Below are 61,780 nucleotides of genomic sequence, written 5' to 3'. Positions count from 1 at the left end.
AAATTCGTATATAATAACACATTATATACTTCAATCATTCACAAATAAACATCTAATTTCAACCATATGAACTTACCCGCTAATTTGTAGAAGATATTGAAATTTTGGGACTATTCCGCAACTTTTTCTTTTCCTCGTTCTTCTTTGGATTCTTGATCTATAATATAAAATATTTCTACTCATTAGCATTTATTTGATTTCTATTTCACTTCACAATTTATGCTGTTCAAATTTCGAAATTGCACTTTTACCCCAAAATTTACAGTTTTCACAATTTAGTCCCTACTCAATTCACCCATCAATTGAACTAATTTTTCTCAATTAACACTTTATTTTATCATTATAAACTATTTCAAAACCTTTTATATTCTGAATTTCAACAGCAACCTTCAATTCACAACTTTTTCACAATTAGGTCCTAAATATCATTTCCTATCAAAATCACTTAATAAAACCACCTTAATATGAAATTAGAACTTAAATTTCATAATAATTCATCATAAAATTCCTTATCCATCCAGGGTAACTTCCAATTTCACCCATAAAATCAAAAACTAATGAATTCTACAAGTGGACCTAATTGTAAAAGTCATAAAAACATAAAAATTATCAAGAAAAAGCAAGAATTAGACTCACATGATGTAAAAATATGAAAACCAGCTTTCTCCAGACCTTCTATGGCGTTTTGGCTGAGAAATTATGAAGAAAATGTCTAGATTTTTCAATTACATCATTATTTAACTATTAACTTTTATCTATTTCCAATTTTGCCCTTGTTCACATTGTTTTCTTGCTTATTTCATACCCAAACCGTCCAGCCATTAACCTTTGGGTCTAATTGCTCTTTAAATCCATCTTTTAAATACTTAAGCTATTTACTCACAATTTAACAAATTTTGTGCTATTTTCAATTTAATCCTTTTCAATTAATTAGCCATCCAAACGTTAAAATTTTCTAACTAAACTTTAATACTAACTCAATGACACTCCATAAATATTTATAAAAATATTTATAGCTCGATTTTCAACTTTGAGGTCTCAATACCTCATTTTTGACCCGCTTGACCTAATAAATTCTTTTAATTCACTAATTTCACCATTTCACAAATTCTTCTAAATTCTTACTTGACTCATAAATATTAAATTACTATCTTGTTCAATCTTATTTGTCGAATTTAGTGATCTCAAATCACCATTTCCGACACCAATTGAAAATTAGGCCGTTATAACTCTCCCCTTTAAAAATTTCGTCCTCGAAATTTGTTACCCAAAATAGATTTGGATATCGTGATCTTATTGACTCCTCTGTTTCCCAGGTTGCCTCCTCCATACCATGTCGATGCCATAATACTTTAACCAATGGTACTCTTTTGTTCCGCAATTCCTTAACTTCACGAGCCAAAATCTTCACCGGTTCTTCGAATAAGTCATATCCGGTTGAAGCTCAATTTCAGTGATGGGAATTACGTGTGAAGGGTCTGACCTATACCGCCTTAGCATAGACACATGAAACACATTATGAATCTTCTCAAGTTCCGGAGGTAAAGCCAAACGATAAGCCACAGGACCAACCCTTTCCACAATTTCATATGGCCCTTTGAATCTCGGACTTAATTTTCCTTTTTACCAAATCGTAACACCCTTTTCCATGGTGAAACTTTTAAAATACTCGATCACCCACTGCATATTCTATGTCTCTTCGTTTTAAATCCGCATATGACTTCGACGATCTCAAGCGACTTTTAGACTATCTCGAATAATCCGGACTTTCTTCGTTTCTCGAATCAAATCAACCCCAACTATTTTTGATTCACTCAATTCGCACCAACACAATGGAGTCTTGCATTTTCTACCATAAAGAGCCTCAAATGGTGTCATTTTTATACTAGACGATAGCTATTGTTGTAAGCAAACTCACCAACAGTAAATACCTTTCCCAACTGTCACCAAACTCGAGTATACAACATCTTAACATATCTTCTAAAATTTGAATCACTCGCTCGATGTCCATCTGCTTGAGGATGAAATGTCAGTACTAAAATTCAATCTGGTGCCTAAGGCTTCTTGCAATTTATTCCAAAATCTTGAAGTAAACCTCGGATCTCGGTCTGAAATGATAGATATTGGAACTCCATGTAGTCTCACAATCTCTGACACATACAATTCTGCTAACTTATTAAGTGAAAAATCTATTCGACCGAATAAAGTGTGTCGACTTTGTCAATCTATCAACAATCACCCATATCGAATCTTTCTTTCTGAGTCACAGCAATCCTGACACAAAATCCATTGAAATATGCTCCCACTTCCATTCAGAATCATAATGGGTTGTAATAAACCCGTTGGCACTTGATGCTCGCTTTAACTTGTCGGCAAATCAAACATTTTGCAATAAATTCTAAAATTTCTCTTTTCATACCGTGCCACCAATATGTCTTTTTCAAATCACCATACATTTTTGTACTACCGGATGAATAGAATACATACTATTATGTGCTTCGTAAAGAATATCATTCTTTAAATCGAATTATTGGGAACACAAATCCTATTATGATAGCGCAATATACCTTCATCATCAATATCGAACTCAATCTAAATTATCCCGAACCATTTGTCGTTTCAAGACCAATTTTGGATCTTCATTCTGCAGCTTCCGAATTGTTGAAGAAACATTGGTTTTACCTTCAATTCTACTAATACAACACCTTCTTCATTAAGAGCCAAATGAGCATTCATTGTCGAAGTGCAAACAAGGATGACTTTCGACTCAAGGCATCAAGAACTACATTAGCTTTCCCGGATGATAGTCAATAACCAAATCATAGTCTTTCAAAGAACTCTAACCACCGCCTCTGTCTTAAGTTCAGTTCCTTCGAGTCATTAAGTATTTCAAACTTTTGTGATCCGTATACATATAACACTTCTCACCATATAAATAGTGTCTCCAAATTTTTAAGGCAAAAACAATTGCAATTAACTCAAGATCATGTGTAGGGTAATTCTTTTCATGTGGTTTTAATTGCCGTGAAGCATAAGCCACTACCTTTCCCGATCGCATTAACACACAACCCAAACCACTTAAAGATGCATCATCAGACACAACATACGGATACATTGATTCGTTGAGTTAAGACCGAGCTTCATTAACATTTTCTTTAATCGATCAAAGCTCACGACATTCATCGACCACATAAACTCAACATTCTTCCGTAATAAACGAGTCATTGGTGAAGCAATCATGGAAAAATTCTTTACAAAACGGCGATAGTATCCTCGCTAATCCCGTAAAACTTCGACTTCGCTACATTCTTCGGTGTTTTCCAATTCATCACTGCCGAAACTTTACTTGGATCCACACGAATTCCTTCAGCTGATATAATATGACCCAGAAATCCAACCTCATGAAGCCAAAACTCACATTTACTAAATTTCGCATATAACTGTTTTTCTCTCAAAGTCTGCAGTACAATTCTCAAGTGCTGTGCATGTTCGGATTCTGTCTTTGAATAGACCAATATGTCATCAATAAATACCACCACAAATCTATCCAAATAAGACTGAAAAATTCGATTCATTAAATCCATAAATGCAGCAGAGGCATTCGTTAAACCAAAAGGCATTACCAAAAATTCGTAGTGACCATACCGAGTTCAAAAGCGCCTTTGGCACATCACACTCTTTAACCTTCAAATGATAATACCCAGATCTAAGGTCTATTTTGAGAACACCGCAAGACCTTTCAGCTTGATCAAACAAATCATCGATACGAGGTAATGGATATTTATTTTAATTGTTACCTTATTCAACCGCTCGTAATCAATACACAATCGCAACGAACCATCTTTCTTTTTCACAAATAAGACAAAAGCCCCAAGGTGATGTACTCGGTCCGATGAACCCTTTATCCAATAACTCTTGCAACTGTGTCTTCAACTCTTTAACTCATTGGTGCCATTCTATACGGTGTTATTGATATTGAGCTGTATCTTAATTACATCAATTGTGAATTCAACCTCACGATCCGGGGTAAACCGTAATTCCTCAGAAACACATCAAGAAACTCATTAACAATCGACAATTGTTCCATCTTCAATTCGAACCCCGAGTATCAAGAATATAAGCTAGAAATGCTTTATTACCTTCCGAATCAATTTTCGAAATTTGTAAAAGTGAAATAATCCCGACATCATTCTTTTTATCCCCAAACTCACCGAAACTATTTCCGTCTCGACATTTTAAATCAATCCGCTTTTCTCTACAATTCACTATGGCATCGTGTCCAATCAACCAATCCATTCCAAGAATAACATCAAATTCTCTAAAGGTAACAACATTAAATCAACAGAGAATTCACGACCTTGTATTTTCAAAGGACAATTCCGACATATTAAATTAACCAACACACTTTGCCCTAGTGGATTAGTGACTTGCAATTCAAGGTCATGGACTCAATAGTCATTTTCTTTTCTCGACACTAATGCAAAGGTAAATATATGAATGTGTAGATCCGGGATCAATTAAAGCATACAGTAATCATCAAAAGATAGAAATTACCAGCTATCACATCCGGAGCGTAAGCTTCTTCCCTTGCCCGGATAGCATATGTACGCAGTACTCTTGTCTCGATCGGTCGCAGATCTCTCGTTCCCGAATGAACAGTCCCAGTAGCACTACTTTGACCTGAACGTTTACCTTTCTGAGGAGTATTTGCTTGCTTCTCCCCTTGTTCTCTATCTTCTTTTAATAATTGAGGACAGTCCCGAATAAAATGATCAGTTCCACCACATTTATAGCAAGCTCCGGCTCTTCCCCAACACTCACCAATATGAAATCTATCACAATTTTTACATCTAAGTCTCGGAATATTTTGCACACTACTAACACTAGCTGCTGGTTTCTTAGTTACTCCGACATCTTGTTGAGTCGTTTTACTGTTATTCGATCGTTCCGGGATTATAACAGGTCGACCAGAATCATTTCTGAACTTTTTGGCCGAAAAAGTCGAAGTTGGTCTAGAGAAACTTCTTTTGTATACCTCTTTACCTCTTCTTTCTCTTTGCATCTTTTTGTTATACACTTCTTCCATCTTTTGAGCTCGATCGATGTAATCACAAATTCCGAATCTCTGTACTCCAATCATCATTCTAATTTCATCATTAAGCCCTTCTTCAAATCTAATGCACATTTCTTCCTCTGTCGCTTTTACAACATCCCGAGCATATCTACCGAGATACACAAATTCTCTTTCATATTCGCCACTGTTTTATTCCCTTGTCGAAGATCAAGAAATTCTCTCTTCTTCTTATCTAAATATCTCTTTCCCACATACTTCTTCTTAAATTCGCTTTGGAAGAATTCCTGTAAGTTTATCTGCAGTACCATCGCCTCAATGGTTTCCCACCAATTATACGCTTCTTCTTTCAATAGCTAAATCACATCCCAAATAGTCCTCCGGAGAACACATCATATGTTTAAAACTCTCTCCAAACTCTTTAACCAATACTCGCTTTAACCGGATCATCGTCCGATCTCCTCGAAATTCTTCACTCCAAACTTTCCGAGTTTTTCAATTGGTGTTCTTTGCTAGATTCATCTATTAAAGGAGGAGCAACCGGGGTTGTAACTGGTGGTACAGTAGGGGAAGGAGGAGGTTGTTGTGCCTGACTTCTTCCTTGTATTGTTTCATGATACTACTGATTCATTAATCCGTAAATCATATTTTTAAGTTCTTCCTCTCTCATCAAAGAAATCGGACATTACCACTTGTTCCCTCGCCGTAAGTCTGAATTCTACTATTAACTTCCTCTTCCCGACTAGCACCATCGGGTCTATCGACATCTTTACAATCTATAACAAAAATTAGTAATTAGATCGGATCATTCACATCACACTATCACAGATTTATATGGCATGTATTTTAAACACTTTACACATCAAATTCGCTCCGAGAATCGACTAAACCAGGCTCGATACCAATAAATGTAACGCCCCCTTTACCCGAGACCGTCACGAGTCGAGCACGAGGCATTACTAAACTTATTTGAGCACTTAAACAAATTCAAACAATTTATATCACACTTTCCAGACAAGCTGTCCAACTGTGTCATAGTTGCTAAATAATTCATATCTCGAGTTATAAAACTCAAAATCCAAATCCGTAAATTTTATCTGAATTTATACTCATATATCTACTTACCAATTTTTTTCTAGAATTTTTGGTCAAGCCAATTAGTACAGTTTATTATTTAAAATCTCCCCTGTTTCAGGGTTTGACTACTCTGACCTTTGTGTATTACGAATCAGATATCTCTCTGTACAGAGCTTCAATGACTATGCCGTTTGTCTCTAATAAAACTAGACTCAATAAAGAATCTGTACATATAAAGTATGACTTCTAATTATCTTTGTAAAATTTATGGTGAATTTCCAAAGTCAGAACAGGGATCCAGAAATTGCTCTGGCCCTGTTTCACAAAAATTTAAACATCTCATAAAATATAGCTCATATACCTGTTTTGCTTCTTCCATATGAAAATAGACTCATCGAGATTCGATTCCATAATTTATTCATTATTTAATTCCACTTCTACTATTTTTAGTGATTTTTCAAAGTCAAACTACTGCTACTTACCGAAAACTATTTTAGTACAAATATTGTTAACTAGTTTATAACATCTTTACTTCAATTCATTCAAACTCTATACATGCCATATAAATCTTCAAACATAAAACAAAAGCTACCGGAATTGATCTGGATAGTGTGCTTTATTGTGTTGATCCGATCTACCCACTTCACTTCAAGTCAATCTACATAAAATATTAAACACACACAAGTAAGCTTATTGAAGCTTAGTAAGTTCATAGGTTAAAAGTAATGCTTACCAAACATAATATTTCCAAACAATACCAAAACATTTACTAAAGTTTCCTGCGATTCACAACCATTGTTATAATAATTCACATAGTTGAGCTCAACAAGAATAACTACTCAATCTCTTTCATTTGGATCACTTCTCTTTATTTCTTATAATCAAATTAGGAAACGGCTTTTAAATTGAGTACGTCGTTGCTCAATGCTACGATTCACAACTCAGTATGGTTTTCCTCATTGAAATACCATACCTACATTTTTTAACTCGGTATGGGAAATGCCATACCTACATTTCTTAACTCAAGATGGATTTGATAATACCATACCTACATTTCACATTTCAAGATGGATAATACCATACCTACATTTCACAACTCAGTATGGATGATACCATACCTACATTTCACACTTTGCCATGGAACAACCATGGTCTTATCCGTCAATTCATCACACGTCACGATACGAACGCATTCTCAATCCTGCGTTTTCCTAATTTGCATTTCCACATTTATTCTTTCATTAACAAAATCTACACAATCCCACAACAAATTCGTATATAATAACACATTATATACTTCAATCATTCACAAATAAACATCTAATTTCAACCATATGAACTTACCCGCTAATTTGTAGAAGATATTGAAATTTTGGGACTATTCCGCAACTTTTTCTTTTCCTCGTTCTTCTTTGGATTCTTGATCTATAATATAAAATATTTCTACTCATTAGCATTTATTTGATTTCTATTTCACTTCACAATTTATGCTGTTCAAATTTCGAAATTGCACTTTTACCCCAAAATTTACAGCTTTCACAATTTAGTCCCTACTCAATTCACCCATCAATTGAACTAATTTTTCTCAATTAACACTTTATTTTATCATTATAAACTATTTCAAAACCTTTTATATTCTGAATTTCAACAGCAACCTTCAATTCACAACTTTTTCACAATTAGGTCCTAAATATCATTTCCTATCAAAATCACTTAATAAAACCACCTTAATATGAAATTAGAACTTAAATTTCATAATAATTCATCATAAAATTCCCTTATCCATCCAGGGTAACTTCCAATTTCACCCATAAAATCAAAAACTAATGAATTCTACAAGTGGACCTAATTGTAAAAGTCATAAAAACATAAAAATTATCAAGAAAAAGCAAGAATTAGACTCACATGATGTAAAAATATGAAAACCAGCTTTCTCCAGACCTTCTATGGCGTTTTGGCTGAGAAATTATGAAGAAAATGTCTAGATTTTTCAATTACATCATTATTTAACTATTAACTTTTATCTATTTCCAATTTTGCCCCTTGTTCACATTGTTTTCTTGCTTATTTCATACCCAAACCGTCCAGCCATTAACCTTTGGGTCTAATTGCTCTTTAAATCCATCTTTTTAAATACTTAAGCTATTTACTCACAATTTAACAAATTTTGTGCTATTTTCAATTTAATCCTTTTCAATTAATTAGCCATCCAAACGTTAAAATTTTCTAACTAAACTTTAATACTAACTCAATGACACTCCATAAATATTTATAAAAATATTTATAGCTCGATTTTCAACTTTGAGGTCTCAATACCTCATTTTTGACCCGTTTGACCTAATAAATTCTTTTAATTCACTAATTTCACCATTTCACAAATTCTTCTAAATTCTTACTTGACTCATAAATATTAAATTACTATCTTGTTCAATCTTATTTGTCGAATTTAGTGATCTCAAATCACCATTTCCGACACCACTGAAAATTAGGCCGTTACAGTTCAAGCAGGATAATACACTTGGTAAAGGTGTTATTGGGTACGTTGATTCTGATTATGCCGGTGATTTGGACAAGCGAAGATCAACCACCGGTTATGTGTTTACACTTACTGGAGGACCAATAAGTTGGAAGTCTACATTACAGTCTACAGTTGCATTGTCAACCACAGAAGCCGAGTACATGGCTGTAATAGAGGCTGTAAAGGAGGCTATTTGGTTACAAGGTATGGCTAAAACCTTGGGGTTGGTCTAGGAGCATATTAACGTGTATTGTGATAATCAAAGTGCTATTCATTTAGCAAAGAATCAAGTTTATCATGCACGTACAAAACATATTGACGTACGTTTCCACTTTGTGCGGGAAATTATTGATGAGGGGAAAATTTGTCTTTAGAAGATCAAGACTGCAGATAATCCCGCAGATATGATGACCAAGGTGGTAACAGTAACCAAGTTTGAACATTGTTTGAACTTGATTAATATCCTGCAAGTTTAACAGTTGAAGAAGGCACTACCAAGTATTGTTGTCAAAGGTAGAAAGAATTGTGTGAAGATAAGATTATCCTAATCAAATCTTCAATGTGGAGTTATTGAAACCCACCCATTTGTTTGAAAAGTCAAAAAGGGTGGGCACCGAAAGTAGAAAGTAATATTGGTTGGCAAGTTGGGTTAAAAGTTGGCATGGGATAATTGCAATTTTGGTCCCTAATTGTATAGGGACATTGCAAGTTGATCCTTGAACCTCAACTATAAATAGGCCTAACCATTTCTTACTTTTATCATCCCATAATTGCCATTCTCTACTTAAGGCATTATTCTCTCTCTCTATTTGTAAATTACACTTGTAATTTTTGGAGTGAAATATATTTGGTAGTGTCCGAGGACGTAGGCAAAATTTGCTGAACCTTGTTAAAATTCTGGTGTTCTTTATTATTTATTTTGCATATTTTGTGAATGTGATTGTAGTGATTTATTGTGCTATTAAATTACGATAGAGGGATATTCTGGCTAGGAAAGACTTGGTATTTAAGTGATCTTCGTGATCTACCTCTCTTTCCTGGGAATTGAACTTAGTGTGATTTTTCAGTACAATAATTTTACTCTTTCACACGCTTCCGCACAACAGTAGTTTACACTTTTCTTTCATCATTAACAATAATAGTTAAATTTCAATTCTGTCCCCTCTACTTTTTAGCTATATAAAAATGGTCAAATTTCAATTTCCTCAAATTTGAGATTTGAGGTCTGTTTGATTCAACAAAAAAAACATTTTCAGATAAATAATTTCTGAAATAGCGGTGTTTGAATAATATTAGGTAAAACATTTTCCGCAGGTTGATAATTTTTTTTGAACTCATTTTTCGAAAATTGTTTTAAATAAAACAAATACAACATAAATATTTCATAATGGAATTCATTAATTAATTTTGAAAACTATTGTAAAATAAAATATTTATTTTAATTAAACTCAATTAACTGACTTAATTATTATTGTAGAATTATTTATTATGATTATTGCAATATATAAATGAAGTCATATATATATGTGTGCTTGGAATATATGTTTGTAAAGTGGATATAGATTTTTAATTAAGTTGGCTAGCATGCCAAAACAATCTCATTGTCCTCATTATATATATAATTCAAACTTTATTATAATTTTAATTTTTTTTACAAAAATGTCTCTGCTAAAATTTAATCAAAATGTCTAATACAAATAAGCAACAAATTACACAAGATACTTGCACCTTCTACACCAATTGGTTGCCCATAGTATTGGCCAAAACAACAATTTGATGTAATACCCGTATCTTTCTTGGTGTCTTACAATCTTGAGTTTTGCATAACACTTTCTAATTAAAATGTATGAATATGATCATATATGTCAAACACGAAATTCATGATAATCCAACTTCTAGACCATTTGGCTAAAAGGGTGAAATTGCAAGATTGATAAGCAACATTGCACTAACATAACATATATATAATTCCTATTTTTTCAGTATATACAGAGGAGAAGATCCAATACATGTATATAACAAAATAGATGTGCAAATGCTAGTTGCCAAAAGTGAGGGAAACAGAAAAAAGATCCAAAATTATATTAAACACAATATAAACATAAAGAACCTATATGAAACTGCATAAAAGAAAATGACTCCTTAAACAAGACTAACTTGTGGGATGAGTGGAGTTGAGACTGATATATTTGAGCTTGAGTTTCGGAAGCAAAATGTTCAAAATTTGACTCCTTGATCTCCTATGAATATTCGAGATGGTACAACCTGCATTGTTATTCTATCTAACCCCAAGAGAAGCCTGCAACTTCCATAAAAAACACAAACAAACTTTAATCTATGCATTTTAACTAAAATATTGAAGGCAGAAGCTAACAAGGCTTCATAGACTTAAGGTATAACTCAAAGTCCTCTCATTTTCGAATGAAATGCCCAAGAGATAGAAATAAATGTTAAAAGTCTAAAGATTACAGTGATATTGAAAGAACAGGAAAAATTAAGGCTATACAAGAGCTTCAAGCGAGAAAAAGGTAAATGCACCTGCTTTATGCATCATTTCAGATTTAAAATCCTTTGCAGCATGACAAACACGTATAAATCATACATTGACTGATTCCTTTTTTTTTTTTTTTGAACAAACATTGAATGATTCCTACGCTCATACAACTAGGGATTAGTTAGCAATGACAAAAAAAAAATTTAAAAAGGTAAAAATTTTGTGAAATACAATTGATAATGAAGCCGCTGATTATTAAATAAAAAAGACCAAATCAAAACCATCGATGATGCAAGAAACGGTGACAATTGGCTCTTGCGCTATGAATATCTTCAACTTCTCCATCATCGCCATCTCTTGAATCAAAATTTCCTACTTTTATTGACTTTTCTTCAACGAGCAAGTGAAGGAGAATAAAATCGAAGTAAGAGTTGAAAGGTTATCGTCAATTGTCGAGAGTGAATGAAATATTGAATTTGAAAGAGGTGAAACAAGGGTAAATAAAAGGGGAAAAAATTGTAAGAGAAGAGATATCAGGGATGATGGAAATGTTAGCAACTGTAGAGAACTATTGAAAGAGAGAAAGACTCCAAAGGTGGCGAGAGAAGCTGTAAAATGACCATTTTGTATCTTTTTAAAACTAAATGACTAAAATGTAAAATTATTAATAATTTAATAACTTTAGGTATAATTTACCCTTAAAAAACCCAAAACAATCCTATCCACTACACCGCAATTAAAATGACAAAATTTAATATCAAGTCCCCAATTTAAAAAAATTCATATATTAGGAAAAAGATATCTTTATTTAATACAAATACAAATTATACATCAACCCCATCACAATAAATAGAAAAAAAATTGTTTATTTACAAAATAATATTATACATAAATCCTTTTTTTTGGTAAAAAGGACAAAATCTGAATAACAAATATAATTGACACTACTAAAATACAAGCCATATTTAGAGCGATGAATATCCATTTTAAATATATATATATACATCATATAATATATACAAAATTGAATGTATAAGAGAATTATTTTTACATTGAAGAATCCTTTATATAAAATTTGCCTATTGAGAGGCATTGAATTATCATTATTTGGTATTTTAAGAAGCTGTCGTTGTTGTCGTCGTCGTTGACCATAATATTCTTCACCATGACCTTTAGCTTGCTTAACAATGGCGATACTATGATTTCTCTTCCTATATTCTTTGTTATTTGATGATGGTTCCCTTACATTATCAGCAAAACGAACCTTTTTTTTCGCTTGAAATTTCCCATTTCCTAATTAAAAGAAAAAAAGGGTTAAATTTTTTAAAAGGTCCCTATACTAAATACATTTTTGATGTGTTTAGTTCTTTTACTATAATTTGACCATTTCTAGTCTTCTTTTCATTGAATGGCTTTATTAGTAGATTTACCCCTAAACTATATCTAAATTCTTAAATTGGTTTTTTCGGTTAAAAATGGAACCTAATAGGGGCGAAGCAGTGAAATTATTTTAAATTATATTAGTTTTTTTAAATTATTGGTGCAACATTTTAAAATAAACAAAAATATTTACTGAGTAACAAAATAATTAAAAAATGATGCTATAAATATAATGAACTTAAATTTAACAAAATAATTTTAGGAATCTTCACAGTTGGACTTGATTGTAGTTGTTTCTAGTCTTTTACTCATTGAAAGGCTTTATCAATAAATTAACCCTCCAAATGTCACGTTTGTATTGGATGATATTGTTTTTGGGGCTACACTAAGACAATTGATAGTTCAATACCACTTTAAACAAAAAAAAGACACTGATCTACAAATTTAGGTATAGTTCAAGGACCAATTCACTAATAAAACATTTTTAATGATGAAGCTAACTCTCTGGCATATCATCTAAAAGAAATATGTATACTATCAAAATGTATACTAGAGGGACTTCTAAGGTACACTCACCTATTTTTGACAAATTTAGTTACTCTACTATAATTTGGTGGTTAAATTATGTCATAAATCCCTATACTTTTTATAGATTTGGAATTTAGTCATTATACTATTTTCTTTAAGAATTTAGTCTCTACTTTTCAGATTTAAAAATCTAGGTCCAATCAATAACTCTGATTTTCTTTTCTTTTTTCTTTTTGTTAAATTGGTTGGTGTAACGTTTTGAAATAAACAAAAATACTGACTAGCTAACAATATAATTAAAAAAATGACGCTATAAATATAATAAAATTAACTTTAATAAAATAATTTTAACAATGTTAGCAATTAGACTTGATTTTAGCCATTTCTAGTCTTATACTCTTTGAAGGGCTTTATCAATAAATTAACTCTTCAACTATATCTCAAATTGTGTTTTAAAGATTGGTTTTTTGTAAAAAAAATTGTAACTAAACTATCATTTTTTTCTCATGTACCCCCGAAAAACAATATCATCCAATACGAACGTGACATTTGGCACGTCCTTGTTAGATGATAATGTTTTTGGGGGTAAACCAAGACAAAAATTGATAGTTCAGTACCATTTTAGATAATATTAATAATAATAATATCAATCTAGAAATTTAGGTATAGTTCAAGGACCAATTCACTAAAAAAGTCTCTTTGAAATGTATATTTTAATGATGAGTCTAACTCTTTGGTATATCATCTAAAAGAAATGTGTAATATTTGTCTAATCTTTAAAAAATATGAAAATGTATAATAGAGGGACCTCTAAGGTAGATTTACCTATTTTTTGACAAATTTGTTTCCTCTACTACAATTTGGTGGTTAAAATATGCTATTTTTATAGATTTAGAATTTAGTCATTATTTTTTTAGATTTAAAAGTTATCTAATTGTTAATATTAATTTTTTATTAAATTATTTGTTATGACATTTTGAAATAAAAATACTCACTTAATAACAATATAATAAAAAATAATATTACAAATTAAAACAATATTAACCGTTAAACTTGATTTTAGTCATTTCTTAGTCTTCAACTTTTAAAATATTTCGACAATTGAATTTTAAACTCCCTTTTTTTGCTAAAAAACTTAAACTATAATTTTTTCTTATGTAAAATAATAATATTATCCAATACGAATGTGACATGTGGCACATTCTTATTAGATGATATTATTTTTGGGCTACACTAAAAAATTGATAATTCAATACCACTTTAAACAAAAAAAGGATCCACTAAGGAATGTAGGTATAATTCAAGGGCCAATTCAGAATTAATACTCACTAATTAAAAATACGTATTTTAAAAATTTACTTGAATTGTAATAAATTAATAATTAAAAGTTATTTTTATCCATTGAAATTTAATTCCAAACACTAAACCTACAAAAATGCACAGTAGAAGGACATTTTATACTATTTGAGAATGAAGAAGAAAACCCAGAAATTTATCCATCTAATACTTTAAAAACCCTTAAGAAAAACATCAAGAAATCATAAATAGTTTCAATGATATATATATATATATGAATTACCAGCCAATTCAAATTCAATCTTCTTCATGAAATCAGAGAGGAGACGTTTATGAAGTTCATTTGCAATGAAGACTACACTTCCTGAAACTGCAACCACTGCCATTAACCCTAACCTTAATGACCCACTTTCCATTCCCCCTTTTCTTTTTAAATAATTGTGTTAATTAAAAAATTGAATGAAAGAATAAATAATGGGGAAATAGAAGGGATCTTTTGTTGCACATAATGAGAGAGAAGAAGATTTTAGAGAGAAAAAAAGAAGGAAAAAAAATGATAATGAAGAGAATGATTTGAGTTGGTGATGATGGGGGATTGGCTTTTATATGAGTGGGAAAAGAAAAAGAGGGAGTGTAATGAAATTTATCCATTAATGCACATTAATTGTTTTTCCTTATTTGTGTTTTACTTAATTTTGACTTACCATTGAAATTAAATCCACTTAAATGTGCTTTGGTTATTTTTAGATAATCATTAAATTTGTGAAATCCAATTAAATCTGTTTTTTTAGTTATTTTTAGATAATCATTAAATAATAAATTTAAGGCTCATAATTAATTTCCATTTTCTGATTTGGTGTTGCTTAAATAGGACCAATGATATGTAATTCAAAGGGTTAATTGCACGAGACATCCTTAAATCATGGCATAAATGTTAAATTTGTCTCTAAACTTCAAAACGTTATAATTGAATCCTTAATGTATCAATATTGTATTAATTTAGCTGTTAAAATATGTCATAAGTCCTTGTGCTCTTTGTAAATTTGAAATTTAGTTCTTATGTTTTTATTTATAGGAATTTAGTCTCTTTACTTTTTAATTTTTAAAATTCATGTCCAACTATTAACACTGCTCAATTTACGTTCATTGCTATGTCATTTTTTTTAGTTACTTGGCAGCTAAGTGAGTAATTTTTTATTTTAAAATGTTAAACCAATTAATTTAATTTTACAAAATACAATACTTACAATTGGACTTAAATTTTAAAATTTGAAAAGTAAATAAATTCTTAAAAATAAAAGTTCAAAATTAAATTCTAAATTTGTGAAGAATATAATGATCTACAGCATATTTTAGTTGTCATATTTGGTATTAAATCTTAGCTGGATCCGATGTTCATATAAAGCATGTTTAATTTATACAATATTATACTTTGAAGATTCAATTATAATGTTGTAGAGTTCAATTTAAAACTTGAACCATAGTTCTGCTGTTCAATTAAACCGGTTGAATTGAATTTTTAATTTTTTCAGTGATTTATTTAATTTAACCTGTCGGAGTAACTGGCTCGACTATCGGTTTGGTTCTAATAATATAAGCAACAAAATGCACATAATTTGTTTGATGATTTGCCTCTTTCTTCTTATATTAAAAAAAACAAGACCGTTGACTGGAAAAAGTTTTACAGAGTTAAGCTTTCAATTGACAGTATGAGAAAAGCTCGCCGATTTTAGTAGATATCTCGATACCTTTCCCTGGAAACTTTAATAAAAAAATACAACCGGCTTCGCCCTTGAACCCGATTTTCATAAAAAAATCATTCCTATGGGGTCGAGTCGAACCAGACGTGAGTTATTTCACTGACCCTAATCATAAGTTATCACCAGTAATCCATACAAGAACAAGAACCTTCTTTAAAATGATGGAACCGGTTCCGGTCTCTCACGATCAACTCACGCCCGAAAACCTTTGAAATCAGCTTCGTCGCAGTATGACAATCTTCGCAAACTCGCAAGTTCTTCACTATTCGGATTGGCGCCGGAGCCTCAGTTCTCATAACCCCGTAAGCAATAGCAAGCTTCTCACTATGTCTATGTAGAGCATTTTCTTTTTCTTCCTCATCGATATCAAACAATGCATCGGATGTATTCCCCGTATAACCTGCCAATCTTATTTTCCGAAGAATCTCGTCCCATTTTCGTTCGATCATTTCGATTTCCGGGTGTAATTTATCACCCATTTTAAAGTTATGTACTTTCCCATCAACCTCGATCAAGCTATAACCTGGCGGCTTTTTAACACCTTTTTCCTTCATCATCTGCCTCATAGTTTCAACATTTTCCCACCTGTTTGTACGTGCATAAATGTTCGAAAGCAACACATAATAGCCGCTGTGTTCCGGCAACAAAGGGATCAATATATTCCCCACTCTTTCTGCAATTTCTGCGTTTCTATGAATCCTACAAGCTCCGAGAAGTGCACCCCAAATAGGTGCATTCGGTTTTAGCGGCATTTCAAGCACAAACTTCTCCGCTTCGGCTAACTTCCCTGCTCGGCCAAGCAAATCCACAACGCAACCGTAATGTTCCAACCTTGGCTCAATCCCGTAATCTCTTTTCATGCTCTCGAACAACTCTAAACCTTTTTCAACTAATCCGCCATGGCTGCAAGCAGATAACAAAGACGTAAACGTAATATCTCTCGGTTTTAACCCGGAATTCACCATTTTTGAAAAGAACCAAATTGCCTTCTCTGCATAACCATGCATTGCGAATCCAGCAATAAGAGCAGTCCAACTAAGAACATCTCTTTCAGGCATTTGATCAAACACTTTAATAGCTTTCTCAATACTCCCACATCTTGCATACATATCTACTAAAGCCGTCCCAAGAATCACATTCAAACTCAAATTGTTCTTAACAACATAATCATGAGCTTTTTCACCTAATTCAATTGCACCCAAATGAGCATAAGAAGAAATTACACTAACCATAACAGTTTCATTAGCTTTAATCCCTTTATCTTTTAGTACCTGAAACAATTCAACAGCTTTTTCAAAGCAATTGTTCTTAGCGTACCCATTAATCATTGTACTCCAAGTAACCAAGTTCCTCTCAGGCATTTTATCGAACAATTCACGTGCCATTTCAACATCTCCAATTTTATTAAACCCAGCAATGATCGACGTCCATGAAACCACATTCGGCGACAACATTCGACTAAACACTTCGTTAGCAGCCTTTATATCTCCACACATTGAATACATATAAACTAATGAATTCTGCACATAAACATCATTTTCAAACCCATGTTTTACAATTTGACCATGAGCTTGAATCCCCATATCAATGCCTTCCAACTGTGCACAAGCCCTTACCAAAAATGGAAAACTAAGATTATCGGGAACAATGTTAGCCCTCAACATTCGAACGTAAAACTCGAAACCCTTAATTGGGTTTTCACCAGAAAACCCTTTGATCAAAGCATTGTACATAAAAAGATTTGGGGTTTCGATTTGGGAAAAAATATTGTGAGCATAATTTAATGAAAATGACCCGAATGAAGGGTTGTTTATACAAAGGGAAATCAATCGACTAGCTGCGAAAATGTCGAAAATGATATGGGTTCTTATCATATAACCATGGATGATCTTCAATTGAGATAAATTGTTGCAGGATTCGAGTAATAAAAGCTTTGGGTTCTTTAACCTTAATGTGTTCAACACTTTGTTGCTGATATTGATGCTGCTATTCATCGTCTGGTTATTACAAATTTGTTTATTTCAGACAAAACCCATGAATTTTTAAGGATGTTTTTCGATGCATTATATTATTTAAAAACAAGACTGAAGAACAAAAGCAGGCTTTAAAAAAAAAAAAAAAATTCTGGAGCCATACACAGACATGATATAATGAAGATTAAATTACATAGTTGGTCACTCAACTTTAATAAATTTTCATTTTGGTCACCCTGTTAATTCAATTTTGTTGTGCACTCGTTTTAATCACCCAACTCTATTAAATTTTCATTTTGTCATTCATTTACTTTTTAAAAACAAAATTTAATTATTAAAAAGATAAAATGAGTGACCAATTGAAAAGTTATTAAAGTTTGGTGACTAAAATAAGTGTAAAATAACATTGAGTTAACTACAGGTGACTGAAATGAAAATGATTGTTAACAACAATGCCCATTTTGCAATTTTTTTGGTACTCAAAATGAAAATTTATGCAAGTTGGGTGGCCAATTGTGGAATTTACAATTAATGGTTAAATTACTTGATGAGTCTTGTATTTGAGGTGTAAATGCAATTAGCCCCTTTATTAGGAGGATTTAATCTTTATACATCAAAATTGAAAGTAAATAATTAAAACCATAAATGAACTGTTAAAAAGAATACTGATTTATCTTGTTTTAAAGTGACGTGAAAATTTTGAAAAATCTCAAGAAAAAAAAAAGAAAGAGTCATCACGGACTCCATTGAAGGAGCCATCGTCTTCACCCTCAAGCATGGAACACAACCCAAATAAAACAAAAGAGTGAAAAAGTCTTCGGAGCGAAGCAGTCAACACCATTTGAGAAAAGCCTCCAGCAGTCAAGGTGAATCTATAAATATTTTTTACACCTTATAATTTAATTATAATTTTTCATAAATTAAAATATAAATTTATTATATATTAATTTATAATTTTATATTTTAATGGATTTAACAGTTTTATTTTATTTTCATTTAGGAATTAAAGTGTAATTTTATTATATATTAATTCATAATTTATTCACTTAAAATCGAATTAAAAATAAATATTTTAGAGGACTAAAATATAATTTTATTATATATTAATTTATAATTTATCTATTTATAAGAGGATTTAATTGAATTTTTTTCTTTTTTGAGCGCCATGGCCCTTGTCTACTCTCCTGGATTCGTCCTACTCTCTTGGATTCGTCCGACGGTCTTAGATTCGTCTTTATCCAATAGGAAAAGAAAAAGGCCTAATTAAAGGTCATGACATTATTATTCCGAACTGAGCCTCTTCATGTCGGAAATAGCAATTGGTGATTGAAGAATAAAATGGAACTAGACCCACAATTGGGTTAGATAATTCGCCTAGGCTTAAAAAAAATAAGTTTGAAAAAAATAATATTCATTTGAATTTTTTGATTTGGGCTAGAGCCTAACCTGAATCACTATATTTTTTAATGTATTTTTAACTTATTGAGAAAATTTTATTTTAATATATTTAGTGTATTTAATTATTATATTTTTAAATTTATTTTATATAAACATAATCTAAAAAGGTTATTATAAGCGGACCGAGTTAGATTTAACATTTTTAATTTAATTTAAGCTTAAATAAAATTTTAACTTCATATTTTAATCGAGCTTAGAAAAAAATAAAATTCTACATCAACTTAACTCGATCCAACTTATGATGAGGCATAAAAAAATCTATAATATTCCAAATCATAAAAAATATAATAAAATATCTATTAAATATCTCAAAGAACAAAATCAAATGTAGGGCAAGTTGTGTAGGATGGTGGCACACTCGCCGACAACAAAATGCTTTATTAATATATCGTTATAAAGTAGGAAAGTGCATCAGGTGCCAAATGTCGGCCACTGCTAACGTTGTTAATCCCGAAGTGACAAGGCGACCGCTCGTTGTTGTGTTTTTTGAGCCTTCCCATCTTTCTTCACGAAAACGAACACTTTCTTCCCTTTTTCAACCTTTTCACAATCATAGCTTTAATTCCGTTATTAGTCCCTATACTTTATAAAATTAGTGTATTTAATCTTTATACGCAGAGGTAAATATGAGGATGGCCCAAAAATAATTTTTTTCAATTTAGTACTTTTATAAATAGAGAAATTATAAATTTCTATATAGTGAATTGCACTTTGACTCTCTCTGAATGAAAGTTTTCTATTCAATCCTCTTATAAATAAGGAAAATATAAATTAAATATAGTAAATTTGTATTTTAATCCTTAAAATGATAAAATTATAAATTAATACATAATAAATCTATATTTTGATCTATGAAAAATTATAATTAAATTTTGGATACACTCGTGTTTGTACTTTAATTGATCAATTTTAATTTTTGTATTTTCCAAATTAGTTGGTATTAGTCTTTTACTTTTTAAATTTTGAAAATTTAATATCAACTTAGACAACATTAGTCAAAGGCAAATTAGGGAATTTCTTTTTACTAAGGACTATAACTGAATTATAAATTTTGAGAGATTAAACTATAATTCTATTATTTATTAATTTACAATCTCATTATTTTTAAAAGGACTAAAATATTTTTAAGGTTAAAGTATAAATTTACCAAATATTAATTTATAATTTCATTATTTATAGCGGACTAAAATGTTAATTTTTCATTTGGGGAGGCCCTGCATTCACTCCTTAAATTAACCGCTAGTAGTGGTTGATTAAAATAATAGTATTTGACCCATTAGCTAGATTTTTAATGTATAATAGGTGAAAAATGATAAATTTACATTACATTTTACATATAATAAGATGTTTATAGCATCAGATTTTAGAAAATAAACATAACTGAACTTAATAAATCTAATAATTATCATTTGTTGAGGATTAATATTTTAAAATTTGAAAAATATAGATACTAAGATTGACTAGGCTTGATCATGGTAGCCTGGCTTGAGAGTTCGCTCAAAAAGTAGAAGAGTTTGGGTAAAAATATAAAGCCTGTTTAAAAAGTGGGTCGAGTCTTGAGTAAGTTTTTTTTGCCTAGGTTTGATTCGATCTGAATTTACAAAAAAAAATGTTGTTGTTTTGCCACTATTTCTTCACTATTTTGCTACTATTTTATTGTTATTATACGAATGTTGTTTAACTTTTGTTTTATTATTAATTTTGTTACTATTTTAAAAGTATTTGCTTGTTAAGTTACACTTATCTTAATATATTATTTAAGTATATTATTTTCAATTTGTTGAGAAATATTTATTTTAATTTTTAGTGTATTTGATGTTTTATATTTTTTAATTTTTTATACAAAAATTTTAATATGAGCGGGTTGAGTCTACCAAACAAGCTTAAAATTTTGTTACAATGAGGCCTGACCCATGATCACCTCTGAGAATATCTAAATTAGAGTATATGAATAAAATACTCAACTTTAAGTACAAATACGAACTTTAATTTACATCAATACATAAATATATATAGCTTAAAATACAGCAAAAGCCTCTCTACTATTTGAAAATTTGGAATTTAGTCCTCTAACTATTAACACGTTAAACTTTTTATTAAATTCAAGTTTATTATAACGTTATTTTTAATTACATAGCTATTAAGTAAGTATTTTATTTATTTTAAAATATCGGACTAAAAAACAAATAATAGTATTAACAATTGATCCTAAAATTTGAAATCTGAAAAGTAGAGAACTAAATTCTTAAAAATAAAAGTATAAGGGTTAAATTATAAGTTTTCAGAAAGTATAAGGACTTATGGAAGATTTTAACCAAAAATATACAACCTTTTTCATCTTCAACAACCCACCACCTTTCCTTCATTAAAATAAACAACAAAAACAATTTTAAAAAACTTCGATTCTCTCTTATCACTAGCACCTTGTTTTCTTTTGGTTGGTGCCCAACAACTCTTTAAAATTCCCACTCAAGCATTGGGCTCCTTTTCATTTTATCAGATCATAAGATTTTTAACCATCTCCCCCCCAAAATTTTCATTTGGATTTCTGGGTTTTTCTTCTTTTGATTGATAATATTAAGATGAAATTTGGTGAGACTTTTAAGGAATATTTACATGGTGATCAAGAATGGTTTTTAGATAAAGTATCTCATGTTGAATACAAAAGGCTTAAAAAAGTATTGAAAAGTTGCAGAAGCTGTAAAGCGTTACATGAGGGTAATAGCACAATAGATCAAACAGATGGTGAACAACAACAAAATCCCACATTTTCTCGATTTTGTCAATGCCAATCTTGCCCAGGTGAGGTTAATTTTTTAATCAATTTCATTGGTACGATGGAATAATGGATATATGATGGTATTTGTTTATTAATATATATAGATTCCAAAATCTAGCTTATATATAATATATTTATTTGTGCTTCAGTGAAGATTTAATTTAATCTATTAACTTAATCCTCTTTTTTGTTTTTTTCATCGTGGATTTTAGCTATGTAAATGGTGCGTAAACAATGGAGTAAGAGAATTTTGAAGGCTCTTCTGAAAACTAGCAATTTCCAGTTTTGAGAACTTCTTTTGATACAATGTTTAGGGATAGTGAAAGGTTAAGTTACTCGAGAGTCGGGTGTCAGTGTCAGATATAGATATGTATCTAACACGAGTATGGTTAGACTTTTTTAGGTTTTTTCATGTATGTAGAGGATCTTTGAAGCTGTATCTCCGTATTTGCCTGACTGGAGTTTTGGACATAGGTAGTTCAAGAAAAATGAAGAGTCCGAACAATATAGGGGAATGGTTCTAAACCTGAATCAGTCGAACTATTTGAATTAAGCTTGGGTTTTTTAAAATTTGAGAGCTTTGGTTCTTAGTATCATCTCCAAAGGATAGCTATATGAACCGGTCAAGTTAAGTTCGGGATTCCGATTTTGAGAACTCTGGCTCTTCCTTTATCCCAAATCGTAAGCATGATTATATGAACCAATTGAGCTAAGTTGGGTTTCAATTTTGAGAACATTGGTTCTCCCTTTGTTTGAAAATATATCTCACATACCGAGTTAAACTTGGGGTATAGCTCCCATGCTTTGAACTAAATGAGTTAAACTTGGGTTTGGTTCTTCCTTTGTCTGAAAGTATAGCTTATAAGCTTAAAACCCAAACATGCCAAGTCATATCATAAGCATGACTATATGAACCATCTAAGCTAAGTTCGGGATTCTGATTTTGAGAACTTTGGTTCTTCTTTTGTTTGAAAATATAGCTCACATACCGAGTTGAACTCAGGGTATAGCTCACATGCTTTGAACCAACTGAGTTAAACTCGGGGTTTTAGTTTTGAGAACTTTGGCTCTTCCTTTGTCTAAAAATATAGCTTATAAGCTTTGAACCCAAATAATCCAAAGGTCATATTGTAAGCATGATTATATGAACCAACTGAGCTAAGTTCGGGATTTTGACTTTGAAATCAATTCATAAATTTTCTTCGCAAAATAATGGCCAGTAGGCTTTCATGGTTTTTTTGGAGAATCTTTTAATGAAATTGTTTACATCTTACAGTGTGTGATCAAATGTTCTTCACTGAATTAATGAGGGAAGCAACAGATATAGCTGGATGCTTTAGTTCCCGAGTCCGACATCTCCTCCATCTTCACGTCCCCAGAGGGATGCAGCGGTATGTTTTGCGGTTACGCCAATGCTTCAAAAACGACCAACAAGCTTTAGTGGAAGAAGGGCTGATGTTAATCGAGTATATCACGATGAATGCAATCGCCATCCGTAAAATCCTCAAGAAGTATGATAAAGTATGCAACCATTAATCCGTTTTTTCAATCACTTTCCACATCAAAATAAAGATCCAAAGATGATTTAATTGATTTTGATCTGTTTTTAGGTACATAGCTCTGCTAATGGGAAGAACTTCAAGTCCAAACTGAGGGCCGAACATTTGGAGCTTTTGCAATCACCATGGCTGATAGAATTAGGAGCTCTTTCGTTGAATTTCAAAGGATCAGATGACGGTGAAGCGTTCATTCAGTTTTCCGGCTCGTTTTCGTGCAACCTTGATGAAATGGAACCAGTGATGACGTTGATACTTCCGCATTCAATAAAGCTGGAATACAACTTAAAGTGTGCTATTTGCTTGGTAAATAAGCTCATAAAATTCAAAGTAAATTTCCCATTTTTCCAATGCAATTTGTTAATATAATTTTTTTTTGGTCCTTTATCTATTAGGAAATTGTTTTCAATCCATATGCTTTGAGTTGTGGTCATCTTTTCTGCAAATCATGTGCTTGCTCAGCTGCTTCTGTGATGATCTTTCAAGGACTTAAAGCCTCGAGCCCGGATTCAAAGTGTCCCATCTGTCGAGAGGTCCGGGTTTTGCTTCGATATACACACATATATGTACGTATGTATTTTATGTCATAATCTTTTGTTTCTTCTGTCATATGCAGGCTGGAGTTTATGCTAATGCGGTGCACATGCTAGAGCTGGATCTTCTGATTAAGAAAAGGTGGGTGAGCCAAAACTGAAAAAATCTAAGGTTAAAGTATGCCATAAGTCCATGTACTATTCCCAATTTTTTTAATTTAGTCTGTACTTTTATTTTTAAGAATTTATTCCCTTTACTTTTTTAAATTTCAAAATTCAGGTCCAATTGTTACCACCATTAAATTTTTTGGTGTGACATTTTAAAATAATAAAAAATACTTAGTAGTCATGTACCTAAAAGAATATCAATGTAATGAACTTGAATTTAAAAATAATTTTAATAGTGTTAATAATTGGACTTAAATTTTAAAATCTGAAAAATAGAGTGATTGAATTCCTAGAATAAAAGTATAGGGACCGTATTCCCAAATTGGGAAGAGTATAGGGATTGATGGCATATTTTAACCAAAACTTAATTCATTTTTTAGGAAAAATAATAGTACTTGTGAAATTATAAAATCATTGCATAGAAAAAGATACAATTGGATTGGTTGGGTTGAGTCAATTTGGATTTTAAAATTTTTAAGTCATTTTAGTTCAAAGTTAATTTCACTTTTTAAGTGATTTCAAATCGATTTTGGTTCGAGCCATTTTGGGTTTAGATTGTTTATTCGTTTCATTCAGATTTGATGTTCGGGTTTTTTGGGCCAAGCCGTTATGTGTTTGAATCCTGTTTAGGTTGGTCAATTAGATTTAGGTCATTTCAAGTTACATGTTCATATAGTTTCGGGTTCGAGTCAATTTTGGGTTTCGGTTTGGTTTAACTTGGGTTGAGATTATTGCCTTTTTATGATCATATCAATTAGATTTGAGTTTGGGTTGATCGAACCGAGTTCTGAAGGAGTATAATCTCCTAAATATATTTATAAAAAGAATTAAGCATACCTTATTAAAGACGTACTCATATCTCATACTAATTCGAGTTTAGTGCATGTATTGGTATGTGTCTCGGAGGCAGGGGCATAGCCGAAGGGGGCAGGCAGAGGCCTTAGCCCTCTTGGCTAAATGGGAAAATTGCTTTATAGCTCTTCCCAAAATTAAAAAATTCAATTCAATCCTTTTTAACCTTTGATTAAATGAAAAAAAAATTATAATTTTAGCATTTTAATACAAGATTGTTAGCTTTGGCCTCTGAGATTTTATAATTTTATCTTGGTCTACTTAAACAAAATTTTTGGCTTCGCCCTTGCTCGGAGATTCATTTGACGCTTTTCAATCCCTTTTCGTTTTCTTCCTCCGGCCCACTTCGGCCACCTCGACTCCAATCAAAGATCAACAAGTGTAAACTCGATATTTATGTATATATATGTTGTGGTGTTTACAGGCACAAAGATTATTGGAAAGAAAGGGCGATTGCAGAACGTGCAGAGATGGTGAAACAATCTAAGGAGTACTGGGAATCTCAAACCAAATATGTGGTGGGCTATTAACTAGCATTTCTATTTTTAAAAATGACGCCAATGATGAATATGTTTAGCTTTCCATTAAGCTATGGAAAACAGTGTTAGGCTTAGCTTAGCTTTAGACGTATTTGAGCTTTTGAATAATTTTATTCGAATTATTAATTTTTTTATGAACAAGATTAATTATTGAATGAAGATTGCGGGTTAAGGGTAAGTCAGCTTGTGGTGTAGTGACAAAATGTTTTCATTAAAATAAACAACCAATAATCTGTAGACTCGAAACTAAATGCGAGATACATGAGTTATCGGTTGGATTAAGAATTGGTTGTAATATTAATCTAAAGAGAAATATCAGATCGATTGATTTGTGAATCGGTATAAATTAATTAAATCAAATTAAAATTAATTGAATCGACAGTTTGCAATCAATGTTACCCTCATCGACATCAGCAAAAACAAAGAGTTCCATTGAACTTTGATTCTTCGTTTCGTTTTAAATCGACATCTTCTTCATCTTTCAAGTAATTTATACAAGCAACTAAATTTTTTTCATTCAGTACCATGACATAAAATAATACGATTTTCCTCCTTTTAGTCTAATTCAATTTACCACAGTCTCGACTTCTCTAAAAGATTTTATTGGGAATAAGTAAAAGTTAAGAAATTCGGAATTCGATTATAAGTTAAAGCCGGAGAAATGGAAATAATAAAATTAAAATGTCATAAGTCTTTGGACTCTTTTTAAAATTAGAATTTAGACTCTACTCTTTTAAATCGAATATTTAATAATTTTATATATTTTTCTTTTATTAAACATTTATATATATACAATATATTATTTTAAATATATGCTATTACAGATATAATTTATATTTTGGTCACTAAACTATTAGTAAATTTACTTTTGGTTAATGAGTATTGTTCTTTCATACTAATCATTGAAATGTGACTTAGAGCTCACGAGCCAAACTTTTAAAAAAATCTTAACAATCAAGTGACTTAAATAAAAATTTTTAAATAGTTTAGTGATTTAAATAAAAGTTTTTAATATTTTAGTGACCAATTTGTAACATTTTGAAGTTAAAAATTAAAACATAAATTTATTAATAATTTAGTGGCATTGGTATCGTTTAACTAATAAAATAATATATTATAATATTAAAAATGAGTTCTTTTGAGCCCAAGTTGGACTTATATTTTAAAAAAAAAAAACATAAATTTTTTTATTTAAACTAATTCTCAAGTGTAAAATTTTTGTCTAAGTCCTTCCAGAAAAAAGTAAATTGGATTTCGAGCTTGGATGGATAAGCGGCGATGAGGTCAACAAAGTCGAACTAAATTTTTCAAAAATTGCTAAATCATCCCAATAAGATTTAAATTTATAAGAGCAGGTCCAACTTATTTTCCTATTAATATAATTACTGTTTCTACTAGTACTTGCAAAGATCCAAGCCAAGACTTCACAGCCTTCCATTTTCCGACTTAAAGCTCAGATAAATAACCTCGCCGGCGAGACGCTTTTTCACCGTTGAATCCAGGTAACTCTTATTTCTCCGGTTAAAACCTGTGCTTCAGCCGTTGACGGCGGCCTTTTTTTTTGCCTTCTGCTTCTTTTTTGTTTAGGTTTTCGAATTGTGTTAGAAAACAAAATTTTATAGACATATTTCTTTGTTTATTGTTAACAATTTAACTGAAAATAATGAAAAAAAAGCTTTCCTCAATGTTAATTTTAAGAAATTTGGACATTTTTCCTAAATTGTACTATGGGAGCACTAGATTCAAATTCTGATTATGGCTAATTTTAGGCTTATTGTTCTTTGGTGTGGTTTGCTTTTGGGCCATTTGTTCGATTTAGAGCTTGTCGTCGTGTTTCATCCTCATCTTCTTGTGTTCTCTCTGCAAGTTATATTGAATCTTTCAGACATTTGTTTTAAGTGTTAGGCTGACTAGAGATGGCAACAGCTACATATCCACCACCGCCACCGTTTTACAGGCTCTACAAAGATTACTTACAAAACCCTAAATCAGCACCGGAGCCTCCGCCGCCTATTGAAGGCACTTACGTTTGCTTTGGTGGCAACTATACCGTCAGTTTCTTTTTTTTTCTCCTTTTTTATTTGTAAATTACTTATTACCATTAGTAAATTATTTATGTTGTTTCTTTTGGAAGTAGACTGATGATGTGCTTCCGAGTTTGGAAGATCAAGGGGTTCGCCAACTCTACCCCAAAGGACCTAATATTGGTAATTTCTATATCTTGCTTATCGATTTTATGAATTGTAAAATGGAATTCGTTTTAGCATGCTTCGTTCATGGTTGCTTTCTCGTTGTAGGTGGGTAAAAGTACCATGAATGTCTTAGTATTAGGAGTCAGATTGCATTTTGCCCCTTTTACTCGAAAAAATGTATAAATTAGTCCCTGTATATTGTCCTTTCTGTTGAAATTTTCATCTATTTCTACAGTTAAAAACTGATGTGGTTGATATAATAACTAGAAAGTTATACCAGGTGTATATAGGGACCAATTTTTAAGAATAGAAATTGATGAAATTTTTAACTAAAGGATCAGTTTGCTCTTTGATCTAATGTAGAGATTAATTTGCTCATTTTTTGAGTTGGGGGGCGGCAAAATGCAATCCTACTCTTAGTGTAAGGACCTCAATGGTATTTTTACCATTGTAGGTGATTTTTTAAGCTTAATTGGGCTAAATTAATATTTTCACTATTAGTTTTTGAAAGGAGTAAATTAATATTTTCACTATTAGTTTTTGAAAGGAGTAAATTAATATTTTCACTATTAGTTTTTGAAAGGAGTCTTTTGGGTATTCAAACAGTATAAATTAGTGATGAGAATATGTTTGAGTGTAATCTAATTTCATGGAGTGGAAATTAGGAGATATTTTTTTAGTGAATTTTTAGTTCAGTTTATGCTTAATATGTCTTTGCCATGGGTTCACGTGGTTATAGAACGGTTGCATAATTGAATTCTCCGATAAAATTTTCACTTTGCTGATATACTTACCGAAGAACATTTTGACCACTTTTAGATTTCAAGAAGGAATTGAGGTCGCTTAACAGAGAATTGCAACTACATATTTTGGAGCTTGCAGATGTTCTCGTCGAGAGACCATCACAATACGCTAGACAAGTGGAGGAGATATCTCTCATATTCAAGAACTTGCACCACTTGCTGAATTCATTGCGCCCCCATCAGGTAAAAGAAAAAATTTCGCATTATCTCGACTTCTTTTGTTCTTCTTGGTAAATGCTTTTGAATCCATTCGGTTCTATGTTTGTTTTTTGTTTTTTGTTTATGCAGGCTAGAGCAACACTAATTCACATTCTAGAACTTCAGATACAACGGCGTAAAGAAGCTCTGGAGGATATTAAGAGGTATGTTCCTAAAAATATTGGAGATGCTGCTCCCAACTAATTTTTCTGCCGAAAGAGAATGATTTGTTCTTTGAGCATGCTTTGAAGAATTATATGAAATATGATCATTTATGCCAAAGATATTGGTTAATGGCTTAGGATGAAATTGAATCTTCTCATTTTTATCCCCTTCCTCGTTCACTAGGGCCAGTTTATCATGTTATTTATCACATTCCCACTGAAATTCTCTGATGTCATGCATGTATTAGAGATAATGATTAATGGCCTAGGATGAAATTGAATCTTCTCGTGTGTCTTTTTTTCCCTTTTCACTTGCTCACTAGGGGGGAAATTTTACTCCCGAGAATTTAGAAGAGTGCATGGCCCTTTCACTGGAGACAAAGAACATTCCTCTCAGAATTTTCATAAGGTTTTCAATGTCACTGCCTAAATGTCCTTAAATTTCAACTGGTTCTTGTGTTAATGGCCATCCCGTGCAAGTTCACTATTTCTTACATCTACAGATACAGTTAGCAAAATGACGGAATTTACTTGCATAGTTCTTCAACTTTGTTTGGTTGTTTGTCCAGGAGGCGAGAAGAAGCACGAAGACTACTCAAGGAATCGCTCGGGACCTTAGATGGACAGTAGCACTTTGATTTTGAGCTCAAATTTCAAATCACTTCCTTATAAGGTCGATTCCGTAAACCGAACTAACATTTCTCATGAATCCTACTAGTTTGAAATAGATCCAGTGTTTGTAGTTAAAAAGCTTCATATTCTCCCAACTTGAGTTAGTATAGTTTTTGTATTGATGTGAAATTTGTATCTGTTTATATTGAAATCACTTGCAGACAAAATATCTGGTATTCTCATAACATTTCCTTGATCAGTTTAGTACATGATTGTCGGTACCGTACCAGTAGCTCACTGTTTCGACCCTAAGCCAATACCAAGTATTGTGTTTTATTTTGGTCAAAATTTAGGTGTGTTCTGATTCGTTTTAGTCAAGATTTTAGTATTTTAAACTAGATTTTAATATTATCTTAATAATTTTTTATTAACATATTGGTATCCATACATACTAATATCATAATACAAAATACATAAACTTAGTACCCACTGCGAAGAAGGGATCGAGTTTGGATCTTCGGATGAGATTTATAGAAAGCAACATTATTGGTTGTTGGAACCAAGACTGGAATGATTGATTGGATCAATCGGATTAAGAACAAATGATTGGTATGTCAATCCGAACAAAGAGTTGAACTGGTTTTGAACGTTTTGAACTGACTTTTGAGAGAATCACTCGGAGCTGATTAAATTGAGTTAAAAATTTGATTGAATTGAATTGATTTTATTTTTTTATAATTTCTGTGAAAATCTATGAATTTATTTAATTAAAAGTGGACTAATAGATTGAACTAATTCGAAAGATTAGGAAACAAACCAACATTCTTTTGTAGAAAGGGTGAACAAAATAATTTAAAAGATTAGTGAAACACATTTAAAATAAAGGAAAGCCTTTCCAAACAATAATTATAGCGAAAACAAAATATCAACGAAAATTCGTTGGAATTAATTATCTGTTTCTATTAAAGTCAAAATTAAATAATAAAATACCCTTCTAATTCAGTAATACTACTGCCTAATAATTTTATTATTTATCATCTAATTCTAATTTTAGTCCCTTATTTTTTCTTTTAAGAATTTAAATTACGATCATATTGAAATCATTACAGGTAAAATTAAACATTGCAAAACATGAATTGGACATAATTTGCCTAAATTAGAATAACTTTGAATGAGACCAATGTATATCAAAATTTAACGTTACAAGATTTAAATCAGAATAAATCTGAGTAATATCTACACATAATTTACATAATGTGACACTCGAAATTAAACACTCAAAATCCGAAATCTTAATTTTTGTTAACTGTACCAACTTATCATTAACTTTATTCTCCTTTCGTTAAAATTTTAGAATTCCACATTGGAACAATCTACTTTTATAATATTTTTTAAGTAGTTAATTGATACAAAAACAGATGTTTCCCTTAAGGCAATGACATACATATCTTTTACTGTTATTTGTTTATGTATATAATTACAATTATGTTGAGTTTACATATTATCTTGATGTGCTTATGGTTGGGTCGAGGCTAAATATGATATTAATATACCTTATGTTTGTTTAAGTTCAGCTTAACTCGAAATATAAATTTAAAATTTTATCCAAACTCACAAAAGATTAACCCAAGCCTATTTTAGGCATGTCTATTTTCTTTTTAAAAATGTGTTTATATTATATTATTTTAATCTTTAATAAATGTATATATTTTTTATTAATTAAATTTTTTTATATAGTTATCTTAATATTATTTTAACGTTTACGTTAGAGTAGTATTATATATTTAGTATAGGTTTATTTTTTTAATAGGTTCTAAATTACATAAAATAACTTATCATGAACTTAAAAACATGTCAGGCTCAGGCATTGAATGTTCAAGTTCAAGCTCAAGCTCAGCCCGTATTTTAAACAGGCTTAATTTTTTTTGTCGAAGCTTATTTTTGGTGCTTAATACTTTTACCCAAACTCTCTCAAATTTTGATTGGGCTTTCGGGCTTAGGGGGTAACCCAACCCATGAATATATTTAATATCATCAAATAGAAAATTTAATTATTTCATGTTAAAGGATTAAATTTTGAATTTCAGCAAAATAAAAGGACTAAAATAAAATAGAAGTTAATTTATTTAAGTCTCCAACGGGCAACAGCCCGTTATGGAGGGTGAAATTTTTTTTATATAATTATAACTCAAGCCACCAAATTCTACGGTCACCAAACTATCTTCCGTAGATTTTTTCTCACACTCTCCTTACAAAATCTGTACGCAACATAAAAAATACGCAAGAGAATATCCAAAGAAAAGAAAAGAAAAGAAAAAACCAAGAAAGAAAACATTAGCCTTTAGATTCGATTTTGTTTGTTTTTTTTTTCGAGCACCATAAAGTAGCACCATCCCCCACAAAAAAGAAAAAAAAATACTGACCCCATTTTTCCCAAAGGAAATTCGAACAAGGTTTCTGCTGTTTCTCTCATTCATTCTCTTTAAATTTGTGTTTTCTTGATTTTTTTATGTTTGTCGAGTCTTGGTTATTTATGTTCTTTGTTAACATTGTTTAAATTGTGTTTGATTAGATTTTATCTATAAAAAAAAGGAGAGGATAAGATGGCATTTTAAAGGATTTGAAATTTTGGGTTTTTGTTTTTGTTTGATTAGGGTTTTTATAGGAGTTTTTTGGGTTTTTTTTAGGGTTTGGGAAACTATGAGAACTTCATGGGCGGATTCTGTGTCAAATTCTGCAGCTGAAATTGCAATTTCGGACAAAAATCCATTACCTCGTCCTACTCGTTCCACTTATGTCCCTCCCCACCTTCGTAGCGGTTCAATTTCCGACCTGTCAGGTCCGGTTAGCGGGACCAATGGTGGGTCCCGTTGGACCGGCAGTGATGGTGGAGGGACAAAGCCTGAACTCAGGCGTCAAGGACAGGGGAATAGTTATGCTACAGCCGGACGAGATGCCGCTGGTGGTGGTGGTGGTGGTGGTGTTCGGAATAATAGAAGTGGAGGTTGGGATAGGAGAGAAAGGGAAGTAAACCCATTTGGTAATGATGATAAAATTGATGATATAAAACAAAATTTTAGTGAACAAGAGAATTCCGGTATCAATTTCGATGCATACGAAGATATTCCAGTGGAAGTTAGTGGTGAAAATGTGCCACCGCCTGTAAATACATTTGCCGAGATAGATTTAGGTGAAATTTTGAATCAAAACATTAGGAGGTGCAAGTATGTGAAACCGACTCCGGTACAACGTCACGCTATCCCTATAGCATTAGCAGGTAAAGATTTAATGGCTTGTGCTCAAACTGGGTCAGGGAAGACGGCTGCATTGTGTTTTCCTATTATTAGTGGAATTATGCGAGAGCCGTATGCACAAAGAACGCGTGTAGGACGAACTGTTTACCCTCTTGGTCTTATTTTGTCTCCTACGAGGGAACTTTCTTGTCAGGTGTGTGAGATTGTTAAGAACACGTAATTCTTTGAATGGTTTAATATGTTTTTGTTCTGATAATAATACTACATTTTCAGATACACGATGAGGCCAAAAAATTCTCGTATCAAACTGGCGTCAAGGTGGTTGTTGCTTATGGAGGAGCACCGATTAACCAACAGGTTCTTATTACATTGATTTAAGTTTTGCAAATCCTTCTTACTCTATATTATGTGATGCATTTAGTTCTATTAACCATGTCTCATGCTAAACCGATCCATTTTTATTTGTTATATCTATTTGTACTATGAATTTGATCCGTTATATTTGGCATTTATCATGGTAATGGAATTGTTCTACAATATATTCTCCTCGGAGGATGTGATTTAAGTTTTGCAAATCCTTCCTACTCTATATTACGTGATGCATGTAGTTCTATTAACCATGTCTCATGCTAAACCGATCCATTTTTCTTTGTTATATCTATTTGTACTACAAATTTGATCTGTTATATCTGGCATTTATCATGGTAATGGAATTGTTTTACAATATGTGTCCGACACCGGTATGTTCAAATTCTTTTTAAAGCTTTTACATGTATTTGGAGGGTTATATCCACATAACAATGTATGGATATACACTGGACAACATGCCAATGTCCAAATATACATCGGACATGAGTGTTGGAATTGAGTACTTAAAAGAAAAATGAAGAGTCGGTGCAACATAGGTCTTACACGAAGGAAACTTGATTTATGTCTTATATGTAGTCATGTTCTTGGTATTCTTAACTTTTTGTTTTAATGGGAATTTTTTATATCTCCGGTGACTTTTGCCTTGTTGGTCCCTTGCAAACCGATGTCTAGATATACACTGTACATGCCAATGTCCAAATATACGTCGGACATGAGTGTTGGAATTGGGTGCTTAAAAGAAAAATGAAGAGCCAGAGTAACATAGGTCTTACACAAAGGAAACTTGATTTATGTCTTATATCTAGTCGTGTTCTCGGCCTTCTTAACTTATGTTTTAATGGAATTTTTGTTATATCTCTGGTGACTTTCGGCTTGTTGTGGTCTCCTCACAAACCAGTACCTTCCTGACTTTTAATTGTTTCCTTTTTATTTTGTTTGTTCACTAATGTTTTTTTCCATACTTAGTTGCGGGAGCTAGAGAGAGGAGTTGATATACTCGTGGCAACGCCAGGACGATTGGTTGATTTGCTAGAGAGGGCCCGTGTGTCATTGCAAGCAATTAGGTACTTGGCCCTCGACGAGGCAGATCGCATGCTTGATATGGGTTTTGAGCCACAAATTAGGAAGATAGTTGAACAAATGAATATGCCTAATCGGGGTGTGAGACAGACAATGTTGTTCAGTGCCACTTTTCCAAGAGAGATACAGGTTGGTTTCTTTGTTGATTCCCGTTTTATCAGTTGTTTTGAGTATCCAAGCTGTATTTTTCGATATATTCCACTTGTGTGTTTAACACTTATAATTGGAAAATGTTCTTTCGTCTTGCTTTAAATCACATAATTCTTTTGCAAATTGGTTACTGTGCAGAGTCTTGCTTCCGATTTTCTTTCGAACCACATATTCTTGGCTGTTGGGAGGGTCGGCTCAAGTACCGATTTGATTGTTCAAAGGGTTGAATTTGTTCTTGAGTCTGATAAAAGAAGCCATCTCATGGATCTTCTACATGCACAGAGGGAAAATGGAAATCATGGAAAGGTAATTCAAGACTATTCTATACTGACTTCCTTATTGAAAGTTCCTTTTATCCATACATCTTTGGATTGAAGATAGTTACTGCTTCCTTGATATATTTGTTTCGATTAATATTTACTGTCTCGGGTGCTAATTCAGGTATCTTTGACTTTGCAGCAAGCTTTGACATTAGTTTTCGTGGAGACTAAAAAAGGAGCCGACTCGTTGGAACACTGGCTCTGCATGAATGGATTCCCATCAACGACCATCCATGGTGATAGGACTCAACAGGTAGTTGTTTAGAAAAATATATACTAAATAAAATCGAAAGAATAAGGTCTTTGTAGTTAGATGGAATGCTATACTTGTTATTTTAAGTACTGTGTTGCTTGATGTGATAACGTTTTTGTTTTTCTTGATTGATATGATAGACTCGTCATAATTTTCCTTTTTTTTTCCCCTATGTTACATGCAATTCTTATTTTCTCAATTGAGCATTGCTTCCAGTTATTTGGACTCGGGTTTGAGTGTTGGATACGAGTATGTACCAACCATGGGTTTGATCAACTCCTTTTAAGTTTTTCATGTATGCAGAAGATCCTTAAGAGGGTTGTATCTGCATACCCTTGTCCGGATTCACATCGAACATGGGTTTCCCATACGGTTACTTAAAGAAGAATAGAGAATCGGAGCAATATAGCTTGAGCAGCCTGAGCTATGAGAGAGTTCACACACGTATTTTGCTTTTCCTTGCTGCCGACTTAAGATACTATCATCTAGAGGGGGCTTCTTTCTTTGTTCGATTTAGTTTGGTTTACAAAAAAAAAATTATTGCATCCACTTTTTTTTAGTTGAAATCTGTTCCCAATGTGTTGCTTTACCTTCGTTTGGCTGGAACATATCTTTACATGAAGGCCACGGGTTTGTTTGTATATGCAGGAAAGGGAACTAGCATTGAGATCTTTCAAGAGTGGAAAGACCCCGATTCTAGTAGCAACCGATGTGGCTGCTCGTGGTCTTGATATACCCCATGTAGCTCATGTTGTCAACTTCGATCTTCCCAATGACATTGACGATTATGTCCATCGAATTGGAAGGACCGGACGTGCTGGTAAAACTGGGTTAGCCACCGCTTTCTTTAATGAAAGCAATTTATCACTAGCAAGAGCACTAGCTGAGCTAATGCAAGAAGCAAATCAAGAAGTACCTGCATGGCTTACCCATTATGCATCCCGAGCTCCTTATGGTGGTAACAAGAACCGACGATCCGGTGGGCGTTTCGGTGGGTGTGATTTCAGGCGAGAGGAATCAATTGGTAAAAACCTAGATTACTACAGCGGAGGAAATAGTGGTAATGCATACGGAGGTCTGGTTGATATCGGTGGAGGATACGCACCAGGTGTGACTAGTGCATGGGATTAGCAAGCCCCCTTGCTTTGGATCACTTCTTTCATTTTTCTCGAGTATGTATATATGTGTATATATATTTTCCATCAGTTTTCAAAGATTATTTTCTCTGTTTTCACTATTTCCGTTCGCAAGGGTTCTACGATTGATGTTGGCTTGTGAATTGGGAAGGTGACCCTAGGGAACTAACCATTTACCCGACCTCCATAACACAAGTTTGTCGTTGTCCCGATGGGGGGAGAGGGTAACATACGAAACTAACCTGTTTTAGGCTTGGGGCGCATTGGCATTGGCGTGTTTGCGTGCTCGGTTCGATGAAATGTACATAGCTAGGATCCTAGGATGCAAAAGTTGCATGGAAAAACATATTTGCAACCAATCTAGGGTGATTATGTAACAGATGGCATATTGCATTACTTTCATTTGTTTATATTTGATTAATGAATTCATCTTCATGTTCTATGGAAAAAAAATTGTAATTAATCTGAATTTAATAGAAAATTTTTTAACAATATTAATAGTTCAACTTAAATTTTGAAATCATGAAAATTTTAAAGAGTACAAAATTTTAACCTAAACTTGGTTCATATTAGATTTATATTTTTTCTGTATTTTATTTTTTTATTTAGATAGGTAATACATAATTTCTTTAATTCATATGTTTTCTGTATCATTTTACATAATTTAAATGTTTGAATTCACAAAAAAAAATTGCTTTATAAGTAATTTTTTTATAATATTATACTTAATCATATTTTATACTAAAATTTGTTAGAAAAAATGATCAAATTAATTGGTTTAAATTTTCGTTATAGAAAAGATGATGTATAATCATATTTGATATTTAAAATATGATTATGCATGCACGTAAAATAAACTTTAAAATGACATTAATTTTTATAAAAATAAAATTACCACTATATTTATAAAATAAACTTTTAAAAAAATTAACCAAGTCATGAAAAATATGAGTTATTAAGGGTTTTTTAGTTAAGGAAAATGATATTTTGTAGTACAAAGTGCTATGGAGGTCTTTGTGCTAATAGTCGACTCTCTATTAAAAAATTAGACAAATTAATTCATGTACATTAGATCAATGAATAAATCGATTTTGTTAAAATTTTCATTCAATTCTATTGTTAAAAATTGATTCCCATATGCAAGAATAAGGTATATATACATAACACGTCACGTATAATTGTTTGGTTATTCCGACGGTTAATCGGTTAAAATTTATAAAATTTTTAAAATAAAATATTTAAAAAAATTATAAAGCCGATACAATTGTCAATTCAACTAGTTCAAAGTAATTCACTCTTAAACCGGATCAATTTCTTTATTCGAATCGATATATCGATCGATTTTCAATCCAAGTAATAAGTTCTGTCCAATTCCTACTAACATGATTTCAACTATCAAATTAGTATATATATATGGGGTAAAATTAGGAGATAATTTTTAAAAAAATAAAAAGCAAACAAATTAACTCATTAATTTCATTAATAATGAAAAACATAAACATTATATTCAACAACAGCATTCCCAGTCTTTAAATCAAATGCATGAGTCCTTACTTCAGCATATCCACGAGCAAACCTAAAAGCCCCACTACCACCGATCACCGGCATCTCTCTCACGGCTGAAAACACTGGATTCCGCCCCATAACACTAAGACAACTCCCATTATATTTCCCTTCCATAAAAGCAAAGTTATACGCCATTAACAAGCTAGCTTCCGTTTTCGACGTCAAAGCATAAATCCCTTGTGCTTTTCCCACCATCTTCGACCCAATATAGGGGGTCACCGTCAAAGGGTCGTCGATCACCACCACCGCTCCGAACGGTGAAGTCTCCGTCGTCGTCTTTGCTTTGGCTACGCGGACGGCGGTTGCGTTTTCACCGGTGACGATGTCGTGGAAGTAGAAATGGAGGTGGCTTAGTTTCTCTTTTTTTTTCAACCCCAATGATGACGGCGAGAGGTGGCGAGAGAAAGTGTTTGGTTCTACGGCGGCGAAGGATGAAATTAATGAGAAGAGTGTAAGGAGGAAGGCCGCGATGTAGGGGAGTTTTGGGTGGTTCTCCGCCATGGTTTGTGGTGGTGAAAAGCTAGTGAAGTTGAAATATAAATAGCTTTTTAAGTGTATATGAAATTTTAAGTAAATTATATATAATTATATTATTTTTCTACTGTTTACATTTTGAGTTGTTGATTAGTTAGTTGTGCCTAATAAATCACGACATAGAAATTTGGTAAGAATTTTTTTTTGTCATTTTCAATTGATTTAGGTTGTTTGTTTTTAGTTGAATTGGTTTAGTTAAAAGAATGAATTTTAGGTTATACTATACTCATACTCATTAAATTAGTTGTAAGTTTACGTTTTAGTCACTCAATTTCAAAATATTATAAAATAATTATCGTCTCGTTGAACTATTCGACTAGTTAACAGCACTGACCTATTAAGTCACCGGATTATTAAGATTTTTTTTAAAATAAAAAAAATTTGGCTAGTTAATTCCGAGTGACGATTCAAGGATTAGTATTGTGGATCAATACCCATCAATGAGTAGAAAAAAATATGTTCTCGATACAAGTTGATCTGATGGTTAATACTGGAGATTTGAGAAGAAAGCTATTTAGATTTTAATTTGCAGATTCATAACGTTCAAAGGTGTTCCATGAAAAAAATTGAATTGTAGAAGAGAAGGGAGGAAGAAGAGCTTTTGAGTGGTATAGATAGTGCGAATGGAGAAAGCCAAAAAATAACAATTTTAACAACCTAGTGACTTAAATGAAAATTTTTGAATAATTTAATAATTATTTTGTAATTTTTTGAAGTTAAATGACCAAAATATAAATTTATTAATAGTTTAATGACTTAAGATATAATTTAACTATTTAATTATTTTATTATACATAGGAGGTGAAAATTGGTCTCAATTTCAACGATTTAGGTCATGGGATAAATCTCACATGCATTAGGTAAGGTTTTTAGTGCGGGAGATAACATCTTAAACCGGTTTGATTAAATAAATTATTAAAAATGTATATTAAAAATTCAATTTAATAGGGTTTTTTTCAGTTCTATCGATTTGTATTGATTTTTAGTTCAATTGATTTAATTGTTTTCTCCAGATCGATACCTTAGTCAGTTTCCAATTCACCAGGTCATATTAGCTAGTCTAACCCGATTCAAAGAACCTTGGTATTAGGTTAAATAGAGCTGACTAAAAATGATCAAATTAAAATATAATTCAAATATTAAAAAAATGTTAATATGTTCATATATATAATTTTAATATATGAATAAATTATATTAAATATTGAACTAAAAATATGTAAATATTAAAAAAAAACTAAAAAATAATATGGACAGATTTAAAATATATTTGGGTTAGTCATCTACAAATATAGACGGGTTTAAACAAAATTTTAAGCTCATATTTCAAGTCAAACCGAGCTTGAACAAACATAAAGTATGTTAATATCATTCTTAAGCGACCTATGAACACCTCTAGATGTAACATTTCTCATATATTGATACAACATTCATATTTTAAAAATAAATAAATGCATTTATTTATTTTCACCTTAAATGAATATGATTATTTGTAGATGTAATATTACGTCGATAAATGATTTAATGTTTCGTAAAAATTGAACTAAATTAAAATTTCATATATATATACTTTGACAAAAATCAAAATTTATGTACCACATATTATATTAAACCAAAATTCATATATAATTTTAATATTTATATACTATATTTTAAATAATATTATTTTTATAAGTTTGATTTTTTTAGTAAAATTTAATTATTAATTAACTCTTCAAATATAAAGAATTTCATCATATAAAATTTTTAATATTCTTTATAAGATTTGTTGGACAGGTTTTGACTGATTGGTGAGGTCACGCTCACGATTTATACATATAAATAAAGGTAGCCCTTTGACTTTTTAATTAATTTTTTAATTTTTTAATTACAAAATTTGTTAATTGATTATAATTTTAATGGGCTCCATAATTCTTTTTTTTTAAATTTAAATATTTTTAAAATTAAATTACGTTATTTATAAAAAATAATATATGAATTTAAATTCAAACCGGAGTTGAAGGGTTAGAGATATGTCCGAACGATGTTTTAATGTTCTCGAATTAGAAAACAACTTGATTGAAACCCATTTGAGCCCACTTCTATCTCTTTATTTTTACTACATTTTTTTGTATTCACGATGTGAGTATGTAAATGAAAATATTTTAAAGTAAGGATATTTTAGTAATTTCCTTATTCGGCTTTCTTGATTGCCTCTACATCGAGTAAATTTGGTTAATTCCTTATGTTATGTGTTGTATCTGCGATAATATCATCTATTTCGATGGAGAAGGGGGGTATGCCCCCTTCTATTTCTACATCTAGGATTCTGATTTCTATCATTGATAATAATAAGAACTGAACCATTATGGCAAAGAAAAGTTTGATTCACAGGGAGAAGAAAAGGTAAAAATTAGAACAAAAATATCATTTGATTCGTCGATCCTCAAAAAAAGAAATAAGCAAAGTTTCGTCGTTGAGTGAAAAATGGAAAATTCATGGAAAGTTACAATCCTCACCATGAAATAGGGTACCCACACGTCTTCATCGACGTTGCTTTTCGACCTAAAGATCGAGAGCTAACTATCGAGACTTTGGACTATCCGGATACATACTTCGTGAAATGGTTCATGCATGTTTGTTGCTGGGGGCAACAAAGATCAAGTTGGTAAAGATTAAAATATCGCTTTCATTTTTCTATTTATTTATATGATCGATGATCATAGAGGGCCCCTTTACCATTTTGTATAAATAAACAATTTTATTCGTACATATATGGATATCGAATTAATTCATGATACAAATTATAAAATAACATATTTAAAATTTAAAATATATTTATATTTATATTTTGATTCAATCAGTTTTTCTAACTCATTCAACCAATCTATATCGATTTTTAATCCACTTAATTTAAAACCATTCTATAAACCTAAATCTGGGTCGATCCCGATTCAACAGGCCAGTCGGATTCAAACATTCTTGTTTTTAACATACTAAAATCCAACCATAAAAGATATCCTTTGCTCTGCATCAATAAGTTTAACATTCATCAAGAGTCTTCAAATTCTTCAACAGTGGTGATAATATGCTCAAACTACTTATACTCAAATTTATAGCTCTTGATGGATTCTCAAAGTAGGAGCACCTAACCCAGCATTTACTTTTGGGGAGATTCAAAGTAGGAGCACTTAACCCATTAAGAAAGATACCACTGAATATATTAATAAATATACTCGAGTTAAGCTCTTTGTAACAAAATAATGGAAAGTCGGGAAGAAATTGAATCATTTATCTCATTCATAATGGAAAACATAAACATTATATTCAGTAACACCATTCCCTGTCTTTAGGTCAAATGTATGAGTCTTTGCTTCAGCATATCCACGAGCAAACCTGAAAACGCAACTCCCATCGATCACCGGCATCTCTCTCACGGCAGAAAACACCGGGTTCCGCCCCAAAACGCTAAGGTTGTTACCATTATATTTCCCTTCTATGAAGGCAAAGTTATACGCCATTAACAAGCTAGCTTCCGTCAGCGATGTCAAAGCATAAATCCCTTGCGCTTTTCCGTCCAGCTTCGACCCGATATCGGGGCTCACCGTCAAAAGGTCGTCGATCACCACCACTGCTCTGAAAGGCGAAGAATTGGTCGTCGTTGGTGCTTAGGCTACGCGTACAGCGGTCACGTTTTTGCCGGTGACGACGCCGTGGAAGTAGAAATGGAGGTGGCTTAGTTTCTCTGGCTTTTTCAGCCCCAACGATGACGGCGAGAGGTTTCGAGAGAATGGGTTTGATTCTACAGCGGCGAGGGTTGAAATTAATGAGAGAACTATGAGGAGGAAGGAGGTGGCGGAGGGGTGTTTTGAGTGGTTCTCCGCCATGGTTGAGGCGGTGAAAAGCTTTCCAAGTTAATAAAGCAACTCACTGTTTATACTTAAGTCTAATTCTAGTTTTATTCCCTCTATTATGTTAAATATTGATATTTAATCTTGCTGCTTTAGTTTAGGAGTGTAAATGAGACATTAGTACTCCAAGCTACTCGAGTTCGACTCCAAAAAAATAAGAACTCAATTCAAAAAATTATTGAGCCAAATTCGATTTTAGTAACACTTTACTCTAATGGCTCGCAAACCTTATCAAGATTTTCATATTTTTATATTATTAAATTATGTTACTTCTTAATATATATTATTAACTTTAAGCTTAATTAATGAGCCAATCGAGCCTAAGTACAAAAATTAGTAAACGAGTAATTTGATTATATCTCAAGCCAAATTTGAGCTCAAAAACAGATGTTTGATCAAGCTTGAGCCAAATATCAAATTTCGAATTTTGAGTTAAGCTTGAACTTGATAGTATTTGAGCTTGACTCGGCTCGATTACTTCCTTATTTTAATTTAAAATAAATTGGTCTCTATTTTTATGATGTTAATAATACCTTAAAATCGATAACATTCTAAACATTTGTCATTAAATTGATGACACGAATTTTTATTATAAAATTTATCCAAACTATTTTGTTGTAATAAAGTTATCAAACAAAATTAGACATCATCATTTTAACAACAGTGTTATTAATTTAGATTTACTAATAATAAAATAGAAGATTAAATTATATCAAATTAAAATAGAAAGATTAAAATTTAAATTTTAGTATAATAAAGGGACTAAACCAAAATTAGACCATTTATATTTTGACTTGAAAATGTTGATTGTGCCTAATTAACCAACCGCTTTAGAATAATACATAGGGACTTGGTCAGAAATTTTTCTATATCAAGTGGATTGATTATAAAAATGAACTAATGATATATGTATATATATATATTATTATTACATACAAGGAGAAAATTAGGTCTTGATTTCAGTAAATTAGGTTAATTACCTCTAAGATTACACGTGGCATTGTAATTCGGTTTTTATTTGAAGTTTTTTATTTAAAATTTTCCTTTGACTTTATTTTATTTTTTAATTACAAAATTTGTTTATTGGTTTAGGATCAAATGAATTTTAGGTTCGGATGAATCTTATAGTTAAATTTTTAAAAAATAAATTTTGCGGGTGTAACCCAAGCTTTATTTGGTATGAGGTAAATTCAATGGTAGAGTTTTAAGCTCAAGTTCGGGTTTAGAGACAATAGAGTTATTCAAGTTCGAATTAGATTAATGTCATTTATTAAGTTTTATATTTAAATTTGTTCATAATTATATTTTTTATATAATAAAGGTAAAAGTATAATTTTATAATGTAAAAATATATTAAAATTAAAAATTGAATTAAGCTCGTGAATTTTTCAACTCTGAGTATTTTGTACTTGAATTGGTTTTAAACAATAGTTTGAGCTCGACTCGAAACTCAAATTGCTTATAAGTACTAATGTCTCAAGTTCGAAATCTGCAAAATATAAATTAGTCGAAACCAACTGATCAGACCGATTGAACAAAAAATAAGCCGAGTAACAATCTAAAATAAGTTGAACCAATTGAACCATCAGATCGAATCGATGAACAACTTTTTTTTATTAATATTTCTCTAATTTATTTAATAATCTATTCAATTACCGATTCAACAAATCAACAAATAAAGATTTAAAGGCAAAGAAAAATGGACTGATTCATAGGAAAAAGGAAGATAACATTTCAATCCATATTATGTTTGAGAATAATATATTTGAAAGCTGAAAATTCTTTATATATAAAATAAAATAAAATAAAAAGCAATATAAATGGAATGCAATTTAAAAGAACTATTTATGAAGCAGGTCCATGACATTGTGAAATCATTTTTCTAGTTCCCTAGTTCAATCGTCTCCTCCTATGCGCCCGAGAGTCACCGCTGTCGACATCCGAGACCCTCAATACATCGTTTCTTCTTCTAGAAGACGAAGCCGAAAGTGAAACCACAGAATCTATCTCGACGGCGGTGTCCATTTGACTCTCCGAGTTTATTACAGCAGCAATGCTTGAGAACGAGTCCCGATCATCGACAACTGCTGGTGGCGCTTGCTCCTGATTTCTTCCCACCGGGTTGCCTCGGAATATTGCCTCGACCATCCTTTCTGCTGAATTGAGTGCCGATGATAGAGAAGTCAGTCTTGCTCTTCGTAAGTGTGATTGTCGTTGAAGGTACAAAGAGTGAATCCGGGTGGACACCACGTCGGTACTTGTTGTACTACTCGGTGTCAAGTCAACATCATCGAGCGGCACGACTGCGTTTTGCTCTCCACGTAATCCACGAGATGTCAAAATCCTATTAAGCACGGAATTAGTACGTTCTGCGGTTTCCCGAGAACCACTGGCTTCACGTGGTGGAGTCAAGTCACGTACCAAATCAAATCTGCTTCCAATACGACGAATCATCTCTTCAACAGGAAGATTTAAAGGAGTCCGTTGAATGGTTTGCCTCCAACTATCCACTCGGCCTGCAGTCGGACGAGGAGGGATTTTAAAACCCGAATCCTCTTCTGGCTCATAGATAACCTTCCCACGACCATATATCGGTGTCAACGTTTTAACCGTCACTTCTCCTTTACAAACTGGGCATTCATTTGCATCCGAATGCATATGCAACCATCGGTAAAGACACGACCAACAAAACAAGTGACCGCAACAAGTTACAACAGGTTCCCGAGCCAAATCTAAGCATATGTTACAATCGAAAAAACTCCCATCATTGCTAACACCCTTCTCAATAACATCCTTTTTATCTTCTAAAACCTCATCTTCCAAAAACCCATTGGTGGTTTCACACACTTTCGGCACATCACTCGTTCTTTCCTCAGCCGTAACGCTACCCTCACCTGCTTGTAATGTATTCGGACCGTCAGAATTCCCCGTAAATTGATCAAATTCAACCGATAAGCTCTGAGTTGCAGCAGGAAGTTGAACCTGATGCCATCTCCATCTCCTACGCCTAACAGCATCCCGGATCCTATCAAACGGGTTCTCGACTAAATCATTCAAATTCACACCTTCATTCAACAACGACCCGGACCCGGTCTCAGGCGCCGGACCCAGATTCAAGTCAAGGTTCATTGTATCAGATGTTTCCTCATCCATCAGAAATGGCTCCAAGAAACCCTTAATTTTTTTTTTTAAAATCACAAATGAACCCTCTTTATTATCTTCACAAATTTAAGGTACCCGTAGATAAAAACCTTAAATTTACCCTAAAATTAAAGAAACCCATATCATAAAAAATTCATAAAACTAAACAAAATTCATCAAAACCCTAATTTTTAGCCTAACAATCAAATAAAACCCAAACCCAGAATCCCTTTTCTTGATTACAATTTCATCAAACCCCAAAATTAAAACCCTAATTTCATCGCAAATATAATGAACCCCAGATCTAAAACCCAAATTAGCAACCTCCCAAACCCTAGCTTTCGGTCATCAAGTTGAAGACTTTAAATCAAACAACAAACAAATATGGGAAATTCATAACAAAAAAAAAAACTTATTGAAGAAAAAAGGAAGACCTGGCCTTTAACAGCCGACGAACTTGACCAGCAAACTCGGAGCTTTTTTTAAGTACTCAGAGTAACTGAGTTGGATGGTTTCTGAGTGCGACTTGACTCGCCATGGATTGCTAGCTTCTTGGGGTCAGCGATCTTTCATCTTGTTTTGGAGAGAAAATGGGGGAAAATAAAAATAAAAATTAGAAAGAAAATAAATTTGGGGGAAATTTTTTTTTAGAGAATTCAAGCAAAGCCTAAGGAGAAGAGAGAGAAAGGAGGAGGGAGAATTCTCTGTATTTGTGCTCATTTTATTAATCTATGATTGGGTCTTGATCAACGGTTGTTATTATTAGAGTGTGGATTTGATGATGGCGTGGCGAATTTCTAGGTGGGGTCATGTGGAGACTATAAAGAAGCTGTCAAATATCTTGATTAAATTTTAAATAATATATTTTTCTCAATTTTTTTTACAATTTAAATAAATAAACATTTATGCATAAATTCTTAAAATTTTAAAAGTTAAGGATAAGATTTTTAATGACTTTTTTTATACTTAAATTTGACTTTTATGGGAATGGGATGTGCGTTGGGATTTAAATTTTATATTAATATAAAATACTGATAAAGTATTTTGATAAAATATAAAATATTATTTAAACCTATATAGATTAATACGAATTTATACAAAAAAATTTGAAAATTTTAATTCCTCATAAATATTTTAAATATTTTAGATTTAAATTAAATTTTATTTCAATGTTATTTTGAATTTATCAATAGAATTTTTGCACACAAAGAAATTCATTAACTTATATATTATTACAATATACATTATGCTTTTAAATAAACTAAAACTTTTTTTAAAGTTTCGATATAAATATAATATATAGTTGATGAATATAAAGTATAAAAAATTACGAATCGAATCAAACCAAAAATAATTGAACAAATCATATGCATGACATATGCTCGTAATGAAACAAAAATCTGAATACCTAATGACTCTAGACCTCGATCTTAAATAATAAGCTAAGGTCTTATTAACATCGACATTTTTTTATACAATAATAAGTAGAAATGGGGTTAATTTATGGGTATATGTTGTTTTTTTTATAAAATTTAAAAAATTAGGTGGTTTTTTTTATATTTATTAGTATAGGACCTTTTTTAAAAGAGAGTAAAAATGTGTATTGCAGGGCATTTTCAATCTCGTCAATAAGGCGCGTTTTTATTGAAAATAACCAAAACTTAAGAACAAAAATATTAATATTTAACCATCTAACCAAAAGAGTTGAATTGTTTATTTTCAGTGGCACCACAATGAAAACGCGTCCTATAAGACACGTTTTCACTTTCTCCTTTCAACAATGGCCTATATTGATAAATATAAAAAAAGAGAGCCTAATTTCTTAAATTATATATATATATATATAAGATATACCCATAAATAACCTAGAAATGGGAGTAAATTCATTTCAATATTTTGTAACATGAAAAAAGAAACTAATAATTATTAGCCAATCAAAGAAATAAGATTTATTTTGGTACAAATCAAATTAAAAAGTAATAAGATTTATTTTCAATGATTGAAAAATTATAATGATATTTAAAATATACCAAAAATTGTCTTATATAAAATATAAATATTGTAATAAATAACAATAATTGGTGGATAATAAATAAATGGGATTATATAATTTTTGGTCTCTAGATTTGATAATTATGTTTACTTTTGTACCTATATTTTTTCGATCCACTTTAGACTTCTATTTTGGCAACCAAATCCATTTTGATCAATAAATTTGAATTTTGTTAAGATTTGATGATGTGATATGTGTTACTGGAATAAGACTGGATCGGACGGATTAAGAACTAATCGATATAATGATCCAAAAAAATGGGTTAAATCGATTTGATTCTAAAATTAATTGAAATTGGTAAAAAAAAAATAATAGGGAGCAAACCGACATTTGACCAAGTTAGACCAGTTTAATAAATTTTTCATTTTTTATAGTTTTTTATGAAGTTTTAATTAATTAATTGTTGTTGGTCTAGCAATCGAATTGACCATACTGACACCTGTTTAATTATTACTGAATGTAACACTTAGAGATTGTACCACAATATCACTTGGAAATTTATATATATTTTTTAAATTTTAAAATGTCTTAGAGTATCCATATCACTAAATTTTTATATTTTTCAATTTCAAGGACCAAAATTGACCTAGTTGTCAAGTTTAAATACCGACAAAATAAAATATAAATACCAAAATGAACTTAATTCCTAAGTTGATGGGCTAAATTTACATTATCCCTTAATAAATAAGTATCCAAACAAGAAAACAATGGCGCCATCAAATAGATGATTAAAAAACCGGGAAGAAGAAAACCGTCGTCTACAAGAGGAAAAAAAATGTCTTTGAGGCAATTCATCAAACACCTTCCCTGCATTTCAATTCGAAAAGCTTCCCCTTTCGTTTCCTATTCCCGTCGCTTTTCTTCTTCTTCCCTTCCGGTTCTCTCAGTTCACGACTCGGCATCCGAATCAGATCCATATAGTCTTTTGAAGCAGGACCCGATTGATGTCTGTCTTTCAATATGGGTCAAATCATTTTCTTCACCACCAAACACCACTTTCCCGAACTTAACCGGCTTCCTTTCGAAATTCGACCTTTGGGTTTTAGCCTACCAACGGTCTTGTGCTCATTTCACCGGCGCGTTCCCCCCACGCAACGCCATTCATTCCCAGACCCTTCATTCCCTTCTTTCCCTCCGTAACGCCGTCGTTCACGGTGGCCGGTTCAAGTGGAACAACAAAACCAATCAGCTGGTCCGTAGCCCGAACGACAAGCCGTCGACGACTGTGATATCAAAGAGGAAGCTTCAAGCCTTGCTTGAATCCCCTGATCCTTGTTTCCAAGACCGGGTTGTCCAAGAGGTTCTTTTGATGGTCTTGGAACCGGTTTTTGAAGCCCGGTTTTCAGGTAAGTCTCATGCTTTTAGGCCTGGTAGGAATGCTCATACAGTTATCCGTACTATTCGAAGTAATTTTGCTGGGTACCTTTGGTTCTTAAAAGGTGATTTAACTGAGTTATTTGATAATGTGGATGTTGATTTAATGATGGGTTATGTTCAAAAAGTCGTAAAAGATAAGAAAATATTGAATTTGCTTAAATCTGGGCTTAATGTGCGCGTTAAGAGGAGATTAAAGCGTGATAATGATGGTGATGGTGGTGGAGATTTGAAGAGCAAGAGAAGGAAAAAGAGAAAGGCTACAAAGAAGAGGATTTTGAGTAAAAACGAGCCGAAACCGGACCCATTTTGGTTAAGAACTTTCTTTGATTTTGCTCCTGAGGAAGCTGCTAAGGTACCTTCTTACGGTTATTGTGGAATTTTAAGTCCTTTACTCGCTAATGTTTGTCTTAATGAATTGGATCAAGCAATGGAAGAGAGGATAGTTACGTTTTTTAGACCGTCTAAGCACGATTCGATATGGAAAGATACGATCGATGATGGATGTCATAACCCTTCTTGGCCTGAATTTGTTCCTTCTAGTGGTAGAGAGAAAACTAGGAAAATGGATTATTTAAGATATGGAGGTCATTTCTTGATTGGCATTCGAGGACCAAGAGAGGAAGCAGTGCAAATTAGGAAGGAAATAATCGAGTTTTGCGAGAGCAAATTCGGGTTAAGGTTGGATAATTCTAAACTGGATATTGAGCACATTAGTAGAGGGATTCAATTCTTGGATCATATAATCTGTAGAAGAGTGATACACCCGACTCTTCGTTATACGTCTAGTGGAGGGAATATTGTGAGTCAAAAAGGTGTAGGGACTTTGCTTTCGGTTACCGCTAGCTTACAGCAATGCATTCGACAGTTTCGGCGGCTTCAGTTTGTTAAGGGTGATAAGGATCCCGAACCTCTGCCTTGTAACCCAATGCTTTACTCAAGTCAAGCTCATACAAATTCCCAGATGAATAAGTTTCTTGAAACTATGGCTGATTGGTACAGATATGCTGATAATCGAAAGAAAGTTGTTGGTTTTTGTGCTTATGTGATTCGTAGCTCATTAGCTAAACTGTACGCTGCAAGGTATAGGTTAAAATCACGTGCCAAGGTGTATAAGATAGCGTCACGTGATCTTAGTCGTCCATTGAGGGAGAGTAGCAACAATTCTGCACCTGAATACTCCGACCTTTTGAGGATGGGACTTGTTGATGCAATTGAAGGTGTTCAGTTCTCACACATGTCGTTGATTCCATCTTGTGATTACACCCCATTTCCTAGGAATTGGATACCGGACCACGAGCAGCTTTTGCATGAGTATATTAAACTACAAGATCCCAAATTCTTCTGCAACTTGCATAAAGCTATAAAACGCGAAGGCCTAAGTTTGCCTCAAGATGAGATATCCGATATTGTGTGGGATTATAAGACTCTGGGAATTTGGAGATATCGATCTAATAGTGGCAAAGAAACGAAAGAGGGTTCCGAATGAAATGTAGGATGAATGTAATAGTTATGGAAGTGGGAAAGTTCATCATTGGACAAAGAAGATCAAGAGGAATCCGCAGAGTATGTTGCACCCTGATTTCATTAGAGATGAACGTTTCCAGAATTGTGGGAAGTTAGCCTTTGCTGCTAAGTCCATTGATAGAAAAAATATCGGATTCTCTTCGCATGCGAGAAAAATCCGTCTATGCTATGAGGATAAGATGTTTAAATCATTTCTCAATTTACCAACTTGGCTCTAAATCTTTTAACATGTTTCTTCGATGATTCATTCTTATTCATGTATTCATTTTTTCGCATTTCCCTAACTGTTTATTCATTAAAGAAAAAAAAATCCTCCAATTTGACGTTACTGGAAATGCTGTAGTCACCATCGATGAAGGCGGCCTTTTTAAGGTAATCGTGCTTTTGTTTAAATTAAGTGATTAAGATCGTATGCCTTTCATTGTTTAAAGTTTCACGCCTTCCTCATAATTGGGAAATTTGCTCTGTTTCTGTTTGCAGGTGGGTTTGTTTATTTGTTGAACATCAGTATCAGGATATAAGTACGTGTCTGACACGAGTATGTATAAGTCTTTTTATTTTTAATGTTTTTAGAGGGTCATAATCCGATACTTATACCCAAATATATGTAAAATATAGATGTAGTACACATGAATTTCAAGAAAAATGAAGAGTCGGAATGGTATTCAAACAAATGAAGGTTGAATATAGAATATTAGACTGCTTGAAGAGCATAATGCTGCTTTGATGGTTTAGATGAATTTTGCTTGTATAGAAATTAAACAACGGATATGCGAGGCAGTAAAATACTATAAGTGTAGCCAAGGGTTGGTTTACGTATGTACTCGTAAGCTACTTAAGTTCAGCAAACTCGAACTCGAATTTAATTATATTGTCAAGAACTCTAATCTTAATTTAATAGTTTGCGAGCCTAATTAAACTTTTTATTGTTAACTATTAATAATTTCAAACTTTTTTATTGTCATAATCTCAAATGGTAGAATCAAATTCAAACTTGAGAATTTTGAGTCACGTAAGAAACTTTATGCTTAAATTGAGTGATTTATTAACTTAATGTTGAAAAATATCAGAGGAAGCAAAATAGGACATTTAAGAATCTTAATGCTTACATTGGGTTGTTCTTGAGGGAGTAATTTATTTTTCATTAATAATAAAATAATCTAAATCCATTAAGTTTAAACTTAAGCACTTGATTTAAGATTTAGCTTAGTGCTACTTCTTAAAAATATTTTTGGGCCAAAAAAAACAATTGAGCAAAAGTAGGAAAATTTTAGCTCTACTTTTAGCTAAAAAAATTACTTTTTTTTTCTTCCTAAAACACGTTTAAAAACTTAAAAATATATTATTTAGCAATGTTTTTATCTTAAAAATATTTTTATTCCAAAAATACTTCTTAAAAGTAATGTTAAATTAGCGCTAAATGGTTTGTGAATCTAGCCAAATATAATAATCTTAATCGATAGATAAAAATCAAACAACTCAAGTAAAAATTCAAGAATTTTAATGCGTAAGATAAAATTGGGTATGCAATCAAACATGACGAAACAAATGAGTGATCAAACCAAACAAATTGAGATATTCCAATATTTATCTCAATCTAAACGCTAAAATTAAACTCAAATTTTTTATAACTCGGCACCAATAATAAATTTGATTAAAAAAAAAAAAACTACTTGATAGTTGAAAGCTCGAACCAATTTTGCAGGGATCAACAAAGTCGATGAGAACCATACAAAGTCCAAATTCGAAAGCATCTGAAATTGATGTAACCCCAAACGCCAAAACCCCAAATCCTTAACAATAATGTAACAATTTTAACACATTCCTAAAGGCATCACCGTCGGCAACCGCAACGCTATCGGCAAAGTTAGATCTTATTTCTAAACCAAAATACACCTTTGCTGCTCTGCTCACCTTCGTCTGGTTCAACGTAAATACACTCCTTTGCCTCTCTAAATATCGCTTTATAAACTGGTGTACCATCAAATGAATAATACTCTCCCAATATTGGTTTTATTGCCTTAGTTGCTTCCATTGCGTGGTAATGCGGCATCGTCGAAAACAAATGATGAGCGACATGAGTATCAGTTATGTTATGGAAAACCTTGTTTAATATCCCATAATCTCGGTCGACCGTCGCGAGGGCTCCACGTAACCAGTCCCATTCGGATGAGTCGTAGTGTGGTAATGCGGGGTGAGTGTGTTGCAAGTATGTGATCATGACGAGGAATGCATTAACGATGAGCAATGGGACACCGTAAACGCAAATGACCCAAGCTAGACCTTTGGCTAACACGAGACGGTACAGCCCATAGGTGACAGCAAGGACACCGACGTCGGATATGTAGATTTGAAGTCGTTCACGGTCGTTGTAGATAGGACCGTATGGGTTGTAGTGACAAGCGAATCCTTCGTAAGGTCTACCTGCTACATTGAATGCTAAGTAAAGAGGCCATCCGAGAGTGAGCTGAATGGTGACTGTGACGAAACGACCTGGTGGATTGTTGAGGTATTTAGCCCACCATCTAATGCTGCTCCGTTTCTTCGGAACAAATACTTCGTCGCGTTCAAGGGAACCAGTGTTGGAATGGTGACGTCGGTGACTATATTTCCACGAAAAGTACGGGACAAGAAGGGATGAATGGAGGATGAGACCGACAGTGTCATCGATCCATTGGTAATCGCTAAAAGCATGGTGACCGCATTCATGGGCGATAACCCAAACGCCAGTGAGGACTGAACCTTGAAGAGTCCAATAAATTGGCCAGGCGACGAAAGATAGTGGCTGAGGGAGGTTGTGGAAGTAAGTGGTGGCTACGTAGTAAAAGATAGAGACTAAAATGAAGTCGTAAACGAGATAGGAAAATGAACGGATAAGTGAGCGTTGGAAACAGTGTGGTGGGATGGCTTTTTTTATTTCACTGAGAGTAAATGGTGGTTTAGATATAGGGACTCTTTTCATTGAGCCCGATTCTTGTTTCCTTTGACTTGGAGGAACCGACATTCTGCCACCTGCACCCATTGTTCCACACCCTGCACAGGATAAAAAATGGCAAATTGGTTAAAGAGGTACTCGGGTCCGATACTCATTATCATACACGAATGTAGAGATATGATTTTTTATAAATAATACGAGAAATATGAAATATTTTAATTATATTCGTGTCAGATATATAATAATATTTAATACTCACGTCCAAATGGAAGTAACATATAAATACAATAAGATGAACACAAATGACCCATCTTCCTATTTGAAATGAGATAAACTCAATGCTATATGGTGACAGCTAATTTACATCTAAGGGGTCAACAGCAGTCATTTTTGAAAAAAACAAACTATTTGGGTAAAATATTGGTAAAAATTGCAAATTGACATCTGAAAGTTTATATAATTCAATCTCAACTAACTAATATGAAAGCAATAAGGATACACTTGAAGATTAGTCAACTTGCAATACAAGGACTGCAACTTAAAACTCGATGAACGTAAATTAGAGATCCCTTTATTATAGAGAAATGATACAAATTAATCTCACTATTATTAAATAGATCAATTTAATCTAAATACTATAATTAAATTAGAATATAGTTAACAATTCCTCTTTAATAAAATAAATTTAAGACATTTTTATACGGTAAACACTAACTTTATTTCAATTTAGACTTATTTAATTCTTTATAAGGACGTCTCATATACTTTTAACCCTTAAAAGTCAATCATAAATAGGTAGAAGGGCAACCACATCAAATTTAATGAAAAAAAAGAAAAGAAAAGATTGAAACATGCCGGCAGACAAGATGAGTGGTAAACTTTTAAACATGGAATATAACTATAGTGGAAAATAAATGGCCACTACCGAAAGATGCAATGAAGATATTTATAAGGGACAACTACAAAAAAGCAAGCACCCGAGGTCATGTATGTCACCACGAAAAGTATGGTATATGTAACCAATGAATTGAAAAGATAACCTCTACCATTCAATCAACATAATTTAACTTTATTGCTTTTTATGTTTTTTCTCCCATTCATACGCAACGCTAAACATTTATATATGCGTTCATATGAAGTGTATGACTTAAAACTCCATTAAAAAGTGACACAAAGCTAAAAAGATAAGATATTCGCCCACACCAACATTCAAATCTAACCATACAAGAAAAAGAATATCTATGTTTGATTATATTAATCAAAACTTCAAATTTTATCAAATTATAAAAAGAAATGATTCATTAGTTATATACTCTGTTTTCACCTTAAAAGAGGATTTTAATCAAAGAGTTTGTTAAGAAATGTATTAAAGACCTTTGATGCTATTTATGGTAATACCAACCATCTATAGTAACATCACTAATCATAAGATTGGGTGCATTTAAATTAAAAAATTTAATTACATAATATTATAAATATCTACAAATAGAAAAACAGACGTTAATTCTACACTAGAAAAGAATAAACTAATTATTAAAAATTATAACTAAGAGAATATAAGATATTAAGAAACAGGAGTGTACTTGTGTTACACAGATTCCACTTGTTGTGCACGTTCATGGCCAATTTGAATATTTTAATGATTACTACCAAATAAAAGTTAAAGAAAAGCATCCCTACCCAATCTCATATTTAAAAGTACAATCTTTCTATTTAAATTTCAATACAATTTATAAAATAATACACTCCAACACTTGTACTGACAATAATACTTCAATCGATAAAATAATAATCATATTTAGTAAATCATTTTATTATAAAATTGAATCAAAATTAATATATTTACTATTAAATAAATTAATTTAATCTTTTAAATATTAAAAACACTTTATTAGTCATCAAAATTAATATTAAAATACAAAATCAAATCAAACCTTTAATTTTTATTTTTGAATGATTCAACTAATAAATAAAACTGTCCAAACAAATCAGTACAAACAGGCTGGAAATAAAAAATATATATATAACGTGATAACTGACTAAATATGAGAATCAAAGATGATTACGACACCAAATGAAGGAAAAAAAGAACCTTTTGAAATCAAGTGGTCATCACGTGGTAGTAGACAATCAATCGAACCTTTCCATTTATTTAAACTGTCACAAACCGCTTTCATTTCCATACCTATAATTTGAGTAACTATTATTATTTTCCCCTTAAATTAAGCTTTAATTTTACTAATTTAAGGATTTTACAAATCAAAGCAATTATTTTGTTGCTTAATTTTTACTTTTTACGATACCGATTTTCAGTGAAAATTTTAATATTAAAATATAAAAGAAAGTAAACAAATGATAATTTCCATCAAGGCTGCTAAAAAGCACAAACCTAGAACAAAAAGACCGGCTTCTTAAAAACTTGTAGACTTAAAGCTGTCAACAAGTTGAAACTGTTCCTAATAGTATTGATTCTTTATTTTAAGTAAAGAATAAAATAATAAGAATAAGCCGACATGATTCTTTACTCATTATTGTAATAAAAATATCTTAAAATCTCTAATCAAATAAAAAAGAAATAGAGGGAAGGAAACGAAAAACAAAAGATCTACGGTTAAAGTACCAGCAATTGATAGCTACAGATAAAAAAAAGCAGATTAAGATCCGGCAAATGAGATGTTCATCGTTCATCACTTCAGATCCAAACTAAAAGAGATAATATAATCGTCGGAAAACAAAATCAGAGAAAACACAACTAGATTGTAACAAAAGAAATCCAAATCTGAGCTTCGAAACGCAAGAGATCTTAAAAAAGAAAATTTTAAATCATTCTGTTTCAACTTAATCTAACAATAAAAAACAAAATGAAAAGTAAGCAACAAAAAACGAAATCAAAAGAAAAAAATTAAAAAAAAAGTAACAGAAAATGCAGATTGAAAATCAAAGGCATATTTTGATTTTCTTTACAAAAAATTTAAAATAGATTCAATCTATTTCAAACTAAATCTAACAATGAAAAGTACGAAAAAAAACAACTAAATCAACCAGGAAAAAAAACCGAAAAAATGAAGAAAAAAATACCTGAAAATGCAGATTGAAAATCAAATCTATATTTCGATTTTCACTTTGGTCCCTCTTTTCTCTATATTTTAAAGAGAAAGGGTTTTGAAATCCGGCCTCTTAATTTTCTTATTTTATGGTGGCCGTGCTTTCTGTGTTCAAGGGGGGCGCCTGTATTTAAGCTTTTTTGTTTTAAGCTTTCCCTCCTTGGAATAGGGACCTATTTTCGTCATTTTACTCCACCAATTGTTTCTCATTTTCTCTCTCATCCACGTGCCGTGATCTGGTTGGTTTTATCTAGTAAGGATTCGTTGAGAGCCGTATACGGTGGAGATTACGTAGATAAGCCTTTGGTCTAAAAAATATCTAAATCAATACCTTTTGTTTTTATTTTTTTAATGGTTAATTATGATTCTGCCATTTTGACTGAAATACCCCTCATGTCTTTGTGGAAACGAGCCGCTTTAATCGCCAAGCGTTTAGGTTTTTTTTTAATGTAAATAATAAATAAATAAATTTGAGTTTTGTGTTTTTATTATAAAATATAATAATATCATTTTTGGATGCTGGCTTTTCTTTTTTGGACAATTTTAAAAATAACAATAACAAATTCAATTGAAAAAAGCATCCTAAATTTGTATTTTTTTCAATTTGGTCTCTATCTTAGAATTTTGATTTCTGTCAGACAGTTTAATTCTTCTTTTATTAAAATATGTCATAGGTCTCTATATTCTTCACAAATTTAAATTTTAGTCCATTTATTTTTCAGATTTTAAAATTGAATCTAATTGTTATAATCATTAATTTTTTATTAAATTGGTTGGTGTCACATTTTGAAATAATAATAAAAAGAATACTAATACAATAGCAATGTAGCTAAAATGTAACGTTGTAATGAGCTTGAAATTAATAAAATAATTTTAATAATATTAACATATGGGTTTGAATTTTGAAATCTAAAAGGTAAAGAGATTAAATTTTAAAAAATAAAATTATATAGACTAAATTTCAAATTTATAAAAATACATAAATTTATGACATATTTTAACCTTCTTTTTAACACCGTTAAGAGGTGATCACCTGAATTTTTGAAATTTAAAAAATATATTATAAATCTAAAAAAATTATAGAATAATTCTTAAACAAGTGCACAAATGAACGAAGAATCGAACAAAATTCAAATAAAATTCACATATCACATTAGATGAACACATGATAATTACTTATGTTGTGACTGAACCCTAAATACTTTAAAACCTAGAGATCACAGTCACCCCGCATTTACCAAGAATCCAAATAAATTTATATATTTATAAATATTTTTAAAATAATTTATTTGTTTAATGCATAATTTATAAAGAAATTTAACTTTTTTTTTATAAATGATTGGGAATTTGTTGGGTTTAAGATCCAAATTCGAGTCTGATCATGCCCAACAAAGAAAAAAACAAGAAAAAAGAAAAACTCTTTTTAACATCTGCTTTCTTTTAGAAATTCAAACTAGAGCTTTAAAATTTACGGTTTTAAACCTTTTAAATATATAAATATATAAAATTCAAAATAATTTATACTTAATATCTACGTATAAATATGCCAGGTGGATGGGTTGGACCGGTTTCGGATCAATTCAATTTGCAGTTAGGGATAAATTTTGAATTATTTTAAGTTTAGTCGATTTTGAGTTCGAGCCATTTGTGATTTTAGTCATTAAAGTTGAAGGCTCGAGTTTTTTCCCAGTAAGTCTTTATGGATTTTAATAATTATTGTATTTGATAATTTCTAGTTCAAATCATTTTTAACTATTTGTTCATTTGATTTTGTGTTTGAGTTACTTTGAGTTCAAATCATTTCGAGTTTAGGGTTGAACAATTTAAAATCATTAATTTTGTTATAATTAAATCAAATTCAAATTAATTGATTCACGTTTTCGATTTTAATTCAAAATTAACAAATAAAATTTCAAAGTAGATTAATTCCACCATTAAGAAATTCAATAACTTGTACCAATCTTTTCCTTTTGGACCCATAAATTAAATTTGCACCAATCTTTTACTAGTAATTTGTTGAATTTTAATCTAATAACTTTTATAGAAAACTTATTAATTACTAAATTAAAGTACCTTTCAAGAAAAAAAGTACAACTATCAATTAATTTACCCATATAATATAAAAATTTAAATACGTAAATACGTTGTTAGCAAGATTATTTATCAAACTAGTATGTTTTTTGAGTGGAGCCTTTCTCATAGGCGCCACCACATTTTTTTATAATAAATTTGTTTACTAAAAAAATATTTATATATATACATACATATATATATATATATATACCGGGTCAAAATACAGTCAACGGGTCAAAATAATGGTTAAAAATATCTGCGTGTGTGACGCCACTGGATTGGTGGCACCAGTCACGCCTACAAGTCGCGCCTACCAGGTAAGCGGCACTAGAATGACCAATCCCCTCACCCTTACACACCGTTCGCCCAGCATCTCAACCTTATATTGCCTCCTGCACACAACAAACTGCCAAGGCAATGTTTCTTCCCTTCAAAAGGGAAAAAAATTTTTGAAAGGGGGGTTCTTATAAGCATGGTCCCCTAAGATGAAGCACCGGTGTGTAGGAAAGAAAAGAGAGAGAGAAAGGAGAAGAAAAAAAGAAAAAGAAAGAAAGAACAAAAAAAAAGGTAATGTATTATTTTAGTAAATAATTTTGTTTTTAATTTAAAGAGTTGAATTAAGATGTTGCGAAATTTTTTGTTATTAATTATTATTTATAAATTGTTTATGTTTAGTGTTTATGGTTTTGGTTTAATATTTTTATGAATGTAATTTTTTATTTTTTATAATTATTTTAAAATTAATTTGTTAGTAATTTAAGATTATGTTATAAATTGTCGTGTTTAGTTTAATTTTGGTGATTTTTATTAATGTAAAATTAGTTTGTTAAATATTTTGTTAGTAAGTTATTATAAATTGTTATGTTTTGTGAGTTTTTAGTAATGTAAATTTTAAAAAAAAAAATTATAGTTATTTTGTTAGTAGTTTATGATTAGGTTATAAATTGTTAGTGTTTTGTGTTTTGTTATTTTTAGTAATGTAATTTCGTTTTTAAAAATGTTATAAGTTATTTATTTTGTTAGTAATTTATGGGATTAGGTTATAAATTGTTAGTGTTTAGTTTAGGGTTTTGTGATTTTTTAGTAATATAATTTTTTAAATAATTTTATAGCTATTTTGTTAGTAATTTAAGATTAAGTTATATAAATTGTTAGTGTTTAATTTAGTGTTTTGTGATTTTTAATGTAAATTTTATTTGATTTTATTTATTTGACAATTTTATTGATTTATTAAAATGTTGATTAAATTTGTTGTTATATAATTTTATAGGTTGTTTGAAAGAAACTAATCAAGTATGTTTCTATTTTTATTTTTATTTTTTAATTGTATTTTTTATATTTAGATAGTTTATATTTATTTTAATTATATTATTATTGTAAACTAATATAAAAATTTTTATTGTAGGTAAATTATGGGAAATTATGAGATATTTACCGTGTTTTTCTATTTATGAAATTGAAATTATTTATTGGATTTTTTGCAACAAATTAAATGAATTCATTTTTTTTAATTATGGATTTGCAATAAATTGGTTCTTTGATTAATAATAATCATATATCAAGTACTATTAATGAGATGGTAATGAAATTTTTATTTGATACTCATGTTATTTACAAAATTAAATTATATTGTATTAACTATTTTGCTAATTTCATAATGTCAAGGCCCATACTGCGTATTCAGGGGCCCTGTTAATACTGTAATGTTTCTACCAGATGAATGCCTAATGTCATACTTAGAGTTAGCCAGTTCGGATCAGCGGCATTGATCCGGACCTTTGATATGCGATACAACTTGATTTCCTCTTTAGCCGAGCGATGACGTCCGGAGACCCACACATTTCATTTGTCATGCGAGTAGTACACCATCACTTTAGAGGATGTTGCACTGCAGCTCGGGCTCCCTATCGACAGGAATACAGTCACGGGCATAAGTTCGATCTCTAGGTTGGCTGCTCTTTTCTATGACTTACTTGGACGCTTGCCAAGTGAGAGAAAATTTATTGGTTTAAACTTTTCATGGTTAAAGGTCAATTTCGAGCATTTGCCTAGTACTGCCAGTGAATAAGAGGTAATGCATGCCATTCAAGCTTATATTATGCACCTTACTCATGCCAGATGCAAACGACAATAAAGTCCACTTGATGTACTTACCCTTATTATCTAATTTGCATAACATTCGTTCGTACAGTTGGGGGTCCACAATGTTAGCCATGTTGTATCGCGAACTTTGTCGAACAACAGATCCTTCTGCGGTAGACATAGGCGGATGCTTCATATTGTTGCAGTTGTGGGCATTTTACAGATGTCATTCTTGACATCCATTAGTCACAAATTATATGTATTTCCACTTGTTAATAGGTGATGAATATTTACTCATTATAACAATTAGTTGATTTTTTCCGGATTATATTATTCTCACAATTTGTTTTTGTATATAATCCAGGTATCGGAAGGTCATAGATGGTTTCAATATATCGTTTAATAATCGAGAATCATGCTGGAGAGGGGGTAAGTTTTTCCAATATCAACTTAATTTTATTATTTTTATCTCACTCGACCCACGTTAATATAACCATGTGTGCAGTTTATTTGGATGTCATATTCTATTCCAGAACTTATGCCGGTTATTCCCACATCTACCCATGTTCACTCAAACATATGGTGCATTAGCGCACTCGTTATCAATTTTCAGACAATGAAGTGGTATAATGGTGATTGAGTACTCCGACAGTCCGGTTGCATACAGTATATCCCGACACTGCCAGTACGATTGGGGGAGATCCATGGGATTAGCAAGAGGGGAAAATGGAAATGATTCGGCGAAAGTGCATGAAGAATATATTACAATATGGAACAACCGGTTGGGGAAGGTACCTCAGATGAATCGTGCTTTGGATCTGCAGCCATCATTAGAGTACATACAGTGGTATTCAAAGATAGGGAAACCATTTTTGTTTGGTGGGCCATTGATGGTAGTCCCTCCGTATATGACACGACTTGGGCAACTCCTTCCAAATTCGCATTATGCACCTGAGCCAGAGTTAGAGTCGAAGGCAGAGCCAGAGCTACA

The 61,780-nt window shown here is 31.7% G+C and overlaps 8 protein-coding genes and 1 pseudogene across 12 annotated transcripts; 4 read left to right on the top strand and 5 right to left on the bottom strand.

Moving 5' to 3' along the window:
* Positions 1-11,981: 11,981 nt before the first annotated feature.
* On the bottom strand, positions 11,982-14,780 carry LOC108471890 (uncharacterized). The gene is made up of 2 exons (XM_017773436.2): positions 14,648-14,780; positions 11,982-12,453 (listed from the first exon to the last, which is right to left on the bottom strand). The coding sequence occupies exons 1-2, from the start codon at positions 14,778-14,780 to the stop codon at positions 12,026-12,028; spliced, it is 561 nt and encodes a 186-aa protein (XP_017628925.2). The 3' UTR covers positions 11,982-12,025.
* A 1,199-nt stretch (positions 14,781-15,979) lies between these two features.
* Positions 15,980-18,211, bottom strand: LOC108472746 (pentatricopeptide repeat-containing protein At5g06540). The gene has a single exon (XM_017774300.2). It carries the CDS (start codon positions 18,116-18,118, stop codon positions 16,244-16,246), a length of 1,875 nt encoding a protein of 624 aa, XP_017629789.1. The 5' UTR covers positions 18,119-18,211; the 3' UTR covers positions 15,980-16,243.
* A 3,703-nt stretch (positions 18,212-21,914) lies between these two features.
* LOC108470973 (probable E3 ubiquitin-protein ligase BAH1-like) lies at positions 21,915-26,160 on the top strand. Its single transcript, XM_017772516.2, has 6 exons — positions 21,915-22,357; positions 23,611-23,855; positions 23,945-24,196; positions 24,286-24,423; positions 24,507-24,565; positions 25,868-26,160. The coding sequence occupies exons 1-6, from the start codon at positions 22,138-22,140 to the stop codon at positions 25,971-25,973; spliced, it is 1,020 nt and encodes a 339-aa protein (XP_017628005.1). The 5' UTR covers positions 21,915-22,137; the 3' UTR covers positions 25,974-26,160.
* A 1,048-nt stretch (positions 26,161-27,208) lies between these two features.
* LOC108473767 (mediator of RNA polymerase II transcription subunit 7a) lies at positions 27,209-30,178 on the top strand. Of its 4 annotated transcripts, XR_008274370.1 has the most exons (7): positions 27,209-27,484; positions 27,882-28,033; positions 28,120-28,189; positions 28,994-29,160; positions 29,266-29,339; positions 29,663-29,748; positions 29,909-30,178. XR_008274370.1 is itself a non-coding variant. In XM_053021572.1 (6 exons), the coding sequence occupies exons 2-6, from the start codon at positions 27,899-27,901 to the stop codon at positions 29,967-29,969; spliced, it is 507 nt and encodes a 168-aa protein (XP_052877532.1). In that variant the 5' UTR covers positions 27,209-27,484; positions 27,888-27,898; the 3' UTR covers positions 29,970-30,178. The 4 variants fall into 4 exon arrangements, 3 of the variants coding, with proteins under 3 accessions (XP_052877532.1, XP_017631000.1, XP_017631001.1); XM_053021572.1 differs by lacking the exon at positions 29,663-29,748 and having other exon boundaries at positions 27,888-28,033; XM_017775511.2 differs by lacking the exon at positions 29,663-29,748.
* A 1,946-nt stretch (positions 30,179-32,124) lies between these two features.
* LOC108473766 (DEAD-box ATP-dependent RNA helicase 37-like) lies at positions 32,125-36,890 on the top strand. Its single transcript, XM_017775510.2, has 7 exons — positions 32,125-32,404; positions 32,639-33,398; positions 33,479-33,562; positions 34,541-34,783; positions 34,943-35,110; positions 35,264-35,377; positions 36,026-36,890. The coding sequence occupies exons 2-7, from the start codon at positions 32,652-32,654 to the stop codon at positions 36,506-36,508; spliced, it is 1,839 nt and encodes a 612-aa protein (XP_017630999.1). The 5' UTR covers positions 32,125-32,404; positions 32,639-32,651; the 3' UTR covers positions 36,509-36,890.
* A 1,058-nt stretch (positions 36,891-37,948) lies between these two features.
* On the bottom strand, positions 37,949-42,542 carry LOC108472919 (uncharacterized; annotated as a pseudogene).
* Positions 42,543-44,262: 1,720 nt separating this feature from the next.
* LOC108474190 (uncharacterized) lies at positions 44,263-46,360 on the bottom strand. 2 transcript variants are annotated; one of them, XM_017776117.2, is made up of 2 exons: positions 46,076-46,360; positions 44,263-45,763 (listed from the first exon to the last, which is right to left on the bottom strand). In XM_017776117.2, exon 2 carries the CDS (start codon positions 45,651-45,653, stop codon positions 44,391-44,393), a length of 1,263 nt encoding a protein of 420 aa, XP_017631606.1. In that variant the 5' UTR covers positions 45,654-45,763; positions 46,076-46,360; the 3' UTR covers positions 44,263-44,390. The 2 variants fall into 2 exon arrangements, with proteins under 2 accessions (XP_017631606.1, XP_017631607.1); XM_017776118.2 differs by having other exon boundaries at positions 44,263-45,674.
* Positions 46,361-48,353: 1,993 nt separating this feature from the next.
* Positions 48,354-51,311, top strand: LOC108471096 (nuclear intron maturase 1, mitochondrial). The gene is made up of 2 exons (XM_017772680.2): positions 48,354-50,967; positions 51,076-51,311. The coding sequence occupies exon 1, from the start codon at positions 48,419-48,421 to the stop codon at positions 50,555-50,557; it is 2,139 nt and encodes a 712-aa protein (XP_017628169.1). The 5' UTR covers positions 48,354-48,418; the 3' UTR covers positions 50,558-50,967; positions 51,076-51,311.
* A 1,140-nt stretch (positions 51,312-52,451) lies between these two features.
* LOC108473778 (delta(12)-fatty-acid desaturase FAD2-like) lies at positions 52,452-56,799 on the bottom strand. The gene is made up of 2 exons (XM_017775529.2): positions 56,609-56,799; positions 52,452-53,628 (listed from the first exon to the last, which is right to left on the bottom strand). The coding sequence occupies exon 2, from the start codon at positions 53,615-53,617 to the stop codon at positions 52,463-52,465; it is 1,155 nt and encodes a 384-aa protein (XP_017631018.1). The 5' UTR covers positions 53,618-53,628; positions 56,609-56,799; the 3' UTR covers positions 52,452-52,462.
* Positions 56,800-61,780: the final 4,981 nt, after the last annotated feature.

Source organism: Gossypium arboreum, chromosome 11 (genome assembly GCF_025698485.1).
Source record: "Gossypium arboreum isolate Shixiya-1 chromosome 11, ASM2569848v2, whole genome shotgun sequence".
Lineage (NCBI taxonomy): Eukaryota > Viridiplantae > Streptophyta > Magnoliopsida > Malvales > Malvaceae > Gossypium > Gossypium arboreum.
This window is presented reverse-complemented; position numbering and strand designations above follow the sequence as displayed.

What these genes read in the sequence shown, in the direction of transcription:
- LOC108471890 (XM_017773436.2), bottom strand. Translation starts at nt 14,780, where the DNA reads ATGGAAAGTGGGTCATTAAGGTTAGGGTTAATGGCAGTGGTTGCAGTT. An exon ending in GATTGAATTTGAATTGGCTG is followed by an intron (nt 12,454 to 14,647) that starts GTAATTCATATA and finishes TCTTTTAATTAG; the next exon opens with GAAATGGGAAATTTCAAGCG.
- LOC108472746 (XM_017774300.2), bottom strand. Translation starts at nt 18,118, where the DNA reads ATGAATAGCAGCATCAATATCAGCAACAAAGTGTTGAACACATTAAGG.
- LOC108470973 (XM_017772516.2), top strand. Translation starts at nt 22,138, where the DNA reads ATGAAATTTGGTGAGACTTTTAAGGAATATTTACATGGTGATCAAGAA. An exon ending in TCCTCAAGAAGTATGATAAA is followed by an intron (nt 23,856 to 23,944) that starts GTATGCAACCAT and finishes ATCTGTTTTTAG; the next exon opens with GTACATAGCTCTGCTAATGG. An exon ending in AGTGTCCCATCTGTCGAGAG is followed by an intron (nt 24,424 to 24,506) that starts GTCCGGGTTTTG and finishes TGTCATATGCAG; the next exon opens with GCTGGAGTTTATGCTAATGC.
- LOC108473767 (XM_053021572.1), top strand. Translation starts at nt 27,899, where the DNA reads ATGGCAACAGCTACATATCCACCACCGCCACCGTTTTACAGGCTCTAC. An exon ending in GCTTTGGTGGCAACTATACC is followed by an intron (nt 28,034 to 28,119) that starts GTCAGTTTCTTT and finishes TTTTGGAAGTAG; the next exon opens with ACTGATGATGTGCTTCCGAG. An exon ending in ATTCATTGCGCCCCCATCAG is followed by an intron (nt 29,161 to 29,265) that starts GTAAAAGAAAAA and finishes TTGTTTATGCAG; the next exon opens with GCTAGAGCAACACTAATTCA.
- LOC108473766 (XM_017775510.2), top strand. Translation starts at nt 32,652, where the DNA reads ATGAGAACTTCATGGGCGGATTCTGTGTCAAATTCTGCAGCTGAAATT. An exon ending in GAGCACCGATTAACCAACAG is followed by an intron (nt 33,563 to 34,540) that starts GTTCTTATTACA and finishes TTCCATACTTAG; the next exon opens with TTGCGGGAGCTAGAGAGAGG. An exon ending in AAAATGGAAATCATGGAAAG is followed by an intron (nt 35,111 to 35,263) that starts GTAATTCAAGAC and finishes TTGACTTTGCAG; the next exon opens with CAAGCTTTGACATTAGTTTT.
- LOC108474190 (XM_017776117.2), bottom strand. Translation starts at nt 45,653, where the DNA reads ATGGATGAGGAAACATCTGATACAATGAACCTTGACTTGAATCTGGGT.
- LOC108471096 (XM_017772680.2), top strand. Translation starts at nt 48,419, where the DNA reads ATGATTAAAAAACCGGGAAGAAGAAAACCGTCGTCTACAAGAGGAAAA.
- LOC108473778 (XM_017775529.2), bottom strand. Translation starts at nt 53,617, where the DNA reads ATGGGTGCAGGTGGCAGAATGTCGGTTCCTCCAAGTCAAAGGAAACAA.